Genomic DNA, 69,250 nt, shown 5'->3' on the forward strand with positions numbered 1-69,250 from the left:
TAGGGCTGGGCAAATCTCCCGAACCGAACCGACCGAACTGAACCGAACTGAACCGAATCGAACCCGACGGTTCTTGTCAAATTAAATACCCGAACGGCTATTTGAATTGAGAACCGACGGGTACGGTTCGGTTCTCGGTTCTAGACCAAGATCCGAAGAACCGAATAAGAACCGAATATTTCTAATTTTTTTTATATTAAATAAATCAAATTATTTTAATTTTAATTTTTTCTAAAGAAATTAATAAATTAACAATTTCTAAATCCAAATTTTTGGCCAAATAATTTGTTTCATTTCTAATTTTTTAATTTTTGGCTCAATTACCCCTTCTATTGTCTCATTTCTTAGCCTAACAAGATCCAACTCACTAAATAACCCTAAATATATATACTAAAGTGTATAACGCTGTCTCGACTCTCGCAGCCTCGCTGACATTCCAAAACATATACAATCGTCGACCGACGCTGTGACCTCCGCCAACCGAAATTTTGATCGTAGCGATCATTTGAACAAGATAGTCTACGAGTCTATGACATTTCAAAACCATTGAATGTGTCATTAGTTGTATTTATATAATGCTGTTATAAATGTTAAAAAATTTAATTATAGTACAGAACCGAACGGAACCGAATCGAACCGAACCGAACTGAACCCGAACGGTTCCATAATTATATTTGGACCCGACGGTTCCATTTACTAAATACCCGAAAATTTTGGTTCGGTTCGATTCTCTTTAGAACCGAATCGAACCGACCCGTGCCCACCCCTACTTAGGACAAGCACCCAATTTCTAACATCAATACTATTCCAATTGCACAAGCTAAATACACAATAGTGCTCACATAGTGGGAAGACTTGATAATTTGAGTATGTAAAACAGTTTTGATTAACACACGTATCCAAGAAACATGGATATCGCCACATTGACCTGTATATCATAAAGGCATGTTTGGTACACCGCATATGATAGGACAGGACACTTCTTTTTTAATACCGTGTAGTAGTAGATAATTTACTTTACCAAACAAGCTATATAGGTTACAAGAAGTTCATCGGTAGCATGTTCAACTAAATGCCGTAGCTACACCTTCAGGCAAATAATCATTGGCATCCAATTGGAATCAACATGTAAATCAAATACTACAAATCAACGCGATATGGGGGTATACAAGATAAAGAATATGTAACTAATGAAGCAATCAATGAGACATAAAATTTAGTGATAATTCAGTGAGAACATAACAATGAAACTTAAACAAATTGTTATCTTATACCTCTATTGCCTTGCTTGGTGCAACCCGAATAACATTCACGAGATTACCCCTGAATAAGCCCTGCCATCCTTCATGCTTCAATATATTCTGGAATACTTCAGTCGTTGAATGGCCACAACTACCTACCATCAAATGAGTCCTTACTGTCTCCAGTGGAGCCACTGCAGTACGTGAAACTGCACCTGCAATCCCTCCGCTTATCAACCTCCTCAACGATGGATTCCCAATCTTAACTTTTAAGTTGAGACCACTTTTTTTCTTATTTTTCGTAGTCAGCACCCCTTCCTCTCCAACTTTCAAAGCTTCACCCGGCACCATTCCACCCATAGACAGACCAGGTTCTGGCAACCCGTGCTTCCCGAAAGAAATCGGAAGCTTTAAGGCATTGTCTGTAGATTTTGAGGATATCCCAAATCCCATCCCCATTTGCCCCACACATGCAAACAACCCCCCAATGTGATAATTCTCATCTTGGGGACACCACAAGAACCCAATTCCAGAATTCATCAACAGCTCCTCATTTCCCACACCTTTTGCCCTTCTTCTACCCATATGTTCAAACATTATAGAAAATAGAATTATCTCCCCAAAGTTTTGCAGTATTCAACACCACCAGAGCCCTCTTTTATATCCCACAGATATAAGAAACGGATGCTTCCCACACTTATGTATGAACTAAGTTTGCTAAAAATTCAAAATTTTCCTCCACCAACAACACAAAAACAAAGTTCAATACTCATGTATAACAATAAGGGTATACGAATACGAATATTCTGACTTAAACAAGGAAAACTACAAAAATGGGTGGAAATTACCACAAAAACGCTTCTTCTCCTAATTTGCTCTGCTCTCTTCGTCCCTTCCCTTCTCTGTAAAACGAAGCCGAGCTCAGTAGAGAATGAAGGGATGGGCGGAGAGTGCAAAACTTTGTATATATAAATATTGTATTGTTGCGCGCCCAAGCCCCGGAATAAACCTGAGACCCCTTCGTGTTCAAGTATACTTAAAAGGGCATGAAGCATGTTTCTGTATTGTCTCCCATTGAGAGCACCGGCTTGCATATGTTTTCGAGCCACCTCAAGAGGGAAAGTTGCACTGCTTGAAATTGCACCAGCTGCAGATCCAATTAAAAGGGTAGCAATATTTCCAATTTCCTCCTTATTGAAAACTTTCTTATAAGACTTTCTTAACGTGTCGTAGGCATAATAATTTGTGGCAGCATATGGTATTACTCCTATTAAACTCGGAGTGAGGCCTCTATATAGTTCTGCAGGTCCCTCTTCCCTTACAATTTTTAGGAATGCATCGACAAGATTTTTGTAGACGCCCCTCTGCAGATGAAAAGGGCAGTAAATGCAAAAAAATCTGACAAGGAATTACTATAGACTTGAATATTTTACGCTAATCGCGTTTATTATTTATTAGGCATTCATGATATAGGCCGCCATCACCAACCACCTTAATTTATATAATAAGCCCAATAATACGTCAAACCATATTTCATTCATATATTTTGTGAAACTTACAAGTATTATCCACTCTTCTATCTTTCATTTTTATCTATTTATAAACAAATCTCAAACATGTATTAAAGCTTATTGAACATATTTTTTAATTTTGAATAATGATATTCATCTAAATTATTATTAGTCCCCAATCGAAGTATAAGTGAAATGGAATGATATGATTGTACTTCTCAAATATAAGGGTAATGATCCATTCAACATGTCCATTCATGTAACTGATACCTAGATGATTGATTATTACAGATGAATAACACTATTTTTTTTTTTTACTTCACACATTTTATAAGATCTAAAACATACTGCTTGTTATTCAGATATTTTATAGGGCTTGTAACTTAAAAGCATGACTAAACACACGCTAAATTTGATTAATGAAAACAATTTAAAATCATATTATCATTTTGTAGAATAATTTTATTATAAAATAATTTTACGTTAATCATGAAAATGGGTAAGTGAATAAGGTAGAGCTAATTCCTGCAACAGCACCTGCAATTGGAGCAGCAGGTATGCATAGTTTGGGATGCTCTCCAGGTTTTGGTGTCAGCTGCTTCTTAACTGTGTCATAAGCAAATAACTGCACGTATTTCAGACAAAAGTGCCAATTTATAAGCAATACATACAGATTTATTAGTTAAAATCATCAGGACAGGATGTAAAGTACAACCCAACTTCAGAATAGGATGCCCATTTCTTTTTAACAACAATCCGTTTTTGTTTCCCTACGAGTCTACAACTGTCTTATCCTTTAAAATTGAACAAATCCACAAGGAGCTCATCAATGTGCCTGAAAATTGTTTACGCCATTATTTAACAATTAAGCCTTCAAAATCAAGTTAATGTTTCCCAGACAAACATATTTTTTTTAGCAGCAAGGAAAAAGTCAAGGACAAAAGTAGCTAAAATGCCAATAGTATATACTGATGGCCCTACATTATTAAAAGGAACTTTTGAAGAAATATCAACTCAAGTAAACTCATTATCACAACTTAGGACAAGCACCCAATTTCTAACATCAATACTATTCCAATTGCACAAGCTAAATACACGATGGTGCTCACATAATTTACTAGATAATACCGTGTAGTACTAGATAATTTACTTTACCAAACAAGCTATATAGGTTACAAGAAGTTCATCAGTAGCATGTTCAACTAAATGCCGTAGCTTGAACTACATCATCGGGCAAATAATCATTGGCATCCATTTGATCAACAAGTAAAACAAATACTACAAATCAACGCGATATGGGGGCATACAAGATAAACAATATGTAACTAATGAAGCAATCAATTAGACATAAAATTTAGTGATAATTCAGTGAGAACATAAAAATGAATCTTAAACAAATTGCTATCTTATACCTCTATTGCCTTGCTTGGTGCAACCCGAATAACATTCACGAGATTACCCCTGAATAAGCCCTGCCATCCTTCGTGCTTCAATATATTCTGGAATACTTCAGTCGTTGAATGGCCACAACTTCCTACCATCAAATGAGTCCTTACTGTCTCCAGTGGAGCCACTGCAGTACGTGAAACTGCACCTGCAATCCCTCCGCTTATCAACCTCCTCAACGATGGATTCCCAATCTTAACTTTTAAGTTAAGACCACTTTTTTTCTTATTTTTCGTAGTCAGCACCCCTTCCTCTCCAACTTTCAAAGCTTCACCCGGCATTGATTCCACCTTTCCACCCATAGACAAACCAGGTTCTGGCAACCCGTGCTTCCCGAAAGAAATCGGAAGCTTTAAGGCATTGTCTGTAGATTTTGGGGATATCTCAAACCCCATCCCCATTTGCCCCACACATGCAAACAACCCCCCAATGTGATAATTCTCATCTTGGGGACACCACAAGAACCCAATTCCAGAATTCATCAACAGCCCCTCATTTCCCACACCTTTTGCCCTTCTTCTACCCATATGTTCAAAGATCAAAGAAAATAGAATTATCTCCCAAAGTTTTGCAGTATTCAACACCACCAGAGCATATCCCACAAATATAAGAAACGGATGTTTCCCACACTTATGTATGAACTAAGTTGGCTAAAAATTCAAAATTTTCCTCCACCAACAACACAAAAACAAAGTTCAATACTCATGTATAACAATAAGGGTATACGAATACGAATATTCTGACTTAAACAAGGGAAACTACAAAAATGGGTGGAAATTACCACAAAAACGCTTCTTCTCCTAATTTTCTCTGCTCTCTTCGTCCCTTCCCTTCTCTATAAAACGAAGCCGAGCTCAGTAGAGAATGAAGGGATGGGCGGAGAGTGCAAAACTTTGTATATATAAATATTGTATTGTTGCGCTTGCCTTCGAAAGTAGCGTTTCTTGGGAAATGAAAAATATTTGGAAAAAGCTTGCTTTGGGTTAGTGCTAATTGATAGACTTGAATATTTTACGCTAATCGCGTTTATTATTTATTAGGTATTCATGATATAGGCCGCCATCACCAACCACCTTAATTTATATAATAAGCCCAATAATACGTCAAATCATATTTCATTCATATATTTTGTGAGACTTACAAGTATTACTTACTCTTCTATTTTTCATTTTAATATATTTATAATTTAAATTATTTATAAACAAATCTCAGACATGCATTAAAGCTAAATGAAATATATTTTTTAATTTTGAATAATGATATTCATCTAAATTATTATTAGTCCCCAATCGAAGTATAAGTGAAATGGAATGACATGATTGTACTTCTCAAATATAAGGGTAATGATCCATTCAACATGTCCATTCATGTAACTGATACCTAGACGATTGATTATTACAGATGAATAACACTATTTTTTTTTTTACTTCACACATTTTATAAGATCTAAAACATACTGCTTGTTATTCAGATATTTTATAGGGCTTGTAACTTAAAAGCATGACTAAACACACGCTAAAGTTGATTAATGAAAACAATTTAAAATCATATTATCATTTTGTAGAATAATTTTATTATAAAATAATTTTACGTTAATCATGAAAAGAATTTATTTATGAGATACCATTTGTGTCATATCTATTTTTGTTCTAATTGTAGTTTAGAGTCAACGTGTAACATATGCAATCGATTTCAACTACCACATGTAGAATCAACTTCAACTACTACCAAGTTTCTTCCAAATCAAAGCAAAAACCTATTCATTTTTACCTACAGAAAATTGCATTATTGGCCCTAAGTATTACTTCAGTTACGTTTTGGTATTCCAATTGTTCAATCAATATCAATAATGTCCACATCTTCACTAAATTATTTTATGATGATTTAGATTTTAACAGTTAACTGAAAATTAGTTGTAGAACGGTAATAAAAGATCAAGGATTCAGATCAATTTGCTAAAAGGACAATAGGTTGATGACCATAGTGCAATTTCTACTACCTATAAGGGGTGGGTGGGGTCAGTCACACATCATCCACATAATGCTTCGCTCATTTCTTACCAACTTTTTTTTTCCTTTACGGAAGCGATATAAAAATCCAATTTTTTTTCCCGAAAAAATTAATGGAAGGACAAATTATTCACGGTAATTATACTTTTATTTTTTAATAATCAGGTATTTGTACTTTAATTTTGTTCAATGGGATAGCTACATTTTTATTTTATTTCAATCGGATAAAATTGTCCAAATCAATCACTTGAATCACGAAAAACTGTAACGTGACAATAAATAAATGATGATCATTATTTATTTAATTAAACATTGTACTTATTCTATGTCTATAATTGCTTGTAATGACTATCATTTATTGATTGTCATGTCATCAATTTTCACAAACAGATTCAAATAAAACTATCTTAATTGAAGAATAGTTACTCTAATTGAAATCATATTAAAACCAAACTCGGTTCTGGCAACCCGTGCTTCCCGAAAGAAATCGGAAGCTTTAAGGCATTGTCTGTAGATTTTGGGGATATCTCAAACCCCATCCCCATTTGCCCCACACATGCAAACAACCCCCCAATGTGATAATTCTCATCTTGGGGACACCACAAGAACCCAATTCCAGAATTCATCAACAGCCCCTCATTTCCCACACCTTTTGCCCTTCTTCTACCCATATGTTCAAAGATCAAAGAAAATAGAATTATCTCCCAAAGTTTTGCAGTATTCAACACCACCAGAGCATATCCCACAAATATAAGAAACGGATGTTTCCCACACTTATGTATGAACTAAGTTGGCTAAAAATTCAAAATTTTCCTCCACCAACAACACAAAAACAAAGTTCAATACTCATGTATAACAATAAGGGTATACGAATACGAATATTCTGACTTAAACAAGGGAAACTACAAAAATGGGTGGAAATTACCACAAAAACGCTTCTTCTCCTAATTTTCTCTGCTCTCTTCGTCCCTTCCCTTCTCTATAAAACGAAGCCGAGCTCAGTAGAGAATGAAGGGATGGGCGGAGAGTGCAAAACTTTGTATATATAAATATTGTATTGTTGCGCTTGCCTTCGAAAGTAGCGTTTCTTGGGAAATGAAAAATATTTGGAAAAAGCTTGCTTTGGGTTAGTGCTAATTGATAGACTTGAATATTTTACGCTAATCGCGTTTATTATTTATTAGGTATTCATGATATAGGCCGCCATCACCAACCACCTTAATTTATATAATAAGCCCAATAATACGTCAAATCATATTTCATTCATATATTTTGTGAGACTTACAAGTATTACTTACTCTTCTATTTTTCATTTTAATATATTTATAATTTAAATTATTTATAAACAAATCTCAGACATGCATTAAAGCTAAATGAAATATATTTTTTAATTTTGAATAATGATATTCATCTAAATTATTATTAGTCCCCAATCGAAGTATAAGTGAAATGGAATGACATGATTGTACTTCTCAAATATAAGGGTAATGATCCATTCAACATGTCCATTCATGTAACTGATACCTAGACGATTGATTATTACAGATGAATAACACTATTTTTTTTTTTACTTCACACATTTTATAAGATCTAAAACATACTGCTTGTTATTCAGATATTTTATAGGGCTTGTAACTTAAAAGCATGACTAAACACACGCTAAAGTTGATTAATGAAAACAATTTAAAATCATATTATCATTTTGTAGAATAATTTTATTATAAAATAATTTTACGTTAATCATGAAAAGAATTTATTTATGAGATACCATTTGTGTCATATCTATTTTTGTTCTAATTGTAGTTTAGAGTCAACGTGTAACATATGCAATCGATTTCAACTACCACATGTAGAATCAACTTCAACTAGTACCAAGTTTCTTCCAAATCAAAGCAAAAACCTATTCATTTTTACCTATAGAAAATTGCATTATTGGTCCTAAGTATTACTTCAGTTACGTTTTGGTATTCCAATTGTTCAATCAATATCAATAATGTCCACATCTTCACTAAATTATTTTATGATGATTTAGATTTTAACAGTTAACTGAAAATTAGTTGTAGAACGGTAATAAAAGATCAAGGATTCAGATCAATTTGCTAAAAGGACAATAGGTTGATGACCATAGTGCAATTTCTACTACCTATAAGGGGTGGGTGGGGTCAGTCACACATCATCCACATAATGCTTCGCTCATTTCTTACCAACTTTTTTTTTCCTTTACGGAAGCGATATAAAAATCCAATTTTTTTTCCCGAAAAAATTAATGGAAGGACAAATTATTCACGGTAATTATACTTTTATTTTTTAATAATCAGGTATTTGTACTTTAATTTTGTTCAATGGGATAGCTACATTTTTATTTTATTTCAATCGGATAAAATTGTCCAAATCAATCACTTGAATCACGAAAAACTGTAACGTGACAATAAATAAATGATGATCATTATTTATTTAATTAAACATTGTACTTATTCTATGTCTATAATTGCTTGTAATGACTATCATTTATTGATTGTCATGTCATCAATTTTCACAAACAGATTCAAATAAAACTATCTTAATTGAAGAATAGTTACTCTAATTGAAATCATATTAAAACCAAACTCCGAATGAACAAAATTAAATTGCAGTGACTTCATAAACACTAGACGAAACTATAGTATCGCTAATGGAATTTATCAAATTTTATTTATTTGCTATTGTTCTTATATTATGTGATCCGAAATTTAGGTTTTTGGATAACTTTTCACATTTTCTCTTTTTTTCTTATTTTCTAATTAGTAAAAGAACTTTATTGGCTCTTAATTTATTGCCATAGATTATGGATAAAATTGATATTTTATTTTGCTCCCGTAACAGTTGGGACCACTTGAAATCTTGGAATTTTACATGTAACAACGCTTAGATAGCAAGTCTACAAACAAGCTGTCAGCCTGGCAGGCGTACATTTGCGGGGAACTGGGCTGGGTTTGAGCTCAGTCGCCTTCCAGCCCATTTGAATTTTTTATGAGTAATTTCCACTAAAAGAAAAATTCCATAAATAAGATATTAAGTATGACAGATTTCAAAATCAAAAAAATAAGTTTCAAACTTCTCTTTATTAAAATTTATTTATAATTTAATTCTTTAATTAATTATTTTATTAATTAAATATATTTAGATCACATATCTATATAATTTGGTCACGAATTAATAATTTAATTACTAATTTATTATTCACAATTCAAAAAAATTATATCACAACTTATTTTACAATCATAATCGAAAAATTTTGCAGGTTAAAGTTTGTTCATCGATCACAAATAAACAAATTAATTAGTTACAATTTATCAATTTATTGGTCATAACTTATTTCTGGATCACAAATCAAAATTTTTATAGATCACATATTATTTTTTATCACAAATAAATTTTTTTTATAGGTCATGAATTATTCAATGGTCACAGAATCTAAACTTTTATTGGTCACAACTCATACATTCATTGCAAATTGTTAGGTCGCATATTATAAATTTAGTCAAGGTCACAGATTTGACCACATATTATTTACCAATTACAAATTAATAATTTACTGATCATAACATAATTGGTCACAAACACTCTTTCCACGCACTCCAACACCGTCAACCACCACCTTGTCAAAGCCACCACCACCGCTAGCTTCATCAGCACCCAAATCCCCAATAACACCAAAACACAAACAACCACCACCATTCCAACAATCAAAAAAATACCACCATCACTACCTACACTACTGCACCACCACCATCCTATAACCTGTAACACCACAACCACAGCAACGTTCACCAACAAAAACACCCCAAATTCAACAAAATCTTCACCCAAAAAATTAAAAAATAAAATAAAATTGCCCAACCACCGAATCGTTACCCAATGCCTGTGTCACCACCATCACCACCTGTAACAACACCACCGCAACCCAACGCTAAATCGCCACCACCACTACAATGTTTGCAACACAATCAACCACCAACAAAAATACCCTAAACTCTGGTAAAGGTACAGACCGAAGGAAAAAATCACAGTCCGCTTCGTGCGGCGTTGGCACGAGACACTGTCGCCTTGCATTCCGATAGCGTCATTTTCGGGAAATAGAGAGATGAGAATGTAGAGAGAAAGAGACTTATGCCAAAGAGGTTAGAATAGAGAGAGGGAATTGAAGGTGAAATAATGTAGGTTTGAATTGTGTAGGTAAATTAATTAATTAATTTTTAAATATATTAATTAATAAAAAGAAATCTGATTTTTGAAAGAATAAACTTGTATATGATTTGTGAAATGGAATCCTTAAATGTATTAGATTGTGTTATTTTTTACTTCTAAAAAGAATTTCCAATTTGTGTAATATATTTTTTTTTTTTTTACATGTTAGCTCGACTTTTATATATATATATATATATATATTTGTTTGATCTTGAATCTATCCTTAGCCTAGCCCCCATTGTGAAGTGGTCCATGCTCTCGTCGTCCAAGCCTTAGTTATCGAATGAATTCCGTCTCTTGTTATGCCTACGTGCAAAACAAAAAAATCATGCGACTGTTAATCATGTCCAAATGGTAAATTGGTATTGCTGTTTGCACACCAGGATTGACATCTAGATCTATCGCCTCCTCACAAGAGGGGGCCCACGCATAATAAAAAAAATGCGTGCTCCCCTCACTGTACACCGAGGGTGTACACATAACAAAACTCTAAATTGAAAGCACACGTGAACTCCACGTCACCACCCACCCCATCCCACCAAACAAAATCGCCAACAAACCCCACCTTCACCCCCACCAACCAAACTAAACCACCAATATGCTGCCACCGCCCATTACCACCACCTATAATCTTCATCTTCTCGTATAGAGAGACAGATGACCTAAACTTTGGTGCCATAAGTGGGTAGACGGAGTGGACATAGAGGCTCAATTGGAGGTGGAATAAAGATATAGAGACCATGGCGGACGTCACCCGCTCCAATCGACTTCTTCTTGATGTTCTGAAAAATACAAAGGAATAAGGAAAAAGAGCAAGGCATTGAAATGATTAAGTAAATTGTGAAAGAGATAAAAGATTTTAATGAAAAATGGGAACATAGAGAATATGATGAACAGTGATATGCGATGTCAGAGTAATTGAACCAACACGAGTGACAACTACTACGTCATGGGACAGTGACTGAGTGAGGATGAGCAATAGGATGAATTGTGGTGAATGCATTGAGGGGGGAACACATGATCGGAGGCATCGGTGTCAATGATCCCAGGGCGACTAATAGAATTTAGGTGAGTGGAGAGAGCAATGGAATTACCAACAAAATTTTCAATAGATGGAACTGTTGACAGAAGTTGTTGTTCCTGCTCAGGATTGAGACCGAGGACCAAAACATCAATGGAAGGTGGAATAGCATAGCGTGAGCGGATTGGCAAGCATGAGTTTGATGAGATTGACGCCAACTGGCGGGATAACCAATAATATGGAAGCAGGATGTCTTCCAATAGCCATCCACAATGAGTGCACTTGGGACGATCATGCCCATGACTGGAAAAGTGACGTTGCTGTGAGGAAGAGGGATGTGTAGCGAGAGCCACACTTCCTGAGAGGGCCCAGAGATGTGAAGAAGACATTGTGTTTCTTCTTGGTGAAAGATGGAGTAAACCTTCATTAGAGAGGGGAGTGGGTCCATTGCTAGGACTTGAGTCAGTAGAGCAGTAGAAGAGTCACGTAAACCAGAGATGTTGTGAGGCTTGAAGGTCCTCGACCGCAAGAACATGATGGAGGAGGAGATAATGTTTGAGTTCAAACCAAAGAGACTTGATAAGGTGATAGTAATTAGTAATAGTGGAGCCACCTTGTTGGAGAGTGGAGAGATCGCGTCGGAGACGGAAGAGATAACAATTGTTACTCTGAGAAAAACGACCTTCAAGGTCTGTCCAAATTCCACAGAGGACCAAGCTGCCTTGTAGAGATTTGTGAATGCTATTGAGAATCCAGAAGAACACCATGTCATTACACCTATCCCAGAGTTGTGATTCGGTAGGGGAACTATTTGGCTTGGTGAGTAAACCATCCACAAAGCCAAGTTTATTTTTGCCATTGAGGGCTTTCTTCATGGAAGGATGCCTAGTGTGATAATTTTCAACGGTAAGTAAGGTGGAGACAAGTAGAGAGCCCGAATGATCTTCGGTGTGTAGGAAATATGGAGAAGATACATCACCAAAGAGTTGTGCCATGGTAGGGAGGGTCAGAGAAACCCCAAGAGAAGGATCGACGGGAAGGTTGTTGTGAATGTTAAAAATGGTAGGTCAAATTAGGAAATGGCACAGGCAAATAATCGAAATTGCTCTGATACATGTAGGTCGATAGAGAACCAAATTTTCTGTGTATATTCCGTAATTTGCAGCCACTGGATTAATACAAAGGTTATGATTGGAAACTAATAATCATAATGACCGGATTATATGGAAAGCAAATGTACAGTCTGATTATGTGCAAGTTTTATATACAAATAAGATATTAAATGAAGGTAAATATACAGCTTATTCTTTGACAGTAAGCACACGAATCTTTGACACAATTTTCCCTTGATTTCCATTATATTCTTTTTTATTTTTATTTGATAATCCAGTTATCCAAATTTCGCCAAACTAATCCTGAGAAATTGCGGCCAAGAGCGGACCCACATGGGGTCAAATGACCCCACATAATTTTGCCCTTTTTTTTTTACACTCTACTTTGATGCATTCGTCGGGATGTCAAATGAAGTCAAAATATTGCATTCTTAATACCATTTCAAAGTGCTCATGGCCTAATTTTTCACTCATTAATGGCATGCGAAATGGTCAACTATAGCAAAAGTTATGACATGTTAAAGTAGGGCGTTTGAAACTAGTATTTTGAGAATTTCAATAATATCCTAACTTTAAAAATTCGTTTGCGATCATGTGCTATCTGAATTCACAAATCGTTTATGCCATGTAAAAGTTTGTTTTGAAAACTATATCGTTTTCATATCGAATGGTCCAAACAGATATCGAAAATAATTAAATATGTATCAAACGTACGCCTTAAAAAAGACGTCAAACTCGTTTTTTCTTTTAAAAAATTCAATTAATTATTATTTTTGTACGATAAATTTTTCAATATAATTTATATTGTTTCATTCAGAAGTCTTACATGAAATATGACGTAAATTTTTTAGGGTCATTATGGATTAAACGTAATTTGAATTACTTTCAAATTATATTTGCTTTAAATTTGAATTTCATTTATTTTCTGAACTAAACTTGAATTTTATTTCAATTCATTTAATTTCTATATTCAATTTAATTTACTCAATATTAGCTCAGCATTTACCAATGAAATGATAAACAAAACTATACAAGTAGCAAAATTTATATAATAATATTAATAATAATGTAATTATACGATGTTTTCAAAGTTTCAAAATACATATAAACTTATTTTCATTGATATTATGTTGTTTATTAAAAAAATTATTTTTAAAATTCTGACCCTACAATATTGAAGGTCTGGGTCCGCCCCTGATTGCGGCCTTCTCCGCTGGTTCGCCACCCAGGTAAATCTGGACGTGATCAGAGCTTATACACACTTGTATCGGATATTCGAGATGCGGTTCTCTTTCCTTTACGACGTGTGTATAGGATTCCCAAAGGGGCGACAAAGAGCACCATAACTTTACCTCCACAAGACAATTATCTTTGAACATAAATGTTGCTTTTCAATTGCCGCAAGGATTCGAACCTCCGATACTCCATATAGAACCCTCCTGCTTTATCACTACGCCATGTCTATGAGGGCGATTTACACTATAGTCTAGTTGTACGTGAAATTGCAGAACCACGTTTTCCTCCTTTTCCCCTCATTTTCTCCTCCCCAAACGCAGATTTCATATTTTTAAATAATGATTTAATACTCACATTTCATTTGTCTGCCTTTGAATTTTTGGATTAAATAGTTACTAAAATTTGATTTTGGACAATGACTTGCAGATCAAAATTGGGTGGGAAAGAAGGTGGAAGCGGGAGTATGTGGGAAGAAATTGAAGGGAGCGGGTAGTAATGGTGGTGTACTGGTGGTTTGGTTTGGTGGGGGTGGGATTTGGATTGGGATGGTTTGGTGATTTTGATTTTAAATGATAAGGTGTGTTTGGCTGACGTGGAGTCCATGTATCCATTTAATTTTTCAATTAACGGCCACATCATTTTTCCGTCTTCCACGTAAACATAATCTGAGATAGAATCCATCCGGTCATTGATGGAGTGCAACGGATGTAAGTTTAGTGGCCACTGGAAGCTTTGTGAAGTTGGATGAATAAGTCGTGATAAAGTACAAAGTTCAATAACTTATGAAACATTTAACTCCAAGAAATCTCCAACCCATTCGGGTTGGAGGTGTACGGGTTAGGGCAGTGCAATCCTTAACATACCCTTCCTTTACACCCCCCACCCAACATATACCAAAAGTTGAACTGCTGATTAAATTCATATAAAAAAGGCACGTTATATTCTCAGCCCGAATATGAAATAAAACAAAAAGAAGCTTTAAAAATGACTGCAACGTTATGTCCTCCTTAGTTAATGAAAAAAGTTCCAGCATCTAACAAAATTGCTTTTTTACTTCCCCTTATTAGAAGACACTCTTTTTGATGTTTTCTTGAGAGATTTCTTGTTTGGCTTCAACTTGCTTCGGGTTGATGGCTTCCCTTCATTGTTTCTTCGTTTCTTTTCCTTCTTCACATTGTACACGTTCACAGCCTACATCCCAAATAAAACCAACTCAAAATCACAACACATGGAGTTTACTTTCAGATACTGGGAAGTGGAGGAGAAAAAGCATGGAAAATCTAGTATGCTAGTAAAAAGAATTTACCTTTACAACATTGAGCATGTCGTGAGAATTTTTGGAGATCAACTTGTTCAGAACCTTTTCTGCTTGTTGCTTTTCTAATGCACCCATTCCAGATCCTTCAACAGCCGGCAAGAACTGAATGCAGATATATAGCAAATGTATTCTGACCATTTTAATAAATACTAATAGAATAATTACAAGGACAACTTAATGGATTGCACAAACCTTCCGGTATTTCTTTTCATGCTTTGGAGACTTCTCTCCAGGCAATTTCTTGTCAAATTTTCCAGCACTGGCTGTTGCAACCGATGCCATTACGGCAACATTTTGTAATTCATTCTTCCCAACTTTCCGAGGCATTGCTTGGGTTCCAGTTATAGGTAAGGCTGTGGCAGCAAGCTGAACATGGCTGCAAATCAGGAACAAAATCAGAGTGTAGAGCAGTATGATTAAACTAGTCGACAAGCACAAAATGCATTTGCTATGAGATATAACCAGTACATTGAATGCAGGCAATGAACTATTAAGACATGAATACTGTTGGAGTTGGGTTCTAGACTACATCATTAATGGAACGAGAAGCAGATGTGCTATCAATTTCCAATGGCAGATTAATTTCCACAATTCCAATTTCAATTCAAGAACTAAATGACAATTGAAAAGAAAAGTATATTTGAGAAGGCCGAGGATTAAACCTAGGCAAGGCACCAACTTTCGCTGCTTGTTTCAAGTTCAGCAACCTATTTTTCTCTTGCTTCTCAACTCTGTTCTTCTTCTCCTTTAGTCTCTCAGCAAACGGATCCATTCCTGGTTCTGGAAATGTAACAGTGGTTATTACAGAATTGTAGAGTAATATTGAACAAGTATTCCACAACAGTTGCCAATATCAACAAAAAAGGTGAAGGAATATCACCATCCGAGGCAAGGGAGCATACATAAATTTTACTGTATGCCAAAGTTGAGCACGCAGAAAATTATCTGTTTTAGGTTTAAAATTTTATGAAATAATTATTTAACCTCCGTTTGGCAAATTTGTAAATCATTTATAAATCAACCAATCTTTATTTTCAACCACACTTTCCAAGGATCCACAAGCACTGTTCACCACTCATTTTTATCTATTTATAAATTTTTTTCCAAACAGAGACTTAAATGAGATAGATAACAAGTTTCCTTTGTATATCTGCTATCAATATAGGACGTTGGCAATAATTTTTTCGAAGAGTAAAAATTAATTATCACTAATCAAGTTAAGTCATTAAATTCGACAAACATTGTTGGAGTGGGAAAAAACAGCGCAAAGATTATAAAGTATTCACCATCTGTCATCTTGGCCTCAATTATTGGTATGTCCTTGTCGTCATTTACATGGTCATAGCCATGACGTCGCTTCCAAGTACTGGTTTGCTCATCAAAGGCAAGTTGGTCTTTCTTGCGTTTTTCAATACCTACATGATAGTCAAACTGATGTGATCTCAAGATCAAAATGACATGCCAAGCCTGGGAAGCATTTCCTTGAATCATAACAAAGGAAAAAAAAGCACTTTTCACGCATAAGATAAATAACCCAAAGAAGCGGTTCGATTTATGATAAACAAACCTTTCTTTTGAGCAAACAATTCCCATTTTGTTGGAGGACTAGGTTTGGGAAGCTGAAAACCATGAGGAGAAGAAAATTTCAAACTCATAATTATATACTAGTAATAATAATAAATCTTAAACCATCTGATCATCAGCCAGCATAACTTAATCATAATCCCTTCATTGAAAAAGGAAAATGTTACTAAAGCCTCTTCTCCATTAGTTCTACATCATGTATTGCTTATTTATGATTTCCTTTGGCACGAATTCAGTAAGGCAATAACTGAGCACTCTATTGGCCAATGTTCTTAAATTTTGGATAACTGGCAAGCGGCTGCAATTCGGAAGGGGATCAAGCATTAAATACAAGTAAAAAATCCAAATTTCAAGATTTAATAAGACATCCTATTCATGTTAGAACTCTCCCATGTAGAAAAAAATTCAATAAAGTACTGTTGCCAGTATCATAGAGTTCTATATAAAAAATATTTTTTCTGCATTTCATTCAATTCAACCTTGCATCTATTGTAAGTTCCAGTGAAGTCCTTTTACAACAATAGCAGGCCACGAGAATTTTGATTTACCTCTCTATCTCTAAACATGTGATTTTCAGATTGCTAACGTAAATGAAAGGCTTTTATGTCCTCACAAAACGTGCACAAAACACCCAGTCATCTTTTCTCAAATTTATCCTCAAATTGGTGCCACCTTCCCTTTTTTTATCATATCCTCACTTCTTATTTTTATATTTTTATATGATCGTGCATCCCCTTAAACATCTTCATTGCCGCTAATTTCAAACATAATTGATCAACTAATTTAACCATTCAATAATGCCTTTTAACTGGTCAAAAACCAAGGAATATAGGCCTGCTTACCAGAATAAATAGAGTTTTCTGAAAAAGGCATCAATGCATATTTACGAATGACATAAAGAAAATTTTTACTCTATTTTTCATTTACTCTTCTTCCACTTTTGGCTTTTCTTTTCGCAATTCTAATATTAACCAGAATGAAAATCATACAGGCTTCTCTCTCGGCAATTTTGTTGTAGGCGCAGGCAACTTGACAGTGGGACCATCTAGATCTTCAGTTGACGGTAAATTAAACAGGACATCAGCAACTGCTTGTACCAATTTGGTTCCCTGTTCAATAGCTTCCTTTACTAGCCCCTCCCTAGTTGCAAAAAAAAAACTGAATATGTAAAATCCACACAAATCACGAATTTAGAATAAAGAATTCAGCTCTCCAATGATCAAAAACTTAAAAAGCCTTTAACCAAACGGTATCTAAGAGCAAAAATCAAAATAATCGGCCTGCAATCAGTATTAAGCTGAAAAAATGAAACTGTATAATGAAACATACAATCTCACTTCATGCAATCACATACACAGTAACAAAAGAATGAAGAATTTAAGAAAGCAAAAAGAAGAAAAACCTGGAAGAGGCAGTAGAAGGAAATTGACGATGCAGATCGAAAGCCATGAGATTCCCCAAATCAATTTCGAATTCCGATTGCGCTATCTCTTTCCCTGTATATGCTTATTCTTGCACGCCGGTGCCTCCGTTTTGCCGGCAGAAACAGCTAGGGTTTAAGAATTTGTGATTGGGGAATTCTCGTAAATATTATAAAACTTGAGGGTCGAAACGATAATAAATTTCCATTTTTCTGGGGCAATTGCGTCACTTTTTATTTGTTAAGAAAAAAGCCATGTAGGATTTGGCTACTCGGACAGGGTCAAATGGATGTTGATATTTGTAGTAGGGCTCTACAAATTACACCCCCTCACAATAGTGGCACGACCCCCCGTGTTGTGAGGGGTTGTAGTTCTAGCACTTCTCGGGTCAAATACAGGGTAGAGAACATGAATTTGAAAATTCTGATATGGCATAATTTTTTTGAGGGAAGCTTTGCATAGTGGATCGTACTGGACCTTACCCTCGTTTTTATGATGAAAAAAATCTCATTTCCCGAATTAATCCCATTCTTTTGCATCTTAGTAAGAATCATCATGTTCTAAACGCTTACAAAAAAATCAACCTGAAATAAATTTGATCTCGTTTTCATTGGTGAAGAAATTATTTTGCCCCAAATTGAAATCAAGAAAACCATTGTTAAATTGAGTGCCGCGTTGTACAATCGGCAACAATCTTTCAGATCGACTAATTTTCCAACCATCTTGGGAATCTCGGCAAATGTACGTGAGCCGCACTATAGTTGCGGGTTTCTGCAATGAAAGTTTCTTGGAAGATTTTTCGGAATGGGATTTTGTTTCTTAATAATTTGTGTTGAAATTTGCTTGTGAGTACCTTCCAAACTTCGCTTGGAGTTGGAGGCAATAAACTATATGATTTCAAGAAAACCATTACATATAGAGGGGTTGGAGGTTACAATCTAAGTGTTTCAATTATTATAGGCAAACAACAAAGTCGTAGTTGCAAGACCAGCTTCGCCTCAAAAAATATAATGATGTATAAAGGACAGGAATGAGATTATCTTATACCTTGCTGGCAACCGCAGTGTGGGGGTTCGATTCTTGAGACATGGAATTGGACTTCTTGTAGGCGCAGTATACATGCAACTCTTGTTCTCTGATCTGTTGAGCACATCCCGGGATTTACATCCTCACAAAGCTCTAGGGGCGGGACGGTGGGGGCCCTCAAGATTGGGGTTCAACTCAGTTGCAATACTGGACAACCATGCTAAAATCCCATCAACAATATCATGTTAAATTCTTAAGCACAAATTCAATTCTACATGAAAAAATTGTATAGCTTTATTGTAAAGAATTTGCACATTGAATTAAAACAATTGCACAACAACATTATTGATGAGTGCTCTACACTCATAATATTTATGCCACCTAATTTGTTATTTTGTTACTCGTGAAAGTGTTTTAGAGCTTTTTATTGTATGTTTTGATATTGTGATGTAGGTTGATGAAATTGAAAGAAATAAGCAAAAGTTGGCGAAATTGGAGAAAATTACCAAATTGTAAGAGATCCAAAGTTCGGAGACTAAAGCGCAAATATTAAAAAGTTGTGTTGAACCTCGCAATGAAGATCCAAGCATGCTAGGAGTCAATTGGATGAAAAAAAGATGTCATAGGGATCAAATTTAGTCAATATATGATCACAAATCAATTTCCAACTGAAAAGTTGTGCTTTGGAATTTCGGCCTCACATTGAGACTCATTTTTGACATAGCAAACAATTGAAGTGGAGAATAATATCTGAAGAAAATGTGTGCCCCTTTGAGTTAGCTTTATAACGAGTTTTGAATCACCTCAATTGGATATCGGACGAGAAAGTTATGCTAAAAATACTAAATGACGCGCAGAAAGAATTTTCCACCCGAACCGAGCGTCGCAGCGCCCATGAATCTGAATTTGACAGTAAGGGCAGCGCCGCAGTGACCATATTGGCCGCCAAGGCGCCGCCTATACAGGGAAACGTATTTTGATGTTTTTGGACTCCTTTCTTGGCCCAATTAAACCCAAAATCGTCCAACACTTGAGGAGACTATAAATACTACATAAAATACCTAATTAAGAACAGGAGAACGAGCAAGGAAAACTGGAAGCAGCCGGCAAGAACACGTGACTGGAAAGAGGAGTTTAGCCAGCCAATTACAAGAATCTTCAAGGGGACAATCTGGAGACAAATCCAAGGGAATTCCAGCTGGCCAATTGCAAAAATCTGGAGACAAACCCACGGCTGGTTAATACAATTAAAGAAGAGGAATTTAATTGAGAGAATTTGGCAACAATGGAAGAAAAAATCGAGCGGTAAAAATGAGTTTTTCTATTCCTTTTCTTGTCTATGTTCTTTCTTATTAATTTATTCATGTCAATTCCTTGAATTATGCACTAAATTTTAATCCTAGGGTATGATGTAGCCTACTTTAGACATGTTTGGATTCCATTTTAATTATTTCAATTAATCTTTCCGTTTATTTATTTATGTTGTTTGTGCACAATGCTTTCAATTAACTTGTCACTAATTGATTGATTTGATGTTCTAAATTTTAAAGCTCGAGAGAGGCAAATTTAGACGTGATCTAAGACAATATAACCTATATTTTGTAGGTTTCGACAGAAAGTGCGAATCTTTGAGGAAAGTTTTAATTAAAAACCACGTGCTTGATAATTTTTATATTTTTAATTTGGAATAGAGATATTGGAATTAAAATATAAAAATAGATTTTATTTGACGCTCGAGAGAGGAAAATATAATCAATTTAGCGTTCTTGCCTATAAATTTTGGAAAGATTGATAGAAATAGTTATACGGTTGAAAACTATTGTCGAATGTACGGTGAAATCATTCCCTAGGCATTCATAATTTGATAAGAAACTTCATAATTTGCTCTCATTTACTTGCATCGTTCATCCTATTTAATTTTAATTTAGCATAAAAACATTGACTCAAAATTTAATCGTCTAAATAAAGGGAAAACTAAAATAATTATAGTACTCAATTGATTCGAATATCAATCCCTGTGGGTTCGACATCCTAACTTCTTTACTATATTACAAAAGTTGACACCGTACACTTGCGGTTTAAAAATCACGTTGCACAAATCGCGTGACAAGTTTTTTGCGCCGTTTCTGGGGATTGATTTATTTGAATTCAATTGATATTATTACCAATTAGCTTTCATTTTACTTTAGATTTTTATTTCTATTGTAATTTTTATTTTTATTTTATTCTTTTTGTGTCTATCTTTAAGAGCTTCCTTGTGGTTATTTTCAGCTGTTTATGCGAAGGGCGAGAAATCTAGACCTACTACCTGTTGATCTTGAACCAGAACGCACATTTCGCATTCTCAGATGCATACAAAGAAACAAACAGGAAGCAATGGCAGAACAGGATGCTAAAGCAGCCAATGAGGATAACCAACAAAGGGCTATTCGGGACTACATAAGGCCGGTTGTCAATGACAACTATTCTGGCATCGCACGCCTAGCAATTGCTGCAAACAATTTCGAACTGAAACCAGAACTTATACACATGGTGCAACATAATCAGTTTGGGGGAGCTCTAACAGAAGGCCCCAATGCTCATTTGGGGTCCTTTTTGGAGATCTGTGATATAGTGAAAATGAATGGCGTTACTGAAGATGCAATCCGACTCCGCCTATTTTCCTTTTCCCTAAGAGACAAAGCCAAGGCATGGTTCCAATCATTACCGTATGGATCTATCACAACTTGGGAGGGGTTAGTGCAGAAGTTTCTCACAAAATTCTTTCCACCTTCGAAAGCAGCGCAATTACAGAGTGAAAGTGGACAGTTTCGACAATTAGACTTTGAACCATTCTATGAGGCATGGGAGAGATATAAAGATCTATTCAGAAGATGTCCTCAGCATGGTTACCCGGAATGGTTGCAGATACAAACCTTCTACAACAATTTGAATGGTCAGACACGGATAGTGGTAGATTTACAACAGGGGATGCATTATTATCCAAAACTCCAAATGAGGCTTATGCATTATTGGATGAGATATCTACTAATAGCTATCAATGGCCGAGTGAGAGTTCAAGTGCAAAGAAAGTTGCTAGCCTTTATGAAGTAAATCCTATTACCGCCCTTGCAGCTCAAATGTCATCTCTCACTAATCAAATAGCTGCATTGACTTAACATGGATCACAAAAGAAATCAAAATCTATTATGGCTACATCCAATGCATACCAAAAAGTTGAAAGGGAGAATGAACAACTTCAGTATGTAAACGATCAGAATTTCAATCAAAAGGGAAACTATTCAGGAAACAACTACTATCAGGGGTTCAATAATCAAGCGTTTGAGCGAAAGCCATCACTGGAAGATATTTTAGGAACCTCTATTTCAGAGACCAGATCAAGGTTCAACAAAGATGAGGCAAGACTTGACAGCATTGAGACACATATGACCAACTTGGGGGCTACAATGAAGAATTTGGAGGTACAGATTGGTCCGATAGCAACTGCAATACAGTCTCAACAAAAAGGACAATTTCCTAGTAACCCAGAGGTTAACCCACGGGAACACTGCAATGCTATCACCCTAAGAAGTGGTAAAGCAGTTGAAGAATGCAAGCTTAGAGAGGTTAGCGTACCTACATCGGATCCCATTCTTGCAAGGGAAAAGCAGACTGAAGGGCAAAAAACTGAAGCAGAGCCAGCAAAGAAGATTTATAAGCCTTACTCAATTTCATTTCCGGACAACCCACCTATCTTGAAGCCCCCACTACCATTCCCGCAGAGGTATTTGAAGAAGGAGTTTGATGAAAAATTCGCAAAGTTTCTGGAGGTCTTCAAGAAAATCCGCATCAACATTCCCTTTGCAGAAACCTTGGCCCAAATGCCTAACTATGCCAATTTCTTAAAGGAAGTGATGTCAAAGAAGAGAAAGTTGGAGGAATTTGAGACTTTTAAGCTGAGAGATGAGTGTAGTGCCATACTTCGAAGAAGCTCCCTCACAAATTGAAAGATCCGGGCAGCTTCACCATCCCGTACAATATTGGTGGTATCACATTTGATAGGGCACTATGTGACTTTGGAGCTAGCATAAACTTGATGCCCTTATCAATGTTCAAAAAGCTGGGTCTTAGAAAAGTGAATCCCACAACCCTTACCTTGCAACTGATGGACAGATCAATTACATATCCCAAAGGCATTATTGAAGATGTGTTGGTGAAGGTTGATAAGTTCATCTTTCTGGTGGACTTTGTGGTATTGGACATGGAGGAGGATGAGAAAGTACCATTGATTCTTGGCCGACCTTTCCTGGCTACTGGAAGAGCATTGATTGATGTGCAAGAAGGAAAGTTGACACTACGAGTTAATGAAGAGCAAGTAACTTTCAACATCCATCAAGAAAAGAAAGCCCCGGAAAAAGGAAAAGTTGACATTTGCAAAATGATCCAATCAACTGAAGTAATTGCAGGAAATGGAAAAAAAAGGGAATTATTTTATGATCCGTTGGTGCAATACATGAAAATTAGTTACTCAACAAGGGATGTATCTACTGATGGTAATGACTCAGAAATGAAGAAAGCAGTGGATTTCATCTTAGCTCAAGAAGCTGACCCACCTGACAAAAAAAAGAGCTATGTAGATAGGCGTTTGAAACCTCCAAACATTGCCAAACCAAAAGAGGTCTTGAAAGCCATACCAGGGTCAAAACAGCCTATGTTTGTTCATCACCTTACAATGAAGGAGAATACAAAGTCGAAGATCAAGTTTAGAAACAAGAGAAATGTGCCAAATGAGGATCCACCGTAGGCGTTGCAGTTGAGTCAAGCTAGTGACTATAAAGAAGCGTTTCTTGGGAGGCAACCCAAGTGTTCTTACCTTTTCACTTATTTTATTTTATTTGTTTTAAATTATAGGAGAGTTTATTTCATTTTTTATTTAGGAATTCATCAGCCCTACCTTGTCTCCCTTAGGTCTTTGAGCAGTCTAGTTGGTTATTAGATGTTCGAGTTAAGTAACACTTGTTCCATGAATTTAATATCTACATCTTGAATTTTCAGAAACTTGACATCGTGGAACAATCAAACAAATTGACGAAGAGTAACTGATAAATATCAAGTTTGGGGGAGAAGCTAGAAGAAGTATCAATCAAGTCAAGCATCATAGCACCAGACCATCATTGGCAATTCAGACAATTGAGAGAAGTTTTCCTCCTTTTCTTTTAATTTAATATTGGGGACAATGTTTAGTTTAAATTTGGGGTGTATCATAAATTTTCTAATTGCCTACATATTTTTTTATTTTGTGTATTTTGTGTGATTTGTGTGCAATTTTTTAAATTTTCTTATTAGGGTGCATCGTTTAAAAAAATCATTTTGAGTTTTTCATGCTTGTGTGAGTTAGATAGCCTTGCCGATATTGATTTGTGTAATTGAGAACATGCATTGATTTATAGATTATGGATAAGTTATGTGCTTGAGTCAGATTTTTGCTTATTTATGTAAAACGAAATTATTTTTGCACGTGAGTTGATTGTGGCGTTGTGCATGAGTAGGTTGATTCATGTTTATAGGTTGGATTAGAGAACTTAGATGCTAAACCCAAACAACCTTTTAACATCATATTACATTTGAACCAAATATAGGATGTTTGGTAGATTAAGCTGTTGTAGGGAAACTTAGAGATAAATGTGGATTTCGTGTGTACTAAATTTTGTGTGGATTGTCTGAGACAATAGGATGAAAATTGGGTGAAAACCTTAAGTTAGAGGTCGATTTTCGAGAATTGGTGTTTAATAAAGGGCATTGCACTAATCATTGCATAAAAAAAGATCCCAATGAGGACAACTTTAATAATCTCATTGTGAATCGTCTCTTCGCAGCTTTTGACTCGAGTGATTAAGCCTGTAAGAGTTTAAAATCTGGTGCCCTAAAATTGTCTGATTTGGGAGTCATCGGCCTAAAACTCGCTACAGAGGTTATTTAGAAAGTTTAAGGGAATGACGTCCACACAAAGGGTGTTTAAAGAATAAATTTATATTTGAAAAAATATATATAAATAAATAAATAAAGAAAAGAAATTTGATATCACATACCTTGACTAAGCCCCGAACACTTGTTTTAGAGGATTAAACCTTTGATGAGAAGTTAGTAACTCGGTTGTTTCTGGGAGGTTGAAGCAGTAAAAAATAAGGAGAATCTTCATCTGTTGATAAGTTGAACTGCAATAGTGAAATCTAACCAAATTTGAGCGGTGTAAGAAATTAGGGTTGAAAAATCAACTTTAGAATACACATTGGGAAGAGATAAAAACAAGTTTGGGGTGTGTAAATCCCACGAGCGAGGCAAGGAAATATTTGACTTTTGAGGTCGGGAATTGGGTCAATTTATTATTGTACAGCGTTATACTTAACTCTCCACACACACACCTGGTTGCATTGAATAGGCGAGAATTTGACTTGTGCATTATAGTTTTGAAGTAATTCATGAATTTGACTCTACATTTTTAATCTTGAGCTATAAAGGCAAGGTGTCTAACATAATGTGTCTTTTAAGTGATTGTGTTTGTTTTAGTTGTGACTGTGTATTTGTTAATGATTTTCTTTAGTTTGGTGTTTGCTCGAGGACAAGCAAAATATAAAGTTTGGGGGTATTTGATGAGTGCTCTACACTCACAATATTTATGCCATCTAATTTGTTATTTTGTTACTCTTGAGAGTGTTTTAGAGTTTTTTATTGTATGTTTTCATGTTGTGGTGTAGGTTGATGAAATTGAAAGAAATAAGCAAAAGTTGGAGAAATTGGAGAAAATTACCAAATTGTAAGAGATCCAAAGTTCGGGGATTAAAGCGCAAATATTGAAAAGTTGTGTTGAGCCTCGCAATGAAGATCCGAGCATTCTAGGAGTCAATTGGATGAAAAAAAGATGTCAAAGGGATCAAATTTAGTCAAAATATGATCACAAATCAATTTTCAACTGAAAAGTTGTGCTCCGGAATTTCAGCTTCACATTGAGACTCATTTTTGACATAGCAAATGATCGAAGCAGAGAATAATATCTAAAGAAAAATGTGTGCCCCTTTGAGTTAGCTTTCTAACGAGCGTTGAATCACCTCAATTGGACATCAGACGAGAAAGTTATGCTAAAAATACTAAATGACGCGCCAGAAGGAATTTTCCACCTGAACCGGGCGCCGCAACGCCCATGAATCTGAATTTGACAGTAAGGGCAGCACCGCAGTGGCCATATTGGGCGCCGAGGCGCCGCCTATGCGGAGAAACGTATTTTGATGTTTTTGGACTCCTTTCTTGGCGCAATTAAACCCAAAATCGTCCAATACTTGAGGAGATTATAAATACTACATAAAATACCTAATTAAGAACAGGAGAACAAGCAAGGAAAACTGGAAGCAGCCGGCAAGAACACGTGACTGGAAATAGGAGTTTAGCCGGCCAATTACAAGAATCTTTAAGGGGACAATCTGGAGACAAATCAAAGGGAATTCCAGCTGGCCAATTGCAAAAATCTGGAGACAAACCCGCGGCTGGTCAATAAAATTAAAGAAGAGGAATCTAATTGAGAGAATTTGGCAACAATGGAAGAAGAAATCGAGCTGCAAAAATGAGTTTTTCTATTCCTTTTCTTCTGTATGTTCTTTCTTATTAATTTATTCATGTCAATTCCTTGAATTATGCACTAAATTTTAATCCTAAGGTATGATGTAGCCTACTTTAGACATGTTTGGATTCCATTTTAATTATTTCAATTGATCTTTCCGTTTATTTATTTATGTTGTTTGTGCGCAATGCTTTCAATTAACTTGCCACTAATTGATTGATTTGACGTTCTAAATTTTTATGCTCGAGAGAGGCAAATTTAGGTGTGATCTAAGACAACATAACCTAGATTTCGTAGGTTTTGAGAGAAAGTGCGAATCTTTGAGGCAAGTTTTAATTAAAAACCACGTGCTTGATAATTTTTATATTTTTAATTCGAAATAGAGATATTGAAATTAAAATATAAATATAGATTTTATTTGGCGTTCGAGAGAGGGAAATAGAATCAATTTAGCATTCTTACCTATAAATTTTGGAAAGATTGATAGAAATAGTTATACGGTTGAAAAATATTGTCGAATGTACGGTGAAATTATTCCCTAGGCATTCATAATTTGATAAGAAACTTCATAATTTTCCCTCGTTTACTTGCATCGTTCATCCTATTTAATTTTAATTTAGCATAAAAACATTGACTCAAAATTTGATTGTCTAAATAAAGGGAAAACTAAAATAATTATAGCACTCAATTGATTCGAATATCAATCCCTGTGGGTTCGACATCCTAACTTCTTTACTATATTACAAAACTTGACACTGTACACTTACGGTTTAAAAATCACGTTGCATAAATCGCGTGGCAATTATGCCGCAGGAAAGACCTTTCCCATTCAAATTTCTAAACACTTGTATAAAGGCATACCTAAAAGATTCATGCAATACACAAATGAGAATTAATGCGAATCCCCAACCTGATAAGCTAATTAGGAGTAATTTTCAAAAATCAATTATACAAAATCACAACTAAAATGTAGGCACATTAATGTATCGAAGACACCATATCAACGCACAAAGCCTCAATGGAAGCCAAAATTGATGAAATGTAGAAAAAGGCTACCAGCAGCAAAGAAATGAAACTCAATCGACTTAAATGTGTTTGTGCTTATTTCGCTGGAAGCATGGTCATGACGAGACGCTGATGAGTCACTAGGGTAAGTTATTGGGTAATGCTTACGAGGTACGACTGTTTGACGACAACCGGTGATGGAAAGAACAGGGATTTGGGGCTTTCATTTTTTGGGGTTTCAAACGTAGGGAGAGACTTTATTTTATCCCATTTTCTCCCACTTCAACTCATATGGCGACCCGAGATGGTTAGTCTGCTACGACACCATGTTTGATGAAGGTGCGATGCCATGACGGAGATGGTGGGTTTGGATTTTGGGCCTTTTTTCAGTTCGATTTTGGGAAAGAGAAGCTGTGGTGTTGTGATTTTCATCAGCCCTTTTTTGTTTTCTTTATATTTCTTTTGACACATCAAATTTTTTAAATCCCTATTTTCTAGCCTATATTTACCCCTGTCCAAGTAGCCTTATTGATGTAACAAATGGGACCCTATATGTATGAGAGAGGCTTCATGTACAGAATCAAGCCTACAGGCCTCTGCCAGAATACACACAAACACGGGTGGGGTGGGATTTTTTGGGGTACTTTTTTAATGAGATGGGACCCACCTAACGTCTCACATCTGTAGAACCCCTATGAGTACAGTTCATCCTTTTTCCTATATGTATAGACTTGTTCCTTTTTTAATGGCAACAGGGTTTATTAACTCATGTTTGAATCTCATTAAATTATATTTCATTTTTCTCTCTCGTATTTTCAACTCCACAATTTTCTATAAAATAATATTACACGTTAACTAAACTTTTTTTATTTTTCAATCACTCATTTTTCAAAAAACACTATCCCGCCTATTTTTCATTTCCAGAATGTGGGGGCCAAACGGGAGCTTAATATTTACTCATTCTAACTTCGGTTTGATTCCTTAAATGGTTACTGAACTTTTTTTAAAGTTCCCATGGGTCAGTGAACTTAAAACTGTCCCCATTGGCCACTTTGAAAATTAGTATCCCATTCATTACCATGTAAACTACGCTTGCAAAATTGAAAGAATTTGATGATATATCAAATGGTATGGCTTATGTGGCATGCACTGGAAAACTATAAATCAGACTTTTACATAAACAATGCTATAATTACTTAGAAACTATAATAATCCAACTATAAAGTTTATAAAATTCAAATTTTGAAAAGCTCTACATTTGAATAAAATCACACATTTAACGGTCATTAAAAAATTCAAATATGCATTGAATGATTTGTGAGTAAAAAAGGGTCACATACCTATAGAAACATGCTCAACATCATCAAATTCTTCCAATTTTGCAAGCATCGTTTACATAATGGAGGATGAATACCAAGTTTCAAAGTTAATGAGAATGCATTGTCACATAAGATGATAATGAATATCAGTGAGCAAGCAGCCAACCAATAAAGTTATAATTTACAAACCTATCATGTTAAACTTGTCTCAGGTCGATAGGGACGGAGCTTAATGAAGTCCAGTGCCATCACAAGCCTAAGTTGAAATTTTGGGCCAAACACAAAGGTGCTTACACTGAACTTTTGGGCCGTCCAACACAAAGACCCAATTTTTTAATTTTTTTTTTTAACTATTCGAATGCTCAACCAAGAACGCCTCCTTTCAGAGTAGGACTTCTCATTTTCTCAACCTCCGCTATTTAACATTTGTTGTTACTTGTGTCGCCTGTCCCCTCCCTGTTTGTTCGAGCCCTAGACAGCACTACAACAAAAGCAAAAGCAGACGCAACCCACAGTTTCCAGTGATTCTTCGACAACAGAAGAAGAATCGAAGAAGAAGGTGAAATTAAAGCCTTTAGACCTGAATCGATTTCTTGAACCTAACACTCATTTTTCTTTTCTTATTTTTTATTATTTAGATTTGTGTAAATTGTAATAATGTTTGATTTGATTTTTTTTCTTTTTAACATATGAAATTAGCACGTTACTCTTTCAAATACTACGGCATGCCTTCACATTGCTGTGCTAACGACTCTTCAATTGATTTTGCTACCAGACTTTCAGTTTCCATCTAGGCCCCGTTTGTTTTCCATTTTTATAAGAATGAGAATGAAAAATATAACCGTTATGGGCCCCACAAAAGTGATAAAAATTCAAATTTGATGGCTTAATGTGATAGATAACGATCATATTTTTCATTTTAATGAGAAAAGAATGAGAAACAAATGGGGCCTAGTATTGTTGCTGCCTTAGTAATTGTCACTGTGATTTGGTAAGTGTGAATTGCACAAGTTCCGGAAATAGTATTGTCCTAATGCCTTGTGAAATTGTAAATTGCACTATGAATTGTGAAATGTGAATTTTGGAAATAGTACTGCCCCGTGAATGTCAATTTCTTATAGTATTGCTATGTGAATTACCCCCATGAATTGCTTTACTTTTGCTTCTAGTATATTTGTGATTCTATTTTTGTCATTCTGAATTACTTCCAGTGGTAATTGGATATCAAATGTTTAAATCCAAATATCAAATGAGGATACTCTTTCAAAGAATTAATGGGAGATATCGAATAATATGAAATTTGATATCACAATACTATCAATTGATTCCGAACTAAGGATATCTATCTTGGATTACATACTAACATTCGAGATCAAGTTCGAAGATCATATATATTCCAAAACGACAATTTGGAGTAAAATCTAGACGATTCAATCCTTCTTGGTTTAAAAAGTTTGGTACTTAGTTGGAGTACAGTGTAGAAAAAGATGCAACTTATTGTTTGTATAGTTATCTTTTCAAAACAAGTTATAGAGAGCAAGGTGAAGGTGAGTCTTTTGATGATGAAGGTTTTACATATTGGAAAGCAGGGCCAGACCTGAGAATTTTAAGGCCTAAGCGATTTATTATTATGAGACCCTTAAATGCAAAAAAAATAAAAATAAATAAATAAATAAAAATAATAATAATAAATTACATGCGTAAAAATACTTAAATAGTTAAATAAGTCATATATTTGCATTTTAAACAAAGTCTTGGTACGATTTAAAAGATAAAAGGAGCAAATTCAAGTTATTTTCGATAAATCATATAATGGACATTATAGACTCATGAAAAATTTATTCTGGATAAATAAAATTCAAGTTATAACTTATTAAAGTAAACTACTGAATGAATAATATTTCTTTTCAAATTAAATCATATTACCATAATAATATTGGACTCATTTGATAGCTTGTAATTAATCATGTCTATTAAACTCAAGCAAAATTTATTTTAGATAAGATCGAACTAAGTTAGAATCGACCAAATAAATTATTGTTAGATAAATTTATAATTAATCCATCTTTTAAATTTATACTAATTTAATTGGATTTTTACCATGGTTTTCATTTGAAGGCCCCCATTAGATGTGAGGCCCTAAGTCATTGCCTAGTTGGTTTTGGATTAGGGCTGACCTTGTTGGAAAGATAAAAAATGCTTTATACTCATGTTGTAGTTCATGATAGTGCACATAATCAAGCTTGTATTAAGTGTGAGGTTTTGATGAATCAAGAGCAGCAAATTCAATTAGCTCTCTACAAGTAGTCAGAACAACTAAGAAGTGCATATGTTATTCATCTTAATGCATCTATTGATCATGTTCGAATTCTATTGTGACAAGGGCACTCATTTGGGGATAATGATGAATCTAAGATTCTCTCAATCCAGGTGATTTCTTACTCCAATTGGAATTTTTTGTTGTTCATAATGAAGATATTAATGCCTTCACATCGGGAAATGCTACTTAAAACTGCAAATTGTCATCACCCAATGTTCAAAAGGATATAATAAGTGCTTGTACCGTTGAGACGATCAATGTTATTATGAAGGATGTTGGCGATTCACTATTTTCTATTCTAGTTGATGAATTTTGTGATGTATCAACGAGGGATCAAATGTCAATTGTATTACGTTATTTAGATAATAGTGGACATGTAAATGAACGCTTCATATGGATTAAATTGTTACAAGTACCATGGCTCCATCACTTAAGATTGTAATTGATAAGGTCTTTTCTAGATATAACTTGAGCATGTCTAGATCGAGAGGACAATATTATAATGGGACAATTAATATGCAAGGTAGGTTTAATGGTCTCAACGCACTCATTTTAAAGGAGAATTCATTTGCCTTTTACATTCACTGTTTTGCTCATGAACTCCAACTAGCTTTTGTAGTTATGGCAAAGAAGAACATTCCTATTACTAATACTAAATTCTTTTGTGTGCTTGGTGATGTGGTAAATATTGTTGGAGCATCTTCTAAACGTTGTGATCATCTTCAAGAAAAACAATCAGACTTTATTGTTAGGGCATTAGAAAAAGATGAGATTTTAAGTGGACGGGAACTTAATCAAGAAACAACCTTTCAATGTTTAGGTGATACACGATGGGGTTCGCATTATAATTCTTTGGTCAGCTTACTTGCCATGTTCTCTTCTGTTAATGATGCACTTGCAATGATTATTAAGATGAATCTTGTTCTTATGATCAAATATCTAGTGCAACAAATTTATTGGAGTTAATATAAACATTTGAGTTTGCATTTAATTTACAGCTGATGGGAAGTGTCTTGGGGATGTCAAATGAACTGTCAAAGGCATTGCAAATGAAAGATCAAGATATTGTGAATGCAATTAGTAAAATTGTGCAAACGACAACTCCAGATAATGATTGACGAAAGATGGGACTACTTTTGGAAGAAGTATGTCAGTATTATATTGATGTACCCGACATGTATGATATGTTTGTACGCCGTGCACTTCATGGTCGTCTATAGCGTAATCCTCCAGAAATTACAAATTTACATCGTTACTGGGTAAATTTGTTTAACTCTGTCATCGATTTACAACTTCAACTAATTGAATGATCGTTCCTCGGAGAAAATACAGAGTTACTCCTTTGTATAACTTGTTTATGTTTACAAGTTTCATTTTCTTTTGACAAGAAAAGTTTGATTCGACTTGCTCCATTAGATTTCTCTATAGTAGATCTCATTGTACTTAATGATTAACTTGAGACTTATATTTTTGACATGCACTTTAACAAAGACTTTGAAGGGTTGAATGACCTTTGTGATCTTGCAAAAAAGTTAGTTTGACAAAGAAAAATAAGGTATATCCGTTGGTTTACAAAGTTTTGACTTTAGCATTGCTCTTACCGGTTGCTACCACTACAGTTGAGAGAATCATTTATGCAATGAGCATTGTAAAGGATAGACAGTGTAATCAGATGAGTGATCAATGGATGAATGATAGCACAATTGTTTATATAAAGAAAGATATATTTTTGAAGCCGAATAATGAAGCTATTATACAACGATATCAAAGTACAAAAATTTGCAAGGAAAAAATGTAATATATAAACTATATCATTTTTAGAATTGTCTTAATATTGTTTTATATTTTTATTATCATTAAATTCATGACAAAAAACTTGACGTTCGATGATAAGTGTTTTTACATACTTATTTAATATCTAAATAAGCTTAAATATTGATTAAATGAGCGAATTTCTACTTACAATTATGTAATTATTACTTTTGTAGGCAAAAATCACCAAGGAAATAGAACAAGGTAAAAAGGAGGAGAAAATGATCAATATTGTGCAAAATTGGGAATTGGGGACCAAAGGAATCATAAATGACTTGATTGAAAAGGAATTCAAAATTTAATGATCAAATTAGATGCAATCAAAGTTAGAAGACTATACGTGTAATTCTTTGGGACAAACTAAAGAAAGGGAAAAAGAAGACTAAGGTGCGTGCCTAAATCTGCAACTAATGTGCATGCTTTAACCCAATTTTGGGTAACAAAAGGCAACTAAAGGGCTAAGACATGTGCCTGATTTTCTACTAGGTGCGCCTTAGTATGAAAAGAAGGACCTGTGCGTATATTTTTATTTCTTCGAAGCTTCTTTTTGCAACTTGGCTATGACGGTTTTTACACTTTTTAAACACCATTTTCTACCATTCTTCTTCCTCTTCATTTTTTCGTTTCTTTCTTCTTTGTTTTTCTCTTTCATTTTCCTTAGTATTTTTGGGGATACAATCAAGAGCACAAGAAAAATACATCTAAGAATTTGGATAAATATTTGGGAAAGTCATAGCCAAGCTTCAAAAAGGGGTTTTATCAATAACTTTGTATATTCTCAATTATTTTGCCATATTTGTAATGCATTATTATAAATATTCTCCTCTTTATCATTTATATAATATATACTAAGTATTTTTGTTGGGATTTATGGTATTAGTTAATCTTAACTTTAATTAATTTTAATATTTGTCCTTTAATGTTAAGTTACTTATTTTCACGTGTTTTTATTATTGTTTATGTGACAAGTGAATGCTTATGTTAGTAATTTGTACATCATTCGAGAGAAGATTGTGCATTTTAAACCAAATAGTAGAAACCTTAGGTTTGTACATTTTATATTTTTTGTATAACCATGGGTGTTCGGACCAACTTACCCGCACCTCGACTAATCTTACAGGGCCCTGAAGTTTACAGTCGGGTACTCACCTCAGTGGTCCTGCGAAGAACATAGAGATATAGTATATTAAACCAATCAATTAAGATTAATTTCGTTCGAGAGAGGTAATTAACCAAAATTGAAAAATCGGGTCTAACGTCGTAAACGAATAATTTATTAATTGACTTTTAGTGAAATTAATTAGATGACGGTTAAGCAAAATCATAAATCCCAACCACGATTTTCCACCAAAATTCCCAAGTATTTATATTCTCTTATTTTGTATCTTTTTAGTTAATTTTTCTTATTTTCAAAATTAAATCTTTATTGTGTGTTTGCTTCTTTTTATTGTTAGAATTAAATTAATTAAAGTCGTGTAATATAAAGTAAACATTTTTCGAGGAATCGACAATCCAGACTCAAAAAGTTTACTTTATTACTTAAACACGAACTGTGCACTTGCAGTTTGCACATTCTTAGCAAACATTCGACGTCAATAAAAATGTTCCCACACTTGACGAATCTCCTAGCTCCACCCCTAACAGGTTGACAGCTTTACTCTTGTTACATAGTAGCATTGAGATACTTGATACTCCAAATGCATTGCAAATTATAAAACCTTAAAGCTTTCTTTTTTTTTTTTTTTTTTTTTTTTTTTTTTTGTTCAATTACACGACCATGACCATGTCTAACATGGACAAAGATGTACAACTGTCGAGTTCTCTCCCCTCTTTACACATCCAAACACTGTAAAGCCTACCCAGTAAAAGGCATCGTTTGCAAACAAATATTTGACCACCCACCTCCAAAATAATTAAGCAAAAACTCACTTCATTTGAGTTTTAAATTCCAAAGTTTGTTTTAGGATATCACGATCATCCACTCTTTTTTCACGGGAAGCCAATTTGACTCGTGCATGTTTTTCATTCCAACTCAACATTCCACAAAGACAAAGATACTCAGAATAAAAGGAAAGAATAAGAAAACAGAGAGAAATATTACATTCCAATTTAAGAAAATGTTTTCTGTTCCCTTTGAGTTTCTTCAGTCTACAAAATGACAGAGACAGATCTACCAAGTTTTTGAAGTCTGCGTGCGTACAAATCTCACAATCCTCATTCTTTCGAAGTAATCACTAGCAACCCCAAAGCTCCTATGAGAATATACTGCAACAGATACAAACCAAGTCAAACACTAAAACTGCTGTTGCTTTTTTTTGATGATTTAAAAAGCCCATGTTTGACAACCATTAAAATAAAACTCTTTTTTTTCTCAAATTTGTTTTCAACCTCACGTTCATACAATAAAATAATTTGCACGTAAACTTGAAACTTTTTCCTACTTTCTAACTACACGTTCTCCAAAAACCACTATTCCAAGTCTCATTTTCCTCAAAAAACTTTTTTTAATGGTTGTCAAACAGGGGCAAAACATGAAATTCCTGTACCCTCCTCCGCTAACCATGAAATCACAGAACAGGACTGGGAGCCGGGGTGGGAAGTAATCAACATTTCATGCAAACAACTATATACTCAAAAAAGTATGGATTCCATATTTTGCTATCAACGACAAACCTTTATGATAGGCTTTTCCGTCATTATAATAGTCACCCAACCTACATACGGCAAAAATCTGCAAGATAGAAACATGAGAGCCGGTGGTGCATCAAAATTCAGAATAATGAGAAGAAAAAAATTAGAATCAAATCCATCAACAATGTGCTTGCATATAAATTGACCAAAATTATAAGAATCAGGAAATCTTTCAAAAATAGATAACCTTTGGCAAAAATACAAATAGAGAAAATCAATACTCACGGAGTCTAGATGTACAACTCACTTGGATGATTCATAGGTTTGAAAACTAGATCCACATCTGATAACTATCCTTCTATCTGAGTTCGAGGATCTCAGTCCAAAACTAATTTAAATTGTACAAGGAATCACAATAATCCAAGATCTAAATACATTTGGATGCTAATAACCTATTAGAACTCAACTCCAATTTGCTCACGGAATCTATAAGCATTAGAATAAATCATGCTTCTCAACCACCTCATATATCTCTCAAGTAAAGCTCATTCAAGCTCAGTTCCTAAAATAAATGGGTAAGTTCATATATTTAGGCTAATTTTTAATTTCTGAACTTTAATGACCTACTCCACAGCTTGAGCAGCACATCACAGTTGCACAACATCACACCTATTTACAGGTGTAAACTGAACTAAAGGCCAACCAGAGCCGACACCCTTTCCAAACAGATGTAGCCCAATTTCAGTGTGCGATGAACTGGCACGTTGCTGTGCCAGCCAGCATTATTAGGCTCATGGCCGACACAAACAACTGACAAGGAAGCAGAAAGCACCTAGGAATGAATTTAGTTAGAAGAAAATGCATCCTTACTCCACTTGACTACCATTTGGTTTAAATATGGGCTTCACGTTCTTTATTATCTAATGATGGCACAGTTCAATCGGTAATTTGAGACTGGGCTTTTACTTGTTGGAACTTTGATATTCCAGACATGTAAATGATCTTGCACATTTTGATAGAACTCTGTTACTGCCCTTCTATTTTCTTCTTCCCCAGTTTGGAGAACCTAGCTGCTGGAGAGTCCTGGTGTATTTTCATGAAGGCAGTATCTCAACTCCAGGTGCTTTCTCCGTTTCCTTTCAAGTCATTCACAAGCCTAATATCCTTCCCAGTTTCAGTGGCTCGAGTAAATTAGCAACTCTGATCAGTTACTAGAGTAGAGAAGGCACAAGTCTATTTTCCCAAATTTTTATGTTATGCGTCAGAAGCATGGAGTAACAGGTAAATTGTGCTCAAATTGCTTTCTAGTGAACTAGATGGGTTTTATTTGCGGTCTCGAGGAAACCTTTTGTCATACCATCAATCATTCTTTTTGAAGTATTAATATTTTGGGAATTTTACATAGAAAGTATGGTAAGTTCTTGAAAAGATCTACTATTAACATTACTTGGTCAATTTAGTTCGAGCACATAGCTAGAATCTTCTAAAGCAAGTTCATCAACAGTTTCCTTGTGGAACAGTGGTTTCCCTACCATCCCCATGGGCATTATTTATGGTGTCAGTATTAAGAACTAGTGGTGGAGGATGTACTTAGCTGGGTCATGCATAACAAATACATGTGTACTATAGAGAAGGTCTACCAAATAGACCAAGTTCATCTGGATGTGAGTTTTTCCAGACTGTCAGGAGACTTAAAATTTTGTTATTCATCATGAACCACATAAAATGTTAGTGAACTATAATGAAAAAATAAATATCCTTCTAACTTCTAAGCAGATTATAATATAGAAAAAAAGCTGCCCGTTGAATATATTAATGTCCAAGGACATTTCCAACTGTCAACTCACCCAACAGCTCTCCCCATGATATGATGCCGTTGCAGCCAGAGCTGACCTTGAGCATACAGAAGTCTGTCATCTCCAAGATTATTATCTCCTGCGAAATCAAACAAAGAATCACATAAATAACTAGTTCTCACTGTCTGAAGATTGTATAGGAGAAAATCAATTGCTCTTTCAAAGTGAATCGATAACAATTAAAATATATTAAACTTGAAATTGATTCAAATATAAATTAAAAAGGCAATGATATCACTATATAAATTTAAAAATTCAAATATATGGTACCTTTTGTCAGGATATCAACTTCTCCTGTGTCTTGGCGCTCATGAACCTAAAGAAAAGAACAACACAGCCTTCAATTTAAAAAGAACACGGAAATTAGATGACGGGAATATGAAATTACTTCTCTTATAACTAAAGAATAGCAAGTAAAATGTGTAAGTGGACTAACTTTTAACCACCACAGCCAGTTTGGGTATCGTGCAAGATGACATACGTCATGACCCCTCTGGGAAGTGACTCCCATTTGAATTGGAACAAAAGTTTAGGAGAGAGTTTAAAAGGAGGGTATTCAAATATAACTATAGTTTCAGCAAAAAATTGTTCTCTCATTTAAAGACTAGATCAGACTTTGGTTCCTTTTCTGATTTAGTTTTTACATCCTCATATTGTCTTCCCTCTTGAGTTCAACTAATTTTGTCGGAAAGAAAAATAACCTACACCATGCTGGGATTTCATCTGCCTTCATTCTAGCTCTCCCGACAGAGCAAGATGTAGACTTTGGTTATATTAACTAGCCAACATGAGCAAATGGACGTGAAGTCAACATATTTCAATTTAACAACGGAAACCATATTGGAATTTTTAGTACTCTGAGTCTTCTATGTCAAACTAGTTTACCAAAAATTTACACTGACAAAATTGTGAGTAGAACTGGTAAAAACAATGCAAAGTCATGTAGCGCAAGCGTCAGGAACGGAGAATAACACCTTAATCTAAATCCATTTATTCAATTGAATACAGGATAGAGATTGCATAAAAATCCAATTTTTTGTATTAGTTTGTCTAAAACAACCAAGAATGGATATTATCTTGCAAGCATTTAAATAGAAACAGGTTGTGAAAAACCCTAAACTAAACAAAAAGACTTAACTATCTCCAACTAAATATTAATTAAAGAGTAACAAAAAAATAGTAAAATATGGCTTGGCAATTTTTAACGTCTACTTTTGGGATCCATGGAGTCGGATCCAGCGAGTAAAACAATATATTTATAACCCTTCAAGTTGCGTCATTCTCCCCAGGTTGGAGAAGATTCATCCTCAAATCTTAGACTCGTCAAAATCACCTTGTGCTCCAAGTCTGGTTGATGTCATGACATCTATAACACCCTTTCTAACTTGAATATTTCCCACATCATCAACTTGACCACAAACAAAGTTAGAACAAATATTGTCAACCATAGAGTCAACAATAATTTCCCTATTCGTCCCGACATTGGGTTGCTCTTTTACTTCCTTTCATTCATGAAGTGCATCAACATTACTGTCATTACACAAGCAGTTAGCGTGCAAGGCTATTTCAATTGGCTGCCCTTAATTGCAATGACTTCCCAACTCTCTTCCTCGTCTCAACAATCTGGTCCAATAAAATAACGTCTTCAACAAGTCCAAAAGAATCTCTTGCAATTGTTGGGCACATCACTACCGCACCCAACCGCAAATAACTCGGCAATATAATTAAGCTGCCTATTTTATCTCTTTGCACAAATAAATGAGGACCTCTGCACGACGCTATCTGCTCACCACTTAAGCCAACTTACAGTTGTTGATACACCAACTCACCTCAATTATTTCCCTCCTCCAACCTTGCATAACAGGCTCCATAATTCTAGCAAACATATCATCTAGAATACAATTAAATCTGTCAGCTCCAGTAAAAAATTCTGCTGAATTTTGAGTACTTTCCTCTGCTCCTGCATAGCCATCTTTTTTGTCAAATGGGTGGGCCATCATATTTCTCGTCTAAATCAATATCCCACAATTTGGGATGGAAGGAAGTGAAAATATCTGTGTCGAATTCCATCTCAACACCAAGATCCAAAATCGTCTCCCATACTAACTTCTACCACCGCACCCCTTGGAGGGTTTCTGTACTGCCCGGAACCCTTTAACTGGACAGGCAGGGGTTGCATGTCCAGCCACCCGACGTGACCAACATGAAATCTTGTTGGGACATCATAATGGTGATTAGTTGTGCCAACAAGTCCATCAACTGTCACAATTGTGTCATATTTTCCCTTCACTTAATCTCTTCCACAAGAGTTCCAAAAGAACTCAATCATGGTATTGGAGCATCGCTAGTAGCGTGACATTGACTCTTATACCAACTGATGCAGCACAAGCATCAAGAATGGAGAATAACACCTTAATCGAAATCCGTTGATTCAATAGACTATCGGAAAGATATCGCATATTGGAGAAATCCAATATTTTGTGTTAGTTTATCAAAAACAACCTAGAACAACTGTTTGCAAGAGTTTAAATAGAAACAACTAAGGACAACCAAAGCTACACAAAAAAAAGCCTTAACTATCCCCAACTATAAATATTAATTAAAGAGTAACAACAAAATAATAAAAATAAATAGTAAAACAATTAATTAATCCCAGTTTTGAGTTGCAGCATAAAGCAAATTCAATCTTATTGTTTGTGAAGCTAAGTAGGGAGTGGACCAGCTTCGCATCTTCAGACTTTCCAGTATGTAAAAAATAGCAAAACTTTACGTGAAGTAAATGAATGGAATACATAACAAGAAGAAACAATATAAGGTCTCTGTACAATATTTCTGTAACCTTGAGGGATAAAAAACAGACATTTTCTGCGTTTACACCTAATGTTCCCTATGTCTTTTTTATTTTCCACATTGTTTAGAGGTAACATAATTGTAAGGTAGTAAGATTATCATTTACCTTCTCTCTTTCTCAACCTTAACTAGCAGTTACGTTATCATTCTCCCACTTATCTTATACAAGAACTTAATATTGATTCCCACTTACCCATTACAACAAAAATCCTTCTTAGTTCTTTTATTAACAAATATCCAGCACTAGAAGTCCCAAGAAAAAAATAAAAATGTTAGGTGGAAATAATGAATGGGAAAATATTCACCAATATGCTTACCTTAATGACTCGGTGAACGATAGGAATTTCACGCCCCTGTCACAAAACAAAAAGAAGGAAAATATACTTGTTAGCAAGGAGTTTGATCAACACTATCAAAACAAATGCCTAACATTATACCTAACTGATGAAGGCAATTGGAAAATGCCTTCAAATTAAGTTAAATTCTTGGAGCTCGTATTCAGAGTAGATGCTTTGAATTCAGAGCAAGTGCTTTCAAAAGTAGAAGAGTCCACTGCTATGTTCCAAATCATTAACAAAACAAAAAATTATCCATGATCAAGCAATATAAGACTGAATCATGAAACACCTAACATTCAATGCAATTGTTTTAGTTAAGGAATATTTCTACTACTCTGAGGCAATTAGTTTAAACTAGCTTCTTCATTCAGATAGATGAAATGCAGCTCCTTCAAATGTCAGCGTTTATATCCGCTAAAACCATCAAATGTCAATCATTTCACTTAAATTCCCAAGTACTTCTAACGTTCTTCGATCTTTTTACCATTGACAATCAATTTTCCATCCATATCGTAGCAACATGCAGAGGTAAGGGTAGTGGTGGATCCAGGATATTGAGTAAGCTAAGGCGGCCATTGACTCTTGACGGCCACAATAGTAACATTATTTATTAAAATTTAATTAAATTATATTAAAAAAATTTCAATCAATGTATAAATATACTAGAACATAAAAGTCATATACATTTAAAATATAATCCAATACAACCCAAAACAAAAGAGAAAAAAAAAATATTTTCCAATCAAATTTCAATTTTTTTTACAAAATTAGGTGAAATAAGATGAAGTTTATATGTAAAGTATGATTAAACAATAAAGATAAGCTCTGAGCTTAGGTGAAAGTTATGCAAAATTTTGAAAATATTGATTTTTAGAATTTTTCGAATTCTTAATATAATAAAAAGCAACACTTAGATTGTCCAAATTTGAATTTTATACAATAAATTGATAAAATCTAACAATAAAAGTATATATATTATGAAGTAATAATTTGAGCCGATAAATTTTTTAAAGAAATTATTTCGAAAATAAAAACTAATAATATATAATTGTTTAGTCATTATTTATTGTATTAAAAGTTTAAACAAAAAAGTGGGAGTGCATGAAATTGAACCCCATACCTCTCACACTAACCCTTCCGCCATATGAGCTACATTCCCTCATGTTGAAGGTCAGGACAATTATTAGTTTATATTTAGTTATTATTTACTGTGTTTAAATATTTAAAGGAGGAGTGTTGTAGAAGGAATCGAACCTGTGTATCATTGCATGGAAAAGTGAATGCCCATCCATATGACCTGAATACTATTTCGTTCAAAGTTTGTGCAATCATGTATATATATATATATATATATAAATGTTTAATTGTAAATTTCATTGACCCTTTTTCTCGACGGATCCAGCACGGGCGGCCATGCCTGCTCGCTAGGTGCTGGATCCACCTCTGGGTAAGGTTAAGTGAATATAGCCCTTTGTGGACAATGCTGTGGCTAGAACCCCTTGCACTGGATACAACCTTCCATGAACAATATCTTCTCAATTCATCTGCTTCAGCTAATCCATTCATTGGCCCATTTCTAATTTTGGAATATTTTTATTTACTATGTCTGCCAAAGATCAGTAATCGGCACATCAACTTTTGAGTTATAATTAAATTAATGAGTCCTCATTGAGTTCTCCAAACTTCCAAATTTTTTGGAGATAAATACCAATCTTAAGGTCTGAGACGATCTAGAAAGCAATGGATCATGAACAGGAATTGGAACAGGAACACCTAGAAATGTTAGTATGTAGTTGAAGAGTAGTAGCCGCACTAGCAGTTGAACAGATGGCAGTCTTATGCTGACGCCTCAATAAAATTTCCTTATCAACTTTAAATATAATCCTTCTCTCGCACTGTAATACAATAAGATACTGGCTGGAGGAGAAGTGCAAGTAGCATTATTGTTTTCCATTACAATAGTTGCAAAGAAGTCATTTGTCAATGTGAGTCAAAAGTTGAATATCCATAAAATACTCTCCACAATCAATATATTTCCAATTTCTCATGATATAATAACTATCTATTTACTGTTAAAGAGGAGGTTGTAGTTTATTTCCCTCATCATCATTTTCAACCATAAGCATCTACATTGTGTAGATTTCTAGCTACTCAACATACATTTCCTTCCAAACATTCAACACTGTCCCGCTAATTACACTGGCACTGAAATACACTCTTTACAGAAAGAACCAGCAGCTTAGGAAAAACTGTCTCTATTTCCCAGTTTCCCTCACACATGTTTAGTGTGGCTTGACAAGTATCAACAACCATGTCACAGAGAAGTCCTCGCACAAGATGTACTCCGCCACCCCCAAAATCCTTCAAATAATATGGTATCATAACTTTTCTTTTCATATATTTAAAGAAACTCGAAAAAGAAAATTAGAAAACACTCACACATAGAAATAAATTTATTTTTACTTGTACCTATTAGGGGGTTGAGCACACACTAAGTGGGAACGGTTGCTAGTGATTAAGAAAATAATGGATACAATATCTCATACTTCAAGTTACTTGCTCTACTGCTACTAAATGAACTCTATTCTGCTTCTAATTATTTACACAAAAAAAAAAAAAAGGGTTATCCATTTTTGCCAAGTATATTTGACTTATTGTACGATATGGCAAAATTGCACCAAGAACTAACAAATAATACAGGCCATGTGTTAACTAAGAAAATTTTATAAAGAATAGTTGAGTATATGAAAAAAATATACTCAAACAAGATAAAATAACGAACTACGTACATCAGTATTAAACACCACAATTTCCCCTGCCCGAATAGGGTCCTTACTCATATGTAAGAACAAGATGTCACCCTGCACAAAAGTAAATTATTAATATCGAAAGCAATTGAAGGACTAAGTGACTTAGAGAGCAGGAAATAAGAAATCTAAGCATATGAAACTAGCAATACACATATGCAAGGAAGTATATGTAGAGCTGTACTCATAATCGACGAACAAAACACAACATAATAGCTGTTTGTCAATTAAAAATGGCACAAGGTAAGATCCTCTTGATTGTTTAATAACAACTACTAAATCTATGAAAGAAGAAGCTAAAAAGAATTGGCATTTATCTAAATAGTGAAGTCATAAAAAGTGTAACTCCAATATGGCATGGAGTACAAGTCGATTTACACAATGAATACTCTTGACCTAAACAGCCCCAAGAAAGAGGGCAGTGAACAGAGGGAAGTTTAGCAGCGAAAGTAATCTCTCAACTACACAGTGGATAAAAATCGATTATTAATACACACATTACACACAACCAGTTAGCTAACATATATAACTTGGGTGGACATGAATCCCTTTGGGAGTGAGATGCTGAAAGTTGACAGATTCATTTAAGTAGTTAACATCACATTGAGCAGGAAGAAGTGATATAAGCTGTTGACAGCTCACCCTTTTAAAGCCAGGTTCCATGCTTCCGGAGAGCACAACAACAACAGGTGATTCACTTCCAGTGACGCACATTAATCCTTTCCATATAATAAGTGCTGATGTTACAATCATGCCTGAAAGGAAATGTAAACAGATTATCAAGAGCAGAGACAGCATGAAACTAAAAAATATAATTTTGACACTTCAGAGAAAAGATGAATTGAAATAATAGGAAAAGAAAAGAAGAACTCATGTGTTGTTATACACATTAAAGATGAATGGATCACATTGTCTGCACTAGTAATATAATTTACCGTTTAGAGATTACATTTGGCATCATAAAATATAGCTTTATGATAAGGGAAATTAAAGCATTGAACGTGTGTTTCAGTGAAGCATATAAAAGGCCCATCTGGAAAGATGAAATTTTATACCACATAAAATTCATGGCATGAAAAGGAAAGATTATATATTTTATAGCAGAACTGAACATAATCAACATTCTGAAACACCAAAATCATTGTAAGTCAATTCACAAACAACCAACTGTAAAGCCGTAAAGGTCAGGAAACAGGAATGCAATACAAAAACTATATGTTCTGTATATAAGATCCAGGTAATTAGTTTTTTTTCTCTCTCTCTCTCTCTCTCTTTTTTTTTTTTTTTTTTTTTTTTTTTTTTTTTAATCTTCAAACAGAAAAAAAGGGAAGCAACTCCAAGAGATTTTCAAATTGATGTTGCCATTCTTAGTTCAATGCAGTTTGGTACACAAGATTTGGCAATATGAATCATTCAATGTATGACTTCAGTAATTATGCAAAATAATATTTCACATGAGAACTAGAAGAGCTCCACTTTCATTAACACTTCTAATTGTATAAATTCTAATTTATCCAAAATCCCATAACACCATAGAAACTCATCACAAATTTATCGAATCCGAAAATGCCTAGGGGTTTCTATTTCCAGAATCTAAACTCCATGGAAAAATGTCAAAATCCAAACTTGAACAACTAATAATTAAACGTGAAAAATAAATCGAATTTAATCTGAAATCTTATAGATATAAACAAATTTCACGAAAATATACGCAGAACAAAAATTGCAGTACGCCTGCATCCACATCACAAGCATAGATACATATTGATGGAAAGGATTAAGTAACTAACCGAGGCTAATCGCTTGCGTGAGGACTTGTCTGAACTGTAGAGATTTGATTGAATCGATCTGCTCTCCGATCCAACCCATTTTTCTCGCTCCTATCTCTCACTCACTGTGTGGGCAGTTTTCAAGCGAAAAGTACAAAACCCAGTTAGAACAGCAGGTTGACGTGGAAATGATTTTTCTTAAATTTTGACACATCAAATTGGTGAGATGTCAAAATTTTATTGGGACACCATTAGCATCATAGTAGACCGGATGGAAAAAATATATAGTAGGGGCGCCAAGTAGGCTCCATGTCCCTCCAGCATAGCCCAAATCGAATAGTTGGATCGAGGTGTTTACAATTCAATTCGATGAGTTAATTGTACAAATGGTCACCGAAGTTATATTTATGTACTCAATTGCTCACCTAAGTTCAAGACATCGAATTTTGGCTACTAAATTTTGAAAAACGTTGGACGTTAGTCATTGATATAACATTTGTTTAAAACCTCTAACAGAATTGATGATGTGATTGACGGAATACACATGTAACCGTTAAATTTTGAGATGGTCGAATTTTGGTCACTAAAGTTTGAAAAATGTCTTTAATTTGCCAACTAAACATTGAAAAAGGTCTTTTATTGCTTATTAAACTTTGAGATGGTAGAATTTTGATCACTAAACTTTGAAAAACGTCTTCTATTCCTCACAATAATTTTGGATTTAATTAAAATTCGTAATTAAAATATATATTTTATTTTATTTTAACTATTATGTGTTTCGTTGTAAAATTCAAATATTGAAGTTTAAATTTAATTTAATTTTAACGAAAAATTTATTGTGTATTTTGTGGCTAATTAGTAGTCACTTTCTTTGAACAATTTTGCAAGCGTTGTCTATTATAATGTTTGAATTTTACTGCAAAATATGCAATAATTTTGTTATTAAATTAAATTATATCTAAATTTTAATATTTAAAGTTTACAACAAAATACACAATAAGCCCTTGTTTGGTGATGATTAAATTAAGATTTTTAGCATATTTTGATGAAAGTCGATGAAATGTGTAGTTAAAAAATTGTGAATTCTATGAAGTATGTTGTAAATTAATTGTTGACTTTGAGTTTGATAAAATTTTGAATTTAAATTTCTATCAAAGATGGGTTAAATTTGAATGTTAGAATTAAATTAAATTCAAATTTTAATCCAAATTTTATCAACGAATTTTAAACAATTCCAAATTTATTGTAAGCAGTAGAAGATATTTGTCAAAGTTTAGTAGTCGAAATTTGGCAATCTCAAAGTTTAGTGGTCAAAATTTGGCCACCTTAAAGTTTAGTAAGCTATAAAAGACATTTTTAAAGTTTAGTGAGCAATCAAATACTTTTTTCAAAGTTTAGTGGTCCAAATTCGAACATCTCAAAATTCAGTAACCAAAATTTGACTACCTTAAAGTTTAGTAAGCAATAAAAGACTTTTTTCAAAATTTAGTGAGCAATCGAAAATATTTTCCAAAGTTTAATGACCAAAATTCAACAATTTCAAAGTTTAACAGTGTAATGAGGCATCACATATGCATTCCTTTAGCTACGTCACCAATTCCTTTGAAGGTTTTAGACGAATGTTATAACAATGGGTAACGCCCAGTGTTTTTCAAAATTTAGTAGTCAAAACTCGACATTTTAAATTTTAGTGAGCAATTGAAATCATAAACATAAGTTTAGTGACCATTGGAACAATTTACTCAAGTTTTTTATACGAAAAAGTAGAAAAATAAATGTAATGTAAATTTTTGGATTTTCTTAAAATATCTCTCTTAAATGGGCTTGAAAGACCTTATATTGAATGCAAAAGAAGAAATTGTTAGAGAAAAATTCGCAAAATTTTTGGTATTCGAATGATAGTCCAGTTGACCATCACAAGTCCAGATGACCAAAATATAGTCGTTGGACAAAAAAGTTAAGTCAAAACAATCAAATTTTTTATCATTTAGTTTTTTGGTCTATTATCGTCGATCGAAATTTTTTTTTTTTTTTTTTTTTTAATTTTTAAAGGTAAGTGGGTTTTAAAATATGATCTAAGTTCAACTATCTTTTTTGTTCAAATATCTTTTTGAAAATCAATCTTACATTTGACTAAAACATTTTATGTAAGTGATAATCAAAATAACTTTTAGTGTACAAATGATTTTTATGTTTTTATTATTCATCACTAAAAATCAAAGTTTTAATACCCTCACATTTGATTGAAGAAATCTAGTCTTTGACCTTTCTATGAAGTTTAGCTCTTAAATTTTCGTCTTCATCTTTCTTTGAAGTTTGGCTCTTAAGTTCTCATTTTGAAGGATTTGTCTTGAATGCGTGACTTCGATCATGAACTTCTTTGTGAGTTCAATTGTGGTGATAGTCTAGATTATGATCTTTTGACGAGGATATATCGATTTATTATTGAATGCTTCGAAGACTATGACCACTTTAATTCAATTTGTTAGTAAACAAAATTAATTTGTTTGTTATAATCAAAGCTTTAAGGTTATAATCAACTATAAGTCAATAATTTTTTTCGTTTTTGATTATGACAAATAAGATGATTTGTTAAGTAATAACCATAAGGGATGAGGAATAAGAATCTCAAATTTAATATATATTTCCCTAATCTTTTACAAACAAATTGTCAACCATTTAAAGCATATCAAAGTATAGCATTTGATCATTTCAAAGCATATAAAATCTACGAAAGCAAAAAAAATAGCGCATATGAAAGCAATAGTGCAACATGATCATCCCCTTACTAAAACACAAAATGTTGAATATATACAAGTTTAAACAAGAGGATAATCATTACATTTATAGGGAAATAATAATCAAAGCATGAGTGATGAAATGTCAAAAGCATAATCAATTGGGTAAAATTTATAAAATTTCAACCAATGATGCACATAGAATCAATCATGTAAGAATGAAATTTATCTACATACTTCAAATTTATCAATAGTTTCCAAACCTCTTTGAATATATGAAAAAAAAAATGATGTCTAATCTCAATATACTTAGTTCAAGAGTTTAATATGAGATTTTTGTCAAGTTTATAGCACTAGTGCTATCACACATGGTATGTGTATGATCAAAGGATAAATGATAATCACTTAGTGTTTGTTTCATCAATAAAACTTGTGTATAACAACTAGCTATCAAAATATATTCGTTTTCAACGATAGACAATGCAATGAAATTTTGTTTCTTACAAAACCATGATACAAGTGCAAAATCTAAGAAGTGACAAATTTTGCTAGTGCCCTTAGAATATGAAAGACCTAATGTTCTAATGTCATTAAAATATCTAAAAAGTCGTTTAATGGCATTGATGTGCAATTTTTAGGATTAGATTGAAATCTTGTACATGAACACACACTAAACATAATATCGAATCAACTAGCAGTTAAGTAAATAGGGGACTTGATCATACCTGGATATTCTGATTTGTTTATGGAAGTACTCTATTTATTCTTGTCCAATTTGATTGATGAGTATATTGGAGTGTTAATTGGTTTCAACCCTTCAATTTCAACCTTCTTGAGCATGTCCACGATATACTTGATTTGACTAATGAATATTTCATAGTTAATTTGTTTGATTTGGAGTTCAAGAAAGAATTTGAGTTTCTCCATCATGCTCATTTCAAACTCTTTGCTCATACAATTAGAAAAATTTTCACAAAAAGAAAGGTTATTGGCACCAAAAATAATATCATCAACATAAATTTACAAAATAATCATATAATTCTTTTTGACGTTGATAAAAAGTGTAGTATCGGCATTTCCCATTTTAAAACCAGTTTAAAGAAGAAAATTTCTCAATCTTTCATACCATACTCTAGGAAGTTGTTTTAAATCGTAAAGAGTTTTCTTAAGTTTTAAATTTCGAATACTTGTGATATTTAAAATCGGGAGATTTATCTACAAATATTTATCCTTGAATAAAACCATTTAATAATGTACTTTTGCCATCCATTTGGTAAAGAGTAAATCATTTGTGATAAGCAAAAGTAAAAAATATGTGAATGGATTCTAATATAACAATCAGTGCAAATATTTTATCCAAGTTTATGCCTTCTCCTTGATGTTAGCCTTAGGCTACCAATCTAACCTTGTTACACACAATTATCTTATTTTCATCTCGTTTATTTCGAAAAATTCATTTTGTACTAATAACGGCTTCATTACTTGGTTTAGCAACTAAATTTCAAACATAATTTCTTTCAAATTGATTTCATTATTCTTGAATAGCTAGAGTTTAAAATTCGTTAAACTCGACTTCTTTAAAAAAATTTGATTCAATTTGTGAAATGAAAGTACAATTATTAAAGTGGTTTCTTGTGAGATTTTGAGTACTTGCACCTTTAAATGAATCACCAATGATAAGTTCTTTTTGAATGGGAGAAAGCAAACCACCTTCTTAAGGAAGAGATGGATCACTTTGTGCTTCGAGAGTTTCTACCTTGTCTTGTTGCACATTTGTTTCATTCTCATATTGATGTCTAGAATTTTTGGGTCTTCATCGATTTAATTTTTAATAATCATTTGCTTAAAAGGAGTCTCCAAACTTATATCATTTTCAATGTATTTTCTTTTGATCAAGAGATCAGTTTCATCAAATATTACATGCATGGATTCTTCAACTATTAAAGTTCTTACGTTGAAAACTCAATAAACTTTGCTAATATATGAATATCCAAGAAAATTTTCAATATTGAACTTTGAATCAAATTTTCTTTAATATTTAAGATAAAACATTTTACAACCAAAAATTTTAAAATAATTGATTTTTTCTAGAGTTCATAAGGAGTTTTTATTTTCTTTCGACTAATTAAAACTCTGTTCATAATAGAGCTATCGATGTTAATGGCTTCGGCCCAAAAATATTTTGTAAACCATATTCATTTAACATAGTTCGAGCCATTTTTTGCAATATGTGATTTTTCCTTTCTATTACACCATTTTGTTGAAGAGTTTTAAAAGCTAAGAAATTATTAATAGCCATTAATTTTGAAAAAATTGCAATATTATCAAATTTTCCATTATGATCAATCATAATGGTGGTAATGGAATACCCCTTTTCATTTTGAACATTTTTACAACAATACTCAAATGCATTTAGAGTTTCATATTTTACGTTAAAAAATATAACCCAAGTAAATCTATAAAAGTCACCTACAATGACGAAATCATAATATTCGTCACTTAAATATGTGGTTCTAAATTATCCAAAAAGATCCATGTGGAGAAATTATAAAGGTCTTATCGCTTTAATTTGAAAGAGCTATTTACTTATTTTTCAAATTGACATGCATCATGAATTTTATGTTCTTCATATTTCAATTTTGGCAAATATTTAACAAAATAATTTTTGAAATTTTTTTGAACGTAGGTCCATATTAACATGATCTAATATTCTATGTCATAACCAAGTATCATCTTTTAAATTTGATAAATATTTTACTTCACTTTCAAACTCAATATTTATAACATAAACATCCTTATTTTGACTTCCTATAAACATCATCTCTTTTAATGTAGCATCCTCAATAATACATTTGGAAGAAATAATAATATGATAACCTTTATTATACAATTGACTAATATTAAATAGATGATATTTAAGGTTATCTACTAAAAGAATATTTTCAATGGAGGAAGATGAATGATTACAAATGTCGAGAATTTTTTTTCTTTGGTGGTGTCTCTAAAAGTGACAAGACATCATCCTTTTTATTGAAGCATGTCAATAAAACTTGATCTCTGGTCATGCGCTTTGAACTTCCATTATCCAAGAACCATTTGCTCTTTACCTTTTTTGGTACATACAAATATAATTCAATTTTTTATTTTTAGTGTTTGCACAATTTCGGATCCTTGATAGTTAGTGTTAGTTGACTCTTGAATCCTCTTGTAGTTTCCTTCAAAGTACAATATTTTTTTAATTGAACAATTAAAATATACATATCCAATTTTATTGCAAAAATGATATGTGACATTTGGAAGAGAAGAAGTAGAGGTTTTAACAAACATATTTTTAAGAAACTATTTTGTTTCAAAAATGGTTTGTATCTAGGGATCTCAACGAGTCAGCTCACGAGCCAAAACTTGAGGCTTGGGCTTGATTCGAGTAAAAATAGTTCAAGCTTTTTTTTTGCTCGGCTCGACAAAAAAATCTAGGCTCTACCCGAACTTTCGACTCAGGCCTTATCGATCGAGTCCCTTCACTTCTTTTTTTTTTTTTTTTTTACTTATAGCTGTCTTAGAAGGTAGCAGCCTGCTTCCTTTTATCAATTTTTTAAGGTCAGGTCGACAATGGCCCGTGACATGAGCCGACGAGCCGCAAGGTTGGCTCGAGCTCGAGCTAAGCCTCATTTTGGGGCTGGGCTCAAACCTCGATTCGATTTTATTGAGCCTCGAGTTGGATCGACTTGAGTCAACAAGCCAAATTGACATCCCTATTTGTATCAAATTCCCCTTTTATCAAAAATGTATTTTTGTTCACTAAGCATTATATCGTAATTTTTTGCACTGAATAAATTTGTAAATAATTTTAGTGAAATTTAAAATCTTATCTTTAAAAGAGGAGTTTTGCTTAATTAAAGAGTCATAATTGACCTTTTCTTTTTCAAACGTTTATTTATCTCATTTTTCAAAAAAAAAATTCTTTTTGGGAATCATGTGTTTGAGAGGAATTTTTTTTTTTTTTTTTCAAATTCTTCAATCATTATATGAGGTAGATAATTCATCATATAAAGAATTATTCTAACGCTCCAATTTTTCGTAATCCCTAGAGTGTTATCAAAGACTTACTTTCTTTATGTTAAATGCGGAGCAATAAAAAATTGTTTCTTTAAAATAAAATGATTGGAATATCCATAAATTTAAACTAATCATGAAAATTGAATCTTTGAAAAAAAAAATAATCACCAATCTAATTAAATAAGAAATTTTTGAGCGAATTAAACTAACTAAAAAATTAAAAGACAAATAAACTTAATGTTTATTTTTCCTTCGATCCACTTAGCAGTCTGCATCACCATCATACCTCACATCTAATCAATCCGAACTAACTTGTCTCAAGTTTTTTATGGAGTATATCGATGACCAAGTAAGATACCATTAAGTAGTATTTTGAATTCTTGAAAGATTTCACATTTCGTTATAAATAACTTAATAGGATTTACATTTCATTAGATCGAACCCAAAGGTCTATTGGCAATTTATGCGTAAATTACTGAATATAAAAGTATAGTAAAACAAACCACTTACACAAATTATCTTGCCTCGTTATTGAAAAGTTGAAAAAAGATAAAATATTGCTCGTAAAAATTCTCCTATTATATTTCTATACTTTTTCCTCATCGTTCTCTGTCATGGCTTTATTTTCTGCGATGAAATAATGAGAATTCTTGCAGTATTTATAGTTGAAATTCTCAATTGAATTGTATGCAACTAGAATTGAAAAATCATATAATACTAGAATTTTGGATAAGAATTGATTTCAAATAATAGAATTACGATTATATCATATTAATGGTTTTCCTAATTAAAATAATCAACCAATCCTAATCATCTAATTAAATTTATAACAAAATGGGAAGCATGGAAGTTCATTTGAAATTGGTGTCATTTGACTTAGCATACTAGTTTTAAGAATTTAAAGTAATGGAATTTTAATCAAATTAGGATTATAATTAAACTTTATTAAAACCAAAATATGATTAATATTAACCTTAATCAAAATTAAAATAGGATATTAACTTATCAAAATCAACATTTATCCTATACATACGTGGCTGCCATAAAAATTAAACTATAAACAAACTTAATTAATTTCAAATTAAAGATTTTTTTTTTTTTTTGGAACTTCAATAACTTGGGCTTAAATTATCCCACTTAACTTTTTTCACTTTAGTCCCTCAATTTTTTTTTTTTCAAAATTATTAAAAGACACTTAGGTTAAAAGTCCTCATCATTGAGCCTTTGTTTGAGCCCCATTTTTTTTTTTTTTGGAGGGTGGAGGGGGCGGAGAGGAATGCATTCTGAATAGTAGATTAATAGAGAATGTGTAGTTAAAAATTAAGAAAATTTTTGAACTTGCGTATAATATTATTTTATTAAAGAATGTATGATTGAAAATAAGTTTTGAAAAATTGAATTTTTAGAAGAATGGCACTCAAACAACCTGTAAATGATCTTATTCTATAAAATTTTAGGAAGTTATAAACTCCTCTCCTTAAAATGAATTTCGTTCTCGAAATTCACATGTAAATCTTCGTGCATTTGCAAAGTTCTAACTATGTCTAACACATATATATTCAATTATGCTTAATCTTTTAGTGAATCTATCTCATTCCATGCTCGTATGAATAATATTTATATAATATGTAAAAATGTTTAACTTATAATTTATGTTAGGTAAACATGCTTATACATTCGTAACATGAAACAGGATGACTCGTAATCATGCAAAATGAAATAACATTTTATTTCATACGTTGGATCAATCGTTGTCAAATAGTGAGCATTGTGCGCCAATGATTACATTTTTAAGACTTTAAAAATTTTACATTATCCTTAAACTCTTAATGTTTATGAAAATACTTTATTGTTTATTTTGAATTTTTATTTTTATTTGAAATTTTCTAAGATATGATTTTATCAAAATAGAAGTTTCTAACAATAGAATTTTCTTAAATTTGGAACAATTTGAAATAATGTTTTTCATCTTATTGATTTGAAAAACGAGCAATCAAAAGTCTTTCAAATGAGAAGGAGGTTGTAAGTGGATCGCTTAAATCTCAATCTCTTTTTAAACAATTTTAGATTTTTTAACAAAGCCTGTTGATCTTATGAATAAGCAAATCAAGAAAACTCAAACAATAACTGTGAACTAGATCTCTTAAAATATATTTTTATAACTGGCAAATTCTTATTAAAACTCATTTATATGAAGCTAATAAAAAAAATCTACAGAAATGTATATCTGAGCTCTGATACCACATTGTAACACTCCATTTTTTCATAAATCCTAGAGTGTTACCTAAGATTTACTTTTCTTTATGTTAACTATGAAACAATAAAAATTTATTTCTTTGAAATAAGATAACTGGAATATCACTAAATTTAAACTAAACAAGAAAATTTTATCTTTAAAAAATAAAATAATCACCTATCTAATTAAATAAGATTTTTTGAACGAATTAAACTAACTAATAAATTAAAAGACAAAAATACTTAATGTACATTTTTCTTTCGATCCACTTGGCAGTCTACATCACCATCCATCCATAAATTCAATCGACTCAAACTGAACTATAAAATTATTATAATAGTGAGTATTTTCAAATATCCAATAAGATACGTGTAGTTTCATACACAATTATATAACAATAAAATAGGTACTTTATACCATATTTCTTATGGATTATATCGATGATAAAGTGAGACACCCACCAATAGTATTTTGAATTCCCTAAAGATTTCACATTTTATTAGAAACAACCCAGTAGAATTCACATTTCGTTAGGTCGAACTCAAAGGTCCACTAGCAATATATGTATAAATTATTGAATAAAAAAGTATACAGAAACAAATCATTTACACAAAAGTATATAACCACGTTATTGAAAGGTTAAAAAAAATCTTGCACGTAAAAATTTCTCCTATTAAATTTTTATACCTTTTCCTCTCATTTCCTCTCTCTCATTGCCCGCACTCTTTATTTTCTGTGGTGAAATAACGAGAATTCTTGCAATATTTATAGTTTAAGTTTTCAATTAAATTTGTTTACAACTAGAACTGAAAAATCGTATAATACAAAAAATTTAGATAAGAATTAGTTTCAAATTACAGAATTACGATTATATCATATTAATGATTTTCCTAATTAAAATAATCAACAAATCCTAATCATCTAATTAAATTTATATTAAAATAGGACAGGTGGAAGTTAATTTGAAATTGGTTTCATTTGACTTAGTATACTAGTTTTAGAATTTGAAGTAGTTGAGTGTTAGTCAAATTAGGATTATAATTAAACTCTACCAAAATCAAAATATAATTAATATTACCCTTTATTAAAATTAAAATTAAAATAGGAGATCAATTTATCAAAATCAAAATTTATCCTATACACATGGTTGCAATAAAAATTAAGAGTTTTGCTATTTGAACACCCCATCACAAGAGTGGGCCCAGGCCTGCCCATGCCCAATAAAAAATCATGGACCCCCTATTGTGCGGGAGGGACTATACCCCGATGTACACTTAGCAAAGCCCAAAAACTAAATCATAAACTAACTTAATTTATTTCAAACCAAAGATAACTTTTTTTAAATTTATTTCAAACCGAAGATAAGTTTTTTTTGAGTTTCAATAACTTAGGCTTAAATTATCCTAATTAACTTTTTTCTCAAGTTCACAATGCGACATTTAATACAAACTACCTAACAAGCTGAACATTGATATACTAAAACTCACTCAACCAAAATTTAATAATTTGACTGATACGTTGCAAATAACGTTCCAATTAATTTTCCTTACTTAACTTAAATATGTCATCTTAAATAGTATTATGGCAAGTAAGGGTCATTTCCTGCAGAGGAATAAATCAATTACGTCAATTACGCACTAAAAAGTAAAATTAATAATAATATACGAAATATATTAAATGAGAGGGTTTGGTTTTTTGAACAAAGGAAAGCGATAAATTTAAACTAGAAAAGACTTGAAATTTGAAACAAACAAAACAAATTGGTTCTTGATTGAATGTGAGAAAATGTGATTAGGAGATATTTCATCACCACGAGAATGATTTTCATGTCAATTATCACAATAGATTTTCATTATCAAGATTAACAACAATTTAAGAATAATTACAAGCTCAATTACCTCAATCTCTTCTTACATGTTAGTCGAATAAAACAAGCTCTTTACTCAACCTTATTCATTAAACAACCTAGCACAAGCTTTCTAGATTTAATTTAACAAACGCATTACGACAAAAGAGATGAATTGAATTAAGAGTAAACTCGCAAGCTCGATTTATTAACTTAAGTGTTAATCCACATACATTCAATTGAAATTTTTTTATAATCTATCGAAATATAATTGCTACTAGGTTTTAGAATCAATAGCTATTACGTACTACTAATTCCAAAATAGAATTCATCGAAACAATCTAATCATTTAGTTGTACATTTAAACAATCAAGAAGAACAAAATAAACATTTAACACAGTGGATTAAATACATTAATTAAGAGAATTATAAAGCACAAATTAATTGAAAATCATAACTCGGTTTGAAATAATCCCCAATCATAAATATAATTAGTTACCTATGAAATATCCACAAATAACTAACAATTTCTTACAAAACATTGATGGAAAAAGTAAAAAGAAAAGAAAATCCTTTAATATCAATAGGTCATCTTCTCCAAACTAATGCACCATCTCCATGTTCCAATCTTTCTCAAAATGTCTAAGAAAATATAGGTGAAAGGAAAAGGAAAAAGAGAGAAAACAAGAGACAAGCAGAAGAAGAAGAAGAAGAACTAGCTGCCTCCCTCAATTTCCAAGAATGAGAAGTTTTGTGTTTGGTTGAATGTTTTAAGCTAAAACGTAAAGGAAATTGCAGCATTGGTCTCTAGGTTTTTGAAACAATTAAAAATGGTCCGCGTGGCGCCTAGGCGCTGGAACAGTAGCGCCTGGCGCCACAATTTCTGTTTTCTGTTCGGGCTGGGCGCGGGCTGATATATATATATTTTTTAGAAACATCCTTTTTCAATGTCTTCATACTTCCTTTATCTTTTTTGTCTTTTCTCGCATAAATACCTTCTAATCATTGTTCAAAGTCGGGCTTTCACCTACACAATAAGAATAACTAAATTAAGTAATAAATCGCTAATAAAATTGACAAATATCTAAGTTTAATGGCTCGGAATAGTGCAAAAATTCGCACTTATCACACCCCCAAACTTAAATCTTTGTTAGTCCTCGAATAAAGCTATACAAACAAGCTTACAAACACGTAAATTAAAACCAAACAACAATACTATAATAACAAATACTCTAAATGTTAGATAGTTTGTCACTTTGCTTCAAGCCTTACATTATGCAACTAACTTATGAAATGTTTACAAAAATGCTACAACAAACACTCTTTAACTTATACCATGCTTGACTTGTGTGTGTGTGTGTGGTCATTTCAATTCATTGCAATACATAAGTTGGTGATTTTCCCAACCCTCAATGGTCAAATTTTTCTTTCTCACTCGTGGGATGCACACTTCCCCAAACTTGATATTTTTACTTTAGCCCAAGGTGTCAAAAACTTAAGGTTGCCCACAAATCACTCAATCTTTCCCTCTCAAATTTGGTTGGGTTGAACCGATAAAATAGATCATCTAGTCATGTATTAATTCGCCAAAAAATTTAAGTGCTTAGACTACAAACTTATGTTAGGCAAATTACTCACAATCCATCAATTCTTCAACCAAATCACCCCTAAATGCTTATAACATCCCTTTTATTTTTCTTCATTTTTCCAATGCAAGTAGTTCTCGCTTTGGTCCCTAAGGATAGCCTTCTTCATTCGTAGATCGTTTCCTACACATTGGTGATGCATAGGGTCAGATTACTCAATGCTGACTCACACTCCTTAGGGTAGACAACTTTTTCCTACAGATTTTTTTTTATATTATGAAATATCAATAGATGAAAAATAACATCTAACTTTCATTTGAAGTCTGAGAACATTCCACAAAATCAATCACTGAGTCAGGAATTAATACAATTCTAAATAATTTATTTCACCGGTTCAACCACCTCCAAACTTATCATTTCATTGGTAAAGTAATTGAAGAATTTATAATAGCATGGTCATTTAAGTTCGTTAACAACCTACAAGTGCAACCAACAAGTGCGTGTGATGAATCCCATGACCCAAGTGCTCAATAAAGAGTCAATCATGTAATAAGTGGATGAAAATAAACAACACTTAGCATTCATGTTCCCAATTCATAAATCAATGCAATGCAATACTCGAAATGCAATTGGAAAAACTATCAAACAACACAAACAAGCATAAAAACAAGTGTTTAACCCAAATTTTTAAATTTTTAGCGAGAACAAAATTAGCACATACCACCTCACCCCCAAACTTAAATTGCATATTGTTCTCAACGTAAAAGCAAAAAGAAATAGAAAGCGCAAGAGGTGCAAATATTCCCCTAGTGGTGTTGATGGTGATGGCTGTGATGATGGTTGGGGGACCATTGGCGATAAAAATTCACAAAAACAAAAATAAGTATCCTCTCTCATGCTTCTTCGATTGGATCGTCCAATCGCATTTCTTCCATGTTTTGTGGTACGAAGAGTTTAAAATATGGCTTTAATCGATGCCCATTCACCTTAAACTCTTTCTCAGTCTGAAGGCTTTTGATTTCTACTGCACCATGAGGAAAGACATTAGTAACAACGAAATGTCCAATCCATCCAGAACGTAATTTACCTGGAAATAACTTGAGGCACGAGTGGAAAAGAACTTTTTGTCCAACAACAAAAGCCTTTCTTCAAATCATTTTATCATGGACGCCTTAGTTTTTAACTTGTAAATTTTTGAACTTTCATAGGTGTCATTTCAAATTTCCTAAAGTTCATTAAGTTGAAGCTTTCTATGATCACCCGCTGCACCTAGGTTCATGTTGCATTGCTTGGCTGCCCAAAATGCCTTGTGTTCGATTTCAACCGGGAGATGACAAGGCTTACCATAAACTAACCAATAAGAGGACATGCCAATCGGTGTTTTGTATGCCGTCCTATAAGCCCAGAGTACATCATTGAGGTGGAGATTCCAATCCTTTCTATTGGGATTCACAGTTTTTTCGAGGATGGATTTGACCTCTCGGTTAGACACTTCGACTTGCCCACTAGTTTGCGGATGGTAAAGTATAGCCACTTTATGGGTGATGTTGTATCTTTTCAATAGGGCCCAAAAGGAACGGTTGCAAAAATGTAGTCCTCCATCGCTAATAATAGTTCTTGGTGTTCCAAACCTTGCAAAAATGTTGATTTAACAAAATCTATGACCACTTTAGAATCAATAGTTCGAGTGGCCCTTCCTTCCACCCATTTTGACACATAATCAAAGCAAAAATTATGTAAAGGTTACCATAAGATGAAGGGAAAGGTCCCATGAAATCAATTGCCCAAACATCAAAAATTTCAACAAAAAGTATAGGTGTCTGTGGTATTTGATTTTGGGCTTCCAACATACCTACTCTTTGACATCGATCACAAGATTTACAAAAAAGGAATGCATCTTTGAACAAGGTAGGCCAATAGAATTCACTTTCAAGCACCTTGAGAGCAGTCCTCTTTGCTCCAAAATGTCCACCACATGTATAGGAGTGACAAAAGGTAAGTATTGAATGAAATTCATTTTCATGCACGTACCTTCTTATCAATTGATCTGGACAGTGTTTCCACAAGTACGACTCATCCTACACAAAATACTTGGCCATCACCTTGAGATTTTGCCTTTGAACGGTGGTCAACTCACTTGGAATTTTCTTAGTGACTAAATAGTTCACTATATCCGCAAACCAAGGAGATGTGTCTGTGACGAGAAACAATTGTTCATTGGGGGAAGCTTTCTTGCAATGGAAGAGTTTCTCTCTCATGGATAAGGCCACTAAGGTGGTCGGCCACAAAATTTTCATTCTCCTTTTTGTCTTTAATCTCAAGTTCGAACTCTTGTAAAAGGAGTATCCATCTAATGAGCCTTGGTTTTGCCTCTTTCATGGCAAGCAAGTACCTAAGAGCTAAATGATCGGAAAAGACAGTTACTTTAGTGCCAATAAGTTATGAACGAAATTTCTCTAAGGCAAAAATAACTGCTAAAAGCTCTTTTTTAGTAGTAGAGTAATTGAGTTGATTCAAAGTTTTTGATGCATATCACACATCAACTCAAACGGCTTGCTCCAATCTGGTGGTTGAATGATGGGTGCCGATGTCAAAAGTTCCTTCAACCTCTCGAATTCCTTTTTACAATCTTCATCAAAATGAAATGGCACCTCCTTTTGCAATAGCCTACATAATGGTCTTGCACATTTGGAAAAATCCTTGATAAACCTTGGATAAAATCCTGCATGTCCAAGAAAAGAACGAATCTCCCTCACACCTGTTGGAGGAAGTAAAGAGTGTTTTAAATCAATTTTAGATTGATCAACTTCTATCCCCCTTTGAAGAAATAACATGGCCTAACACTATGCATTGATCAATTATAAAATGATATTTTTCCCAATTAAGTACTAGGTTAGCATCCATACATCTCTTAAGCACAAGTGTGAAATTTTCCAGGCAACTATCAAAGGTATTACCATAAACAATAAAATCATCTATAAAGACCTCAATGGTGCTTTCAATATAATCGGAGATTATACTTATCATGCATCTTTGAAAGGTTATGGGAGCATTATAAAGGCTGAAAGGCATGCGCCAGTAAGCAAATGTGCCAAATGAGCAAGTGAATGTTGTTTTCTCTTGGTCCTCCGGAGCAATCACAATTTGGTTATAACCTGAATAACCATTAAGAAAATAATAATGAGAAGGACCTGGTAATCTTTCCAACATTTGATCAATAAAGGGTAAAGGAAAGTGATCTTTTCGGGTTGCAAAATTAAGTTTTCTATAATCAATACAAACCCTCCAACCCGCTTGGACCCGAGTTGGTACAAGCTCATTCTCTTCATTCGTCACCACTGTGATTCCAAATTTTTTTGGAACAACTTGGATCGGGCTTACCCGTTTGCTATCGGAGATGGGAAAGATGACACCGTCTAGAAATTTCAAAATTTCTCTTCTTCACCACCTCCATCATGGAAGGATTCAAGCGACGTTGTGTTTCTCTTGATGGCTTTGCTCCATCTTCGAGCAATAATCGGTGCATGCACATAGAAGGGCTTATCTCCTTGATATCGGCTATTGTCCAACCAATAGCTATTTTGTGTTCCTTGAGCACGCGGATAAGCATATCTTCTTGAAGTGTTGTGAGATTCTTTGCAATGATCACCAGTAGTATTTTTCCCTCTCCCAAATATACATACTTCAAATGCACGGGAAGAGGTTTGAGTTCCAAAGTGGGGGCTTGCATCACCAAAGGTAAAAGTTTCTATTTAGATATCGGAAGGGTAATATAGGAGAAATCATACTTTAGTGGAATACTTGGTCGTGACTCAAGTGATGCTACAGTTTCAACAACATCCTTTTACACTTGTAAATTCTTGCTCAACCCGGTGAGATTGTTAGCATCAATGCTTTTAATCAAAGTGGTATCCAATGCATCTTCATTTGATAATTCAAAAACATTTTGTACTAATAAATCTATTACATCAATTGAAAAACAAGCATGAACATCACTATGATACCTTATTGCTTCAAAGATGTTGAAGCGAATAATCTCACCATCAAACTCCATTGTCAATGTACCATCATGCACATCTATCATTGTATGCGCAGTCCTCATAAATGGTCTTTCCAAGAGCAATGGTGACGATAAAGATGTTGGTTCATCTTGCATGTCAAGAACGTAGAAATCTGCTGAAAAAATCAATTGATTTACCTGCACCAAAACATCCTCCAACACACCCTTTGGAAATGCATTAGATCTATCAGCAAATTGAATAATAATACCGATTTCTTTAAGTGATCCTAGATTTAAGGAAGCATAAATAGAATATGACATGACATTAATAGATGCTCCTAAATCTAGCATTGCCTTTTCAAACATAGTGTTTACCAATAATGCAAGGAATGGTAAAACTTCCAGGGTCCTTACATTTTGGTGAAAGTTTCTTTTGCAAGATCGTTGAGACATTTTCCCCTACATTTACCACTTCATTACCTTTCAATCTATGCTTGTTAGTGCACAAATCCTTGAGGAACCTTGCATAACGAGGTACTTGATAAATTGTATCCAAAAGTGGTATGTTCACTTGAACCTTGCGAAAAGTTTCCAAAATTTCCTTCTCATGTTCATCCCTTTTGGACTTTGCAAACCTGCCAAAAAATGGAGAAGGAACATAAGTAGGAATAGAACTTTTAGATTCTACCTTAGATCCCGCAGTTGGAGTAGTAGCTTCATCATTTTCACATGCTAAGTTCTTCTCTTGTGTTGACTCCTCAACTTGATCTTTCATTTTCCTTGCTGCCTCTTCCAAATTCTTTCCACTTCTTAGTGTTATGGCACTAGAATTTTCTCCCGAGTTGATTTCTTGAGAATGAAGTTTTTCCGATCCTTGAGCCTCTAATTTACCCACCGTGATAGCTAATTGGCTCACTTGTGTCTCCAAATTATTAATTGAGGTCTTTGTCTCTTGTTAAAATTGTACTGTACTAGAAGCCAATGACTTAACCATATCCCCAAGAGACATATCTGAACTTTGAGGCGGAGTTTGTTGATGAGGTTGAGGGTGTTGTGGCTGCCTTTGTTGATTGAACCCCGGGGGATGATTAAACTGTGATTGTGGAGTTATGAAATGATTTCCTCCATAACTGAGATTAGGATGATCTCTAAATCCAGGATTATATGTGTTAGCATATGGATCATATCTCTGTCTCTGTTGCATTGGAAATCCCCCAATGGCATTCGCTTGCTCTGAGGCTCCTTCTTGTAGCGTCGGGCATGCCTCAGTAGGATGTCCTACAATAGAATAAATCTACACACTTTTGCTTGTTGCATTGTCCTAAGTGCCATTTGTTGCACAAGCGATGTAAGACCGGCTAATTGGTGTTCAATTTGAGAGGCTGCTCCTACCTCACTTGCTTGTTTAACCAGTGCTGCTTCTCTACTACCAAATTGTTGTGAGTTTGTGACCATGTTGGCTATCAAATCCCTAGCAACTGTCGGTGTTTTATCCATTAAAGTTCCTCCACTAGCCGCATCAATCATACTTCTCTCCATCGGGAGTAATCCTTCATATAAGTATTGTAGAAGTAATTGCTCACTGATTTGGTGGTTTGGGCAACTAGCACATAGCCTTTTGAATCTCTCCCAATACTCATAAAGATTTTCCCTTGAGATTGTCGAATGCAATAGATTTCTTTCCTGATGTTTGTAGCCTTTGAAGCTGGGAAATACCTCTCCAAGAAGAACTTTTGCATTTCATTCCACGTGGTAATAAGATCGGCCGACAAATAATAGAGCAATTACTTAGCAGTGTCTGCAAGAGAGAAAGAGAATGCCCGTAGTTTCACTTGCTCTTCCGATATACCCACCGGTTTCATGCTTGAGCAAACCACATGAAACTCTTTCAAATTCTTATTTGGATCCTCTCCGATGAATCCATGGAATGTGGGAAGTAAATGAATCATCCCGAACTTTAGTTCAAATCCCACCTCCACTTGAGGATATTGAATGCATAGAGGTTGTTGAACAAAAGTTAGAGTTGCAAGTTCCTTTAAGGTCCGATTTGCATCTTCCATTTCAGGCTCTATGTGTTCAGAGTCACTTGAGGATTCAATGCTCAATCGCCTTAGATGTCTAGTTAGAGAAATGTCTTTTCCACTTTCCGATGTGTCGGCCTCTTTTCTTGATCTTAGGTTGTAGTGTGTTATAGGCTTTTTGCTCATTCACAACCTAAATGACAAAGAAAATAACAAAAATAAATAAAAAACAACAACAAAAAAAATATTGCAATTAACAAATTGATAGAACAATCCTCGGTGACACGACACAAAAATTGATACGTTGCAAATCACGTTCCAATTAATTTTCCTTGCTTGACTTAAATGTGTTTTCTTAAATAGTATTATGGCAAGTAAAGGTCATTTCCCGCAGAGGATTGATTCGATTATATCAATTGCGCACTAAAAAGTAAAATTAATAATAATATACGAAATAGATTAAATGGAGGGGTTTGGTTTGTTGAACAAAGGAAAATTTAAACTAGAAAGAACTTGAAATTTGAAATAAACAAATTAGTTCTTGATTGAATGTAAGAAAATGTGATTGGGGGATATTCCGTTGCCATGAGAATGATTTTCATGTCAATTATCACAATAGATTTTCGTTCTCAAGATTAACAACAATTCGAGAATAATTACAAGCTCAATTACCTCAATAAAACAAACTCTTACATGTTAGTCGAATAAAACAAACTCTTTACTCAACTCAATTCATTAAACAACTTAGAACAAACTCTCTAGATTTAATTTAACAAACGCATTACGACAAAAGAGATGAATTGAATTAAGGGTAAACTCGCAAGCTCGGTTTACTAACTTAAGTATTAATCCACACACATTCAATTGAATTTTTTTTATAATCTATTGAAATGTAATTGCTACTAGATTTTAGAATCAATAGCTATTACATAGTACTAATCCCAAAATAGCATTCACCGAAATAACTTAATCATTTAGTTGTACACCTAAACAATCAAGAAGAAGAAAATAAACATTTAACACAATGGATTAAACACATTAATCAAGAGAATTATAAAGCACAAATTAATTGAAAATCATAACTCGAGTTTGAAATAATCCCTAATCACAAATATAATTAGTTACCAATGAAATATTCACAAATAACTAACAATTTCTTACAAAACATTGATAGAAAAAGTGAAAAGAAAAACTTATTGATAAAGAGAGAAATGGTAGAAAATCCTTCAATATCAATGGGTCATATTCTCCAAGCTAATGCACCATCTCCATGTTCCAATTTTCCCCAAAATGTCTAAAAAAATATAGGTGAAAGCAAAAAGAAGAAGAAAGAAAACAAAAGACGAGAAGAAGAAGAACCAGTTGCTCCCCTCAAGTTCCAAGAATAAGAAGTCTTACGTTTGGTTGAATGTTTTAAACTAAAACCTAAAGAAAATTGCAGCATTGGCCCCTGAGACTTTGAAAATAATTAAAAATGGCCCAGGTGGAGCCTAAGCATCGGAACAGTGGCTCCTGGGTGCTATAGTTTCTTTTTTCTGTTCTGCGCCCAGCTCCCTGGATTTTTTTTTTTTTTTTTAGGAACCGTCCTCTTCCAACGTCTTCATGCTTCCTTTATCTTTTTCATCTTTTCACGAATAAATACCTTCTAATCATCGTTCAAAGTCCGATTTTCACCTACACAATAAGAATAACTAAATTAAGTAATAAATCGCTAATGAAACTCAAAAATATCTAAGTTTAATGACCCAAAATAGTGCAAAAACCCGCACTTATCATTGACCCAAATAAAAAAAATACTTATTTCATTTTAGTCCCTCAAATTTATTTTATTTTTCAAAATTATTAAAAGGCATTTAGGTCAAAAATCCTTATCATTAAATTATAAAATTTTGGAATGTTACAATTATCATTTGTACATCATTTTTAATAGCTATGAAGCACATGTTTACAACTTCCTCTGGATTTATATCTTCTTCAATCGTTATCATCACTTTCATCCCATGTTGCTTGAAGTGTTTTATTTTTAATGAATCTATTCTTGTTTGGACATTCAGTTTTGTCGTGATCGAGTTTGTCACAATAATAGCAAACAATCTTTTTCCTTTTTCTTTTTTTTTTTCACCACATTCTTCTTTCTTTTGGAATAAGCGATTGTTGTGGAAGCCTCTCTATTTGTTAACAAGAAAAACTAGATCATTAAGTTCTTCATTACTCATATTTGTTGAGCTTTCTTCGATTGTTGATTTTAAAGCAATTTGGTGCTTCATTTTCTCTTCTTTACTTTTCTTGTTTTTTTTTTCCCTTTTGTCTTGGCATGATTTAACTCATAGGTCATCAATAGTCTATAGAGCTCCTCTAATGAATATGTGTTGATATCTTTTATACTTTCTATCAACATCCTCAATGAGCTTCAATCATTCGAGAGAGACCTAAGCATATTACTATCAAGTTTACCTTTAATAAATTTTCGATCAAAACATGTAAGACCATTAGTAATATTGGTAAAATGAGTAATCTTATCAACAATGGGTGCATTTTGTTTCAAAAAGAAATTTTCAATGTCTTTAATCAAAAGATTCATCTTAGTTTCTTTTACTTTTCTATTACCCATGTGAGTGACTTCTAAAACATGTCAAGTACCATAATCGAAATCACATGTGGTAATACGATCAAATTTATTTTTATTTAAAATACAAAAAACTAGATTTTTTTTCTTCTAGCTTTTAAAGACAATTTTGATTTATCCTTTTCATCGTACTCCTCTCTAGGTATTGAAATAGTTTGATTCGGTTTACCATCAACCTTAATAAATCTTGTAGGCGTTTAAGGACCAAATTCAATAACCTCCCAAATATTATAATCTATTGATTGAATGTAAATTATCATTCTAGCCTTTCAATAGTTATAATAAGTATCGTCAAAGAAAAGGAGGATGGGTTGTAGAATGCCCCTTAAGATTTTGGAAATTGGTGTTAGCCATTGTTCAGAATTGTGAACTCTTAATTTCAAAATAAGCACCTTGTTCAATTGATAGCCCAAGATTGACTAATCAAGTGGGGGTGAATTGATTTTGAAACTTTTTCGAACAATAATTTCAAATTAAGTAAATCACAAATATGTTGATCAATTAAATAATAATTATAAACGAATAAAAATAAATAAAAGGTAGAGAGATGCAAACAATATAGTTATGGGGGTTCGATCCAAATCAGTGATTAACGTCCTCCATTACCAAGTTCTCCATCATGAAAGAGGTCATTTCACTATATTGATTGACTTATGGTGTAATCTAAACCCCTGCAACGCTTTCGATGACTTACAAATAAGGAGCATCGATCCTTATACAATATTAAACTTTCAAGGAACCTCAATATGACCACATGGTGATTTACAACAAAGAGCATTGATCCTTATACTATTGAGCTTTCAAGGCACCCCAATATGACCTACAAGTTTAAAAGAAATGGGTTTTGCAATGAATGATTCTCTATTAATAAATAATACAAATGAATTAAGTATTAAGAGAGGCCAACACTTCAATTAGTAACAATAAATGATAGCTCAAGGTAACAATAAATGATAGCTCAAGTGTTGGATAAAAAATTAGTGAATATGATAATTTAAAATTTTAATTCAATTAATCAAAGTTTTTTATATAAGAAGTAAAAGAAATAAATGCTATATAATTGCAAATAGTTTGCTCAAAAATAGTTCTCTCTATTATGAATGATAGCAATACGTTATGTACCAAGAGAGATGAAAAACTTTGATAAATATGGTGATTTACAAGTTTGATTTAATCAATCAATGTTTTTGATACGAAGAAGTAAAAAAAAAAATGCAATGTAAATTTAAAGATTTTCTTAAAATATTTCTCTCTTAAATGCTCTTGAAAGATCTTACACTAAATGCAAATGAGAAGCTATTTATAGAGAAAAATTCGTAAAACTTTTTGCAAGTTCGGATGATGGTCCAATCAGTTGCTAAAAGTTTGGATGTCCAAAATATAGCCGTTGAACAAAAAAAGTCAGAAGTCAGAACGATCAAATTTTTTATCGTCGGGTTTTACGCCAAAATGAAAGGTTAGAGGGTATTGCGCCAGAATGAAAGATTAGGGAGGTATTGCACAAAACAGGTAACGTTAAGGATATTGTGCAAATTACCCTTAAATTATTTGCTATCTTTATTGTTTTTAACGCCTAGAACAATGAAATTGGTCGATAAGAGGTCTTTCACACTAAAAACATCATCAATATGTGTATTCCACCAAAATGAAAGGATACAAAAACATTTCAGTTTTCAAATAGAGGCAAGGTTCATCGGATTTTGCGCCAATTACCCTTTCTTTTTAAACAAGTCTTCTATGATGACAAATGACATGTACATTGGTCCTAATAAGATTCTCATAGTCAAGTCATGAATTATATAAGTTACTGCTCTATTTAGGATTAATTTTAGATCTCAACTCCTGATTTTCCTACCATCAGAATTATTTTGGTTGTTTGATAAATTTTGGAAAATTAATTGTAAAAGAATATGCATAATCTGACTACATATTTTGAAAAGTAGCATAATGGTAGATTTTCAAATTTTGCCTTTAACTTATCCAATTACTTATATTTAAAAAATAAATTTCAACTATAGTTAATGAAATTGATTCATTTTCTATTCACAGGTTATTAATATTTCTAAAACAAATTGAGAAACAAATTTTAGTCTAGTTATTTAAATTATTTTTCTATTTTATTAACTATGTTCTTATTTTGCATCTTTATAAATTTGAGATTTAATAATAAATATTATATGCATTATTATAAAAGTAAAAATAAACTTATACTTGTAAAAAGGTTTATATAAAATTAGTGATGATAATACTAGAAAATGACGTCATTATGATCAATATCTTTTTCATTAGTGCATACTGTCACGTTAATAAATAACTTTCGTTTACCAAACGAATGCTGATTTTAAATATACATCAATTATAAAATAAGGTTTATCAAACATTTAAGTCCCTATTTAGTAACGATTAAAATCTTAAGCCCCTATTCAGTAACGATTCAAATCTAAATTAAATAATTAATTAATTTTTATACCGTGAAAAATTTAAAATATATATTTCTTGAAATCTAAAACTTTTTAATCATGCATTAGATTAAATTTTTTAAAAATCTATTACAAAATTTAATTTTAATCCCCACCAAACAGAGGATAACTATTTTTTCCTTTCTTTTTCTAGCACAACATAAATTGAGTCTTTGAAAAGCACATCAATACAAAACCAAGCTTAAAATGCGAATTTCACCCGTTTTTAACA

The 69,250-nt window shown here is 33.3% G+C and overlaps 6 protein-coding genes and 1 pseudogene across 7 annotated transcripts in view; 2 read left to right on the plus strand and 5 right to left on the minus strand.

Annotated features, from left to right (window-relative positions):
- LOC111399388 (adenine nucleotide transporter BT1, chloroplastic/mitochondrial-like) overlaps nt 1–2,209 on the minus strand; it is a 10,563-nt gene extending 8,354 nt beyond the window's left edge. For both annotated transcript variants that reach the window (XM_023026666.1, XM_023026665.1), the window contains exon 1: nt 1,275–2,209. In XM_023026666.1, coding sequence (XP_022882434.1) covers nt 1,275–1,838 — 564 coding nt within the window. In that variant the 5' untranslated portion in view covers nt 1,839–2,209. The remainder of the gene's footprint in view (nt 1–1,274) is intronic.
- Nucleotides 2,210–3,239: 1,030 nt separating this feature from the next.
- Nucleotides 3,240–5,216, minus strand: LOC111400112 (adenine nucleotide transporter BT1, chloroplastic/mitochondrial-like). The gene is made up of 2 exons (XM_023027558.1): nt 4,165–5,216; nt 3,240–3,377 (listed from the first exon to the last, which is right to left on the minus strand). Exons 1-2 carry the CDS (start codon nt 4,723–4,725, stop codon nt 3,240–3,242), a joined length of 699 nt encoding a protein of 232 aa, XP_022883326.1. The 5' UTR covers nt 4,726–5,216.
- Nucleotides 5,217–14,599: 9,383 nt separating this feature from the next.
- LOC111399389 (ribosome biogenesis regulatory protein homolog) lies at nt 14,600–18,290 on the minus strand. Its single transcript, XM_023026668.1, has 8 exons — nt 18,108–18,290; nt 17,695–17,845; nt 16,689–16,740; nt 16,408–16,536; nt 15,784–15,901; nt 15,314–15,497; nt 15,110–15,223; nt 14,600–14,994 (listed from the first exon to the last, which is right to left on the minus strand). Exons 1-8 carry the CDS (start codon nt 18,152–18,154, stop codon nt 14,854–14,856), a joined length of 936 nt encoding a protein of 311 aa, XP_022882436.1. The 5' UTR covers nt 18,155–18,290; the 3' UTR covers nt 14,600–14,853.
- Nucleotides 18,291–22,340: 4,050 nt separating this feature from the next.
- Nucleotides 22,341–23,935, plus strand: LOC111400113. Its single transcript, XM_023027560.1, has 2 exons — nt 22,341–23,042; nt 23,105–23,935. Exons 1-2 carry the CDS (start codon nt 22,341–22,343, stop codon nt 23,933–23,935), a joined length of 1,533 nt encoding a protein of 510 aa, XP_022883328.1.
- A 7,869-nt stretch (nt 23,936–31,804) lies between these two features.
- LOC111400114 lies at nt 31,805–32,505 on the plus strand. Its single transcript, XM_023027561.1, has 2 exons — nt 31,805–32,329; nt 32,386–32,505. Exons 1-2 carry the CDS (start codon nt 31,805–31,807, stop codon nt 32,503–32,505), a joined length of 645 nt encoding a protein of 214 aa, XP_022883329.1.
- A 2,607-nt stretch (nt 32,506–35,112) lies between these two features.
- On the minus strand, nt 35,113–45,722 carry LOC111399390 (signal peptidase complex catalytic subunit SEC11A-like). Its single transcript, XM_023026669.1, has 8 exons — nt 45,472–45,722; nt 44,324–44,436; nt 43,664–43,735; nt 40,854–40,889; nt 37,957–38,002; nt 37,678–37,765; nt 35,873–35,930; nt 35,113–35,464 (listed from the first exon to the last, which is right to left on the minus strand). Exons 1-8 carry the CDS (start codon nt 45,548–45,550, stop codon nt 35,414–35,416), a joined length of 543 nt encoding a protein of 180 aa, XP_022882437.1. The 5' UTR covers nt 45,551–45,722; the 3' UTR covers nt 35,113–35,413.
- Nucleotides 45,723–61,756: 16,034 nt separating this feature from the next.
- On the minus strand, nt 61,757–63,984 carry LOC111400115 (annotated as a pseudogene).
- Between the last annotated feature and the right edge of the window lie 5,266 nt (nt 63,985–69,250).

This window comes from Olea europaea, chromosome 9 (genome assembly GCF_002742605.1).
Source record: "Olea europaea var. sylvestris chromosome 9, O_europaea_v1, whole genome shotgun sequence".
Classification (NCBI taxonomy): domain Eukaryota; kingdom Viridiplantae; phylum Streptophyta; class Magnoliopsida; order Lamiales; family Oleaceae; genus Olea; species Olea europaea.

What these genes read in the sequence shown, in the direction of transcription:
- LOC111400112 (XM_023027558.1), bottom strand. Translation starts at nt 4,725, where the DNA reads ATGGGTAGAAGAAGGGCAAAAGGTGTGGGAAATGAGGGGCTGTTGATG. An exon ending in CACCAAGCAAGGCAATAGAG is followed by an intron (nt 3,378 to 4,164) that starts GTATAAGATAGC and finishes AAATACGTGCAG; the next exon opens with TTATTTGCTTATGACACAGT.
- LOC111399389 (XM_023026668.1), bottom strand. Translation starts at nt 18,154, where the DNA reads ATGGCTTTCGATCTGCATCGTCAATTTCCTTCTACTGCCTCTTCCAG. An exon ending in ATGAAAAGAAATACCGGAAG is followed by an intron (nt 15,224 to 15,313) that starts GTTTGTGCAATC and finishes ATCTGCATTCAG; the next exon opens with TTCTTGCCGGCTGTTGAAGG. An exon ending in ACATGCTCAATGTTGTAAAG is followed by an intron (nt 14,995 to 15,109) that starts GTAAATTCTTTT and finishes TTTGGGATGTAG; the next exon opens with GCTGTGAACGTGTACAATGT.
- LOC111400113 (XM_023027560.1), top strand. Translation starts at nt 22,341, where the DNA reads ATGGCTACATCCAATGCATACCAAAAAGTTGAAAGGGAGAATGAACAA. An exon ending in ATGCCAATTTCTTAAAGGAA is followed by an intron (nt 23,043 to 23,104) that starts GTGATGTCAAAG and finishes AGATGAGTGTAG; the next exon opens with TGCCATACTTCGAAGAAGCT.
- LOC111400114 (XM_023027561.1), top strand. Translation starts at nt 31,805, where the DNA reads ATGGCTCCATCACTTAAGATTGTAATTGATAAGGTCTTTTCTAGATAT. An exon ending in TTCTTATGATCAAATATCTA is followed by an intron (nt 32,330 to 32,385) that starts GTGCAACAAATT and finishes TTTAATTTACAG; the next exon opens with CTGATGGGAAGTGTCTTGGG.
- LOC111399390 (XM_023026669.1), bottom strand. Translation starts at nt 45,550, where the DNA reads ATGGGTTGGATCGGAGAGCAGATCGATTCAATCAAATCTCTACAGTTC. An exon ending in AGTTGATATCCTGACAAAAG is followed by an intron (nt 37,766 to 37,956) that starts GTACCATATATT and finishes TTGATTTCGCAG; the next exon opens with GAGATAATAATCTTGGAGAT. An exon ending in CGGAAAAGCCTATCATAAAG is followed by an intron (nt 35,465 to 35,872) that starts GTTTGTCGTTGA and finishes TATCTGTTGCAG; the next exon opens with TATATTCTCATAGGAGCTTT.